This window comes from Mangifera indica, chromosome 14 (assembly GCF_011075055.1).
Source record: "Mangifera indica cultivar Alphonso chromosome 14, CATAS_Mindica_2.1, whole genome shotgun sequence".
Taxonomy (NCBI): Eukaryota; Viridiplantae; Streptophyta; class Magnoliopsida; order Sapindales; family Anacardiaceae; genus Mangifera; species Mangifera indica.
Window position 1 is genome coordinate 2,766,498 of NC_058150.1, and position 58,978 is coordinate 2,825,475.

General features: G+C 33.0%; 8 protein-coding genes and 1 long non-coding RNA gene across 25 annotated transcripts in view; 4 read left to right on the forward strand and 5 right to left on the reverse strand.

The window, feature by feature from the left end:
- The first annotated feature begins 6,600 nt into the window (after nucleotides 1–6,600).
- On the forward strand, nucleotides 6,601–10,364 carry LOC123196701 (pectin acetylesterase 8-like). 3 transcript variants are annotated; one of them, XM_044610787.1, is made up of 13 exons: nucleotides 6,601–6,749; nucleotides 7,395–7,516; nucleotides 7,599–7,681; nucleotides 7,921–8,050; nucleotides 8,159–8,238; nucleotides 8,332–8,418; nucleotides 8,495–8,619; nucleotides 8,719–8,779; nucleotides 8,954–9,007; nucleotides 9,088–9,165; nucleotides 9,524–9,629; nucleotides 9,717–9,862; nucleotides 10,014–10,364. In XM_044610787.1, exons 2-13 carry the CDS (start codon nucleotides 7,396–7,398, stop codon nucleotides 10,113–10,115), a joined length of 1,173 nt encoding a protein of 390 aa, XP_044466722.1. In that variant the 5' UTR covers nucleotides 6,601–6,749; nucleotide 7,395; the 3' UTR covers nucleotides 10,116–10,364. The 3 variants fall into 3 exon arrangements, with proteins under 3 accessions (XP_044466722.1, XP_044466724.1, XP_044466723.1); XM_044610789.1 differs by having other exon boundaries at nucleotides 6,651–6,761; XM_044610788.1 differs by lacking the exon at nucleotides 6,601–6,749 and adding an exon at nucleotides 6,752–6,850.
- A 2,254-nt stretch (nucleotides 10,365–12,618) lies between these two features.
- Nucleotides 12,619–16,685, forward strand: LOC123196702. 2 transcript variants are annotated; one of them, XM_044610790.1, is made up of 6 exons: nucleotides 12,622–13,127; nucleotides 13,207–13,276; nucleotides 14,684–14,793; nucleotides 15,454–15,568; nucleotides 15,683–15,784; nucleotides 16,463–16,685. In XM_044610790.1, exons 1-5 carry the CDS (start codon nucleotides 13,064–13,066, stop codon nucleotides 15,765–15,767), a joined length of 444 nt encoding a protein of 147 aa, XP_044466725.1. In that variant the 5' UTR covers nucleotides 12,622–13,063; the 3' UTR covers nucleotides 15,768–15,784; nucleotides 16,463–16,685. The 2 variants fall into 2 exon arrangements, with proteins under 2 accessions (XP_044466726.1, XP_044466725.1); XM_044610791.1 differs by lacking the exon at nucleotides 16,463–16,685 and having other exon boundaries at nucleotides 12,619–13,127; nucleotides 15,683–16,040.
- Nucleotides 16,686–17,465: 780 nt separating this feature from the next.
- On the forward strand, nucleotides 17,466–21,941 carry LOC123196753 (E3 ubiquitin-protein ligase RLIM-like). Of its 3 annotated transcripts, none has more exons than XM_044610860.1 (6): nucleotides 17,466–17,990; nucleotides 18,290–19,174; nucleotides 19,566–19,760; nucleotides 19,881–20,014; nucleotides 20,448–20,558; nucleotides 21,520–21,941. In XM_044610860.1, exons 1-6 carry the CDS (start codon nucleotides 17,808–17,810, stop codon nucleotides 21,578–21,580), a joined length of 1,569 nt encoding a protein of 522 aa, XP_044466795.1. In that variant the 5' UTR covers nucleotides 17,466–17,807; the 3' UTR covers nucleotides 21,581–21,941. The 3 variants fall into 3 exon arrangements, with proteins under 3 accessions (XP_044466795.1, XP_044466794.1, XP_044466797.1); XM_044610859.1 differs by having other exon boundaries at nucleotides 17,469–17,990; nucleotides 19,860–20,014; XM_044610862.1 differs by having other exon boundaries at nucleotides 17,472–17,954; nucleotides 19,860–20,014.
- A 1,019-nt stretch (nucleotides 21,942–22,960) lies between these two features.
- LOC123195808 (alkylated DNA repair protein ALKBH8 homolog) lies at nucleotides 22,961–25,969 on the reverse strand. 2 transcript variants are annotated; one of them, XR_006497525.1, is made up of 8 exons: nucleotides 25,503–25,969; nucleotides 25,322–25,423; nucleotides 25,117–25,203; nucleotides 24,700–24,825; nucleotides 24,001–24,291; nucleotides 23,535–23,600; nucleotides 23,269–23,406; nucleotides 22,961–23,188 (listed from the first exon to the last, which is right to left on the reverse strand). XR_006497525.1 is itself a non-coding variant. In XM_044609651.1 (7 exons), exons 1-7 carry the CDS (start codon nucleotides 25,806–25,808, stop codon nucleotides 23,350–23,352), a joined length of 1,035 nt encoding a protein of 344 aa, XP_044465586.1. In that variant the 5' UTR covers nucleotides 25,809–25,966; the 3' UTR covers nucleotides 22,961–23,349. The 2 variants fall into 2 exon arrangements, 1 of the variants encoding a protein (XP_044465586.1); XM_044609651.1 differs by having other exon boundaries at nucleotides 22,961–23,406; nucleotides 25,503–25,966.
- Nucleotides 25,970–26,510: 541 nt separating this feature from the next.
- Nucleotides 26,511–33,027, reverse strand: LOC123195821 (rop guanine nucleotide exchange factor 14). Of its 2 annotated transcripts, none has more exons than XM_044609671.1 (8): nucleotides 32,746–33,027; nucleotides 31,741–31,936; nucleotides 28,731–29,120; nucleotides 28,092–28,246; nucleotides 27,932–28,006; nucleotides 27,569–27,838; nucleotides 27,119–27,466; nucleotides 26,511–26,996 (listed from the first exon to the last, which is right to left on the reverse strand). In XM_044609671.1, exons 2-8 carry the CDS (start codon nucleotides 31,814–31,816, stop codon nucleotides 26,610–26,612), a joined length of 1,701 nt encoding a protein of 566 aa, XP_044465606.1. In that variant the 5' UTR covers nucleotides 31,817–31,936; nucleotides 32,746–33,027; the 3' UTR covers nucleotides 26,511–26,609. The 2 variants fall into 2 exon arrangements, with proteins under 2 accessions (XP_044465606.1, XP_044465605.1); XM_044609670.1 differs by having other exon boundaries at nucleotides 31,741–31,941.
- Nucleotides 33,028–36,104: 3,077 nt separating this feature from the next.
- LOC123195964 lies at nucleotides 36,105–40,172 on the reverse strand. 3 transcript variants are annotated; one of them, XR_006497549.1, is made up of 3 exons: nucleotides 40,098–40,172; nucleotides 39,689–39,985; nucleotides 36,105–38,496 (listed from the first exon to the last, which is right to left on the reverse strand). It is a non-coding gene; the product is annotated as an uncharacterized LOC123195964 (long non-coding RNA). The 3 variants fall into 3 exon arrangements; XR_006497548.1 differs by lacking the exon at nucleotides 40,098–40,172 and having other exon boundaries at nucleotides 36,105–38,253; nucleotides 39,689–40,055; XR_006497547.1 differs by lacking the exon at nucleotides 40,098–40,172 and having other exon boundaries at nucleotides 39,689–40,055.
- A 1,056-nt stretch (nucleotides 40,173–41,228) lies between these two features.
- LOC123195508 lies at nucleotides 41,229–45,998 on the reverse strand. 7 transcript variants are annotated; one of them, XR_006497484.1, is made up of 6 exons: nucleotides 45,774–45,998; nucleotides 44,962–45,296; nucleotides 44,177–44,356; nucleotides 42,683–43,311; nucleotides 42,275–42,355; nucleotides 41,229–41,419 (listed from the first exon to the last, which is right to left on the reverse strand). XR_006497484.1 is itself a non-coding variant. In XM_044609260.1 (5 exons), exons 2-5 carry the CDS (start codon nucleotides 45,214–45,216, stop codon nucleotides 42,334–42,336), a joined length of 1,086 nt encoding a protein of 361 aa, XP_044465195.1. In that variant the 5' UTR covers nucleotides 45,217–45,296; nucleotides 45,774–45,998; the 3' UTR covers nucleotides 42,147–42,333. The 7 variants fall into 7 exon arrangements, 4 of the variants coding, with proteins under 4 accessions (XP_044465195.1, XP_044465194.1, XP_044465191.1 ...); XR_006497485.1 differs by having other exon boundaries at nucleotides 41,229–41,494; XR_006497483.1 differs by having other exon boundaries at nucleotides 41,229–41,494; nucleotides 42,275–42,372.
- A 3,648-nt stretch (nucleotides 45,999–49,646) lies between these two features.
- LOC123195540 lies at nucleotides 49,647–52,232 on the forward strand. The gene is made up of 5 exons (XM_044609313.1): nucleotides 49,647–50,061; nucleotides 50,135–50,212; nucleotides 51,346–51,427; nucleotides 51,607–51,749; nucleotides 51,842–52,232. Exons 1-5 carry the CDS (start codon nucleotides 49,804–49,806, stop codon nucleotides 52,049–52,051), a joined length of 771 nt encoding a protein of 256 aa, XP_044465248.1. The 5' UTR covers nucleotides 49,647–49,803; the 3' UTR covers nucleotides 52,052–52,232.
- Nucleotides 52,233–58,010: 5,778 nt separating this feature from the next.
- Nucleotides 58,011–58,978, reverse strand: part of LOC123195541 (protein NRT1/ PTR FAMILY 5.8) — a 4,720-nt gene continuing 3,752 nt past the window's right edge. For both annotated transcript variants that reach the window (XM_044609314.1, XM_044609315.1), the window contains one exon: nucleotides 58,011–58,924. In XM_044609314.1, the coding sequence (XP_044465249.1) occupies nucleotides 58,102–58,924 (823 nt within the window). In that variant the 3' untranslated portion in view covers nucleotides 58,011–58,101. The remainder of the gene's footprint in view (nucleotides 58,925–58,978) is intronic.

Genomic DNA, 58,978 nt, shown 5'->3' on the forward strand with positions numbered 1-58,978 from the left:
GAAACTGGAAAGGGATAATTCTCGCCTATCTTTACAGAAAATAGCTTGTTTGTACAAGTGGCCCTGCTTTGACTTTTACCTTCTTAATGAGAACAGATTGTTCCTCCCTAATTGTGGATGCTTTTCGTTTGATATAGTAATTATAAATGAGCATGTCTTCCTTAAACGTGAGTGGTAATAATAGTTTATTTACGTTGGTTTGTAAATTTGCAACTAGGATAAGTATATGAATCAGTGAGATTCTGATGCAAGAATATATAAAGTCAGAATGTATAGAGAAGAGAAAAACAAATTTTACGTGGTTCGGCGAAAACAATTGAGAAGCTTTGCATATTTATATATTTATTATTTTGCCCTTTTTAAGACAATTTTACTCTCAATACTAATAGGAAATGGGGAATCACTGGGTGCAAAAATCACTTCGGTTAAATCTGGTATTAAAAAGAAAACATTGGAGATTGGGTTTTTTGGGTTTGCACTTAATTGGGGAAGGCTAAAAAATTACAGTACTGTTTCCACTCATTACCTACCCAATTGAGCTTATTGGGCCAAGTTCAAACAGTTTCTGGGGGGGCCCAGATGCTCAACTAAGGATTTATTTTGCAGGATCATTCTTGAGCACTTAAGTGTTGGAAATGAATAGACACGGTAGGATGGTCAGCCTGGACTATGGTCCCGTCCAAATCCACAGTTTTGACATGGTTTGTAGGAGCACGACTGACAAAGGCATGGATTGTGTCACAGCTTTGGGAGAGGGTCCATTAAAAAATTAAAAATTCAGAAAAGGACTATATCCCACCTCTTTTTTAGCTCTATCTCAAAAGCATATTTATGTCTGATGAAAAATCTAAACACCCATCTATTTTTAAATCGCCGTTAAGTTCTCTGTTAAATAGAGGGGTAAAACTATCATTTTACTGTTTACATTCCAGTTATATAATTTTATCGTATTTTTCTCCTCCGATTTTAAAAATTAACTTTTAACCTCATTCCTGAACTTTGAAAAGTGACTTTCATCTCCCAAATTCCTAATTTTTTTTCACTTTCTCTCTGACCACCAACGACAACATGGTTAGAAGGAGAGTGATGAACGTCGTCTAGATCTGGATGACGCTTATTGAGCTTCACCAGACGATGGAGTGTCGTCTATTCTAGATGACCCTCGTCCTCCATTCTCTAGACAACGCTTGTCGTCCAGAATAGATGACGAAACATTGTCTAGACTGGATGACAAGCATCGTGAGATTTGGACGACGCTCATCATCTAGATCCGGATGACAATCGTTATCCAGAGGTCATCGCCGTCCAGAGGTGGTGGACTTTAGACAAAAAATTCTTTGCTGTCACCGAAAAAAGTGATTGCATTTCAGGAGAAAAAATGAATTTTTTAAAACTTAATTCAAGGGACAAATATTAGTTTTTCAAATAAAATGGGGGGAAATGAGATAAAATTTTAATTATTTAATATTATTGATAAAATGATGAATTTACCCCTTAATCTAACAGAAAATATGTGGGTAGGTGCAAACAGATTAAACTTTGGATGAGTGTTTAGATTTTTCATCAAGCTTGAGTATACGTTTAAGATAGGACTAAAAAATAGGTAAGAAATAGTCCTTTTCCCTTAAAAATTAAAGGGAAATTATAAAAAATAGCCAAAATATCCTCCCACTAAGCAAAAATGCCCAATTCACTATTCCTAAGCAAAAATGCCCATGACTTTTTCTAAAATGTCAAAATTACCCTTCCCCTCATTTATATAAACCCTCCTCACTCACTATGAGAGGTTAAATGAAGTTTTATTAAAATTAGGGGGTATTTTGATATTAAATATTGTAAGGGCATTTTGATATTTCTTTATTTTATAACTTTTTCTAAAATACCAAAATTACCCTTCCTCTTATCTATATAAACCTTCATCACTCACTTTTATTACACATACTTTTTATATCATTCAAACATTCACTCTCACTCTCATTTTTATTCAAGATCAATTAGTAGGAATTCATTCGGACGAAAAAAGTTCGTATTTTTGAATTCGATTCGAAAAAAATTATTTATCGAAAAAAGGTATTTATACCAATCTGTAAAGGCACGGCCCAATGAACCTTGAGTTGTGCTGCAAGCTTTGTCATGTCAGTGGGTTAAGTTGGTCCGACCCACTATGATGGCTTTACAAGAGTTGGCCCAGCACAGCCCACATCCATGTCCAGTATAATAATTACCTTATTTTTTATTTATTTATTTTAATTACAATATTATTATCATTTTAGATATATGCGTAATGGAGCTTGAATATAGTATTACAGAATGAAGCTGTGCCCACAATTCCTTTGAATCGCCTATATATCGTTCAAGTTTATTCTTGTATGAAGCTGTACCATTAAGTTCTGAAGGCTTTGCATGAGGATTAGCAATCCTGTTTTAATTAAGCGGAGCTCAATTTGAACTTTGATGAGCATTGTAACTTCCAGTGTAAATAATCTGAAACAAGAAGCAAAACGGCAGTGAATTCTGTATTGAAGATATTTACGTATTTTTAAATAATTACGTATTTTTAAATTAAATATAAAACAATAGTTAATTATATGGAGATAAATTATTATTTATACATAAAATTATATATATTATTTGTATATATAATTTTATTGATTTAATATAATAAGATTTAACAGGAAGACATCTTGAATTTCATGCATTAGGAGCAAATATTTTAGCATTTTTTTAATAACTTAAAAAATGTTCCATCTATATTTTTTATTGCTATGAAAATGTAAGTATTTTAAGGGTGTATTTGATTTAGATAATATTTTATTACTAAAATTAAAAAATTATATTGAAGATAAATTATTTAAAAGATTATTAGTATAAATTATTACTATATTTGATAAAAAAATACTAGTTTATTATTTTATTTAAATATTTTTGTATATAATTATTATAAAATATATTTTATATTACTTATTGTATTAATTGAAAATAAAGTATTTTAATCTTAACAAATTTATAAATAATAACAAAATTAAGATTATCTTGATAATCTTTAAATACCTAACGTGAAAATTATAATAAGAGTTTCTTTTATATTACTTGTCATATTTCTATAAATAATAAAAAATTACTGTAATTTTGTATTATTGATAAACTAAACAAAGTATTTTTAATAATAAAAAATATATTATTAGAATAATCATTATATACTGTAAACCAAATCCCTCTAAGAAATATAAGATTTGATATGTAACATACATAAATAAGTTTAAGGTTAAATCATTACCATTCAAGATAAAATTGTGTATTATCTAGTTGGTTTTTTTATTTTATGCCAATATTATATTGTTTTCTTTTGAATTTAAATAATACATTATTATATAATTTAATATTATTTTAATTTTTATTTAGAATTATTTGATTATATAATATTAATAATAATTGAAAAAGACAAATAAATTAAATGATCCGTGAGGGTGGACCCTATGTATATGTCCAACACAAATATGATATTACTTCTTACGTGTTAAACTGATCTTCTTCTTGTGTGAACCCTATCCTTAAAAAAACCCAACAAATTTAGATGTCATCTTTTTGTTCTTCTTGTGTGAGCATTTATATAAAAAATATAATATATTTAGACATTTAGATACTTATATCATAGCAATTATTGAGTCAAAAAACTATCACGGTATTGATTTATTGACTATTCATTTATGAGTTAATTTTTGTAAATAATAGTTTAAAAATCAAATTATACAAAACCCAAATATAGATTATTGAGGACAGATGAGTTATTCTTTTTAGTTAATGATATAATTCAGGGATTGTTAATAATAGATACGTTATTTTGATAAATTTAGGGTTTCAAAATGAAAATTAAGCTTAATTTGTTGGTTCTGATTTAGCTTAAGGTTTGAGAATGAAGATCAAATAAGAATAAGTTGACTTTTCAAAATTTGAAGGTCTCGCTAACCTTAGAGATCTTACTAACTCTAGTTTAGAGATCTCATCAACTCTAATTTAAAGATAATAATAGTTTAAATGTTATATTATTTTTGTGATATAAATATTTAATATAAAAAAATTATAATAAATTTATATGCAGGATTCCAAATAATAGCCAAAATTTCCGTCACTAAAATTCAAGACAAATGCAAGTTGTGCAAATGATGAGGCTGCGCCATCGGTTGGACCGTTCAGGGGTCACTATTAACTGTCGCTTTCTTCACATCATGCTTCCCCCGCCTTAAATTGATCTTTCATTAATTTTAATTTTTTATTACCCTTTTTTAATTATCCATCAAAGCCTCGCAACTTCTCTGCCAACTGTATTTAAACCCCTTGGTCAAATATTTTTTTGTAATTTTTGTTTGGCCAATCGATAAACTAAGTTGAATTCTTAAAGTTTTCTTTATAGACTATAAAAATACTATTTTTTTATCTATAATCGGTTAAATTTAACAGAATTCTAACACCTAATAATTTTATCTTTTTTTATCCCTTTAAACTTTAAAAACTAAAAGTTTTTTCTAGTTTAAATTTGAAAAAATGGTAGTTTCACCATAAGGTTTCTTTTTGAAATCTTCGGTGATATCTCCGACTCTATTGTTGACGACCTCTCCCTTCTGAAGCATTATCTCATTCCGACGATTTCTTTCCTCCCATTTAGATGTCCGATCGACATCGATGAAACCTTAGGAGACGAAGAATTTCATCTTTCCCGATGTAGTTCTTCATCTCTCAAAGTTTCTCTAACGTCGATCGGATGTCTAAATAAGAGGAAAAAGATCATCGGAAGGAGATGATACTTCGGGAGGCAGAGACTGTCGAGGCGCTGGAGATTATAAAACAAAATTCGAAGGTAAAACTGCCATTTTTTAAAATTTAGGCTGAGATAAATTTTTAGTTTTTAAAGTTTAGGAGGATAAAAATAGATTTTATTTTAGTTTATTTTTAATATTATAGAGAAAATAACGATTTTATTCTTATCATCATTAATTTTAATTATTTATAGGTGGATAAACGATATTTTTATAATTAATGAAAAAAAACTTTGACAACTCAATATAGTTTAGGTGGAGAATAGTCGTTTGGCCTTTTTTATCACTAATTATTTATTTAATCATTCTTATTCAAAAAACAATATTCAAAAGTTCATTTAACGTCATTAACAGTATTATTGTCGCATTATTTGATAATTTCCTCCCGTTAAAGTGTTGAGAGCAATCTCTGCTCTTTTGGACTCAATCGACCTAGAAAAATGGTTAAATTATTTTTTATTTAATAATTTGTAAATAAAGACAATTGTGTCATGGGGAGTTTTTGTCTGATATTGAAATATGAAGACTTCTGAAAATTGATGGATAAGTTTGAAAAGGGAAAGAGAACATGAAAGTAACATCTATTATACCCATCACATGTTTTAACTTTGGCCATTTTATATTATGAATATATTAATGCCTTGAAAACTTGACTTAGAAGAAAGCCATCATGGTTGACCGGAGAGTCAGCTTAGAAGGAAGCCATCATTGTTGGCCGGAACAGTGGCAAATTTTTTATAAATAGCCCATTCTCTCTTCATGTAATATATATATATAATAATAAATTATATATATATATATATATATATATATATATATATCTATTTTTATATATATAAATAAAATATTATCATATTAGATATTTTTTTATTATATGATAATATATATTTTAAAATCATCTAATTATATGATAATATATCACTGTATATATAAATTATGTATAAAAAATAGGTACACATAATATTACCTCTTTCGGAAAAGTATTTTCTTTGAATTGCTTTTGCTTTTGCTTTTCTTCTCCTCTCCTCTCACTTTTACTTAAATCTCATTATCCTTATATATTTGATTATTATTTTTACAGCAACATCTACGTTTTTATTTATTTTTTAATTATAGAAATTGAAAACGACAATTTTTTTATTTTATCATGAAATTTTTTTTGATCAATTTGATTTTGAATAAAAAAATTATCTTATAAATAGGTGAAAAAGTGTTTTTTAGCCCAACACTAAGTGGGAATACATAATTTCATTTAGGGAGCCTTTGGTTTAGACTAATTTTCTATTATTCTGATACTCTAATTTTTATTATTAACGTTTGATTTATTGAATAATAAAATATTTGATTAAAATTTTATTACAGAGAGTAATGTAACATATAATATAGAAGATAACATTTTCATCTTAAATATTAAAAAATTAATAATATAATCTTAATTTTATTATTATTTAATAATTAAAAAAATCTTTATTTTCAGTTAAAATAAAAAGTAACATCAAAAATATTTTTAAAAAATATATTGATAACAACTTAAAAAATATTTAATTAATTAATTTTATAATTTAAAAATATGAAAAAATTTATTAATCTATAATTACTATAAAAAATATTTTTAAAAATATATTAAATAAATATTTAATATAAGATTTATTAATTTAATCATAAAAATAGTTGGGTCAGTAGCCCAAGACCCGAAACATGTCCAAATCAAAATTATTATTTATTTTTTAAAAAGTAGTTGTTTTTTCGCCAAATCAGTGTCCGCACTTTGGTTCTCCGCTTATTGATCCCAATCCGAAGTCCCTATAAATATGAGTATGAAAACTGCTTCCTCCTTAGACGAGGAGCTTTTACCATTGCTTCCTCCTCGTCGTTTCAGTCCCTCAACAGGCTTAAATCACTCGTTCTTCGTTTTTTTCAAGCTTGGAATCCAAGGTACTGAACTGGGTTCGTTGCACATTCTTTGTTTAATGGTTCCCTTATTGAGATTGATAGAAAAATTTGAACTTTGATATCTTCCTATTAGCATTTTAAAGGTAATAAAGCAGTCATAAGTTTACGTTATTCTTCATGAAAAATGGCTTTTTGAATGTTAAAGTTTTGATATTTCTGTGAGATATAAGCCACCAACTTGAGTTCGATCAAATACAAGCTTGAGATATATGGTTTTCAGTGCGTATAATTTTGTACAAGTTTTTATTTTTGGAATCTACGTTGAAGGGAAGTTAACTAGTTTATTAGTGTTGAGCTAAGCATAATGCCAAAGATGGGATTTTGTTTGTTAAGTTGAGACTTGAGACTCGAGTATGTTATAATTTATGGTTTTACCATAAAAAATTTTTGGTTTTTGCTTGGAATATTTCGTTCAGATCTATCATAACTGCTTTTATAACACAATGGATTCTGCAATGGTTTGTTAAATTCTGAAATGTGTATATGATTATTGATAGTATGTGGCAGCGGCTCATTTTCATTTTGGGTAATTCTCTGTTATTCTTCTGCTCTTATCTTTAGTATTTCTAGTATAAATGTTTACTTATATATTTGATGTAATTGCAAAATTCTTGAACATATGGATAGGATGGTTGCTTCGAGATTGGCCCAATGGTTGACTTTTCTAGTTTGTGGACTGATAATCCTGAAAACAGAAGGTTATTATGTGGATATCACCTATGTTGAAAGTGCTGTAGCAAAAGGAGCTGGTGAGAATCTTAGCAAATCATAATTTTCTTAATTGGATATGAAGAATTTAAAAAATTTCTTAAATGTTTGATATGTTTGCAGTTTGCTTGGATGGTAGCGCACCTGCTTACCATCTCAGTCCGGGGTTTGGTGCTGGGGTAAACAATTGGTTGGTGCATATTGAGGTAAAGTCTATAATTTACGGGTAGCTTATCGGTTTCAATTCTACTGTGTATTTTGAGTAAGAATGTTCAATCTTATAAATTCTAAAGCCATGGGCCCCTATATTAAGCTATTTACTTCTATGGAACTTCAGCATCTTTCGTTTGGTCAGCTTTGTGAAGTCTTACATAGCAAAGATTAGTTTCCATGCATATATGTTTTCTGGTTAGCTCATCTGCAAATTTTTCTTTTTGGGGCTAAGGGAGGTGGCTGGTGCAACAATGTCACAACTTGTCTTTCCCGTAAAAGTACCCATTCAGGTTCATCTAAGCTAATGGATAAGCAAGTTGCCTTTTCGGGATTACTGAACAACAAGAAGCAGTTTAACCCAGGCATGGCCTTTTGTTTCATTGATTGGCATCTTGTTTAATTCTGTTTCCTGATTTCTGGAACTTTAAATTTATTTTGTATATGTGATCAAATTATCTTTCTTTTTATAGACTTCTACGATTGGAATAAAGTCAAGGTTAGATATTGTGATGGGGCATCATTTACTGGCGATGTGGAAGCTGTAAATCCTGTAAGTTTGTTTTCAGCAGCATCTAAAGCTAGAATTTTTTTTTTTTTTGGCTCTGTCTCTGTGGAATTATTCATTAATTAGTTATTTTATCAGGCAACTAACCTTCACTATAGAGGAGCCAGGGTTTTTCATGCCGTCTTGGAGGATTTAATGGCTAAAGGAATGGAAAATGCTGAAAAGGTGTGAAAATCTGTTTAATTCCTTCATCAAATATGCTAATTGTTAGTTTTTAGTAACTCATTAGAACTTTTGACAGGCTCTTCTGTCAGGCTGTTCAGCTGGGGGATTGACTTCAATTTTGCATTGTGATGAATTCCGAGGTCTCTTTCCCATGAGCACCAATGTAAAATGCTTAGCAGATGCTGGATATTTCATCAATGCGTATGCTCATTTCTAGCTTCTACCTAACCTTGCCTTGGTGAACAGTTGCTTTATTGTTGGTTTTCCAGTGTAATTTAATCCTATAATTCTGTTCAACAGGAAGGATATTCTTGGAGGAAATCACATTGAACAGTTTTACAGCGAAGTGGTCACTACACATGTAATCTCCTCTTTCTCACTTACATGTTCACTCTCTTTCCTTTAGGACTTTGGTTATGCATTTTAGTTTTTTTGCATTTTCATGTTTATGACCTGGCTGATGTTCTTTTGTGTTGTGGAGGATCTTGCCAACGTTTTTACCACCGCTGATTGTTGATTTGGAACTCCTTTGTAGGGATCAGTGAAGAACTTGCCGGCGCACTGCACTTTGAAAATGAAACCAGAATTAGTAAGTTTTGGAATCTAAATAACTCCATTCTTTTTTCATTTCCTCTTGGTTCTTACTAGTTCTTCTGATTACAATGACAGTGTTTCTTCCCACAACATGTGGTGCCGGAAATTATAACACCACTTTTTGTTTTAAATTCAGCCTATGATTCATGGCAGGTTAGTACATTTGTGGCTTTCCAGAAAGCAGAATGAAATGCACATAGTTTCCATCCATTTAAAATAATACATCGAGCCTTGTTCTTATTGTTTGTTTTTAAGAATTTGATCCATATCAAAAAGTAGGATTTACATCCTATAGACAATGCAGATTTAGGCTAGTGATATTCTTATATGCATACTTACAAAATATAACACTAGTTTTGTTTCAGTGTAAGATTTGAATTTTGTTTTCTTGAATGATATGATACAATGCAAAATCTGAGTGTACATCTAAATTTGTCTTCAAAATTTTCCCTTGTTAGGTGATCCTTCTTTCAATTTCTCTGATCTTTCAGTTTGTGATATGTATATACAGATAAGGAACATTTTGGCCCCTGGTGTTGCTGATCCCCATGGAACTTGGTCCAGCTGCAAGCTCAATATAGCCAACTGTTCTGCAGCTCAACTAGAAACGGTGCAAGGTAACTTCTTTCTTGATAATTCACGACATTGCTACAAACTCTTGTCGTACAACTTTCTTTGCAACTTACACCAGGGCTCATATTCAGATTTTAGGAAGGAATTCGTAAGTGCATTGACTGAACTTGGCGACTCTTTAACTGAGGGAATGTTTATAGACTCTTGCTATGTCCACTGCCAAACTGAAACGCAGGAGACATGGTTAAGTTATGACTCTCCAATGCTGGGAAAGACGGTAAGAGTCTGCATCGTCTTCTCTTTATTTGTCATCTTTCCACCATAATCACCAATTGTTCTAAGTTCTTTCTATATTTGTTATGTTATTTCTTATTTTCTTTCACATTCTGACATATTAGTTCCTTTTCTGTATGAAATGGATGCTACAGCCTATTGCAAAGGCTGTGGGAGACTGGTTTTACAATCGGAGTCCTTTCCAAATGGTCGATTGCCCTTACCCTTGCAACCCGACTTGCCACAACAGTGTTTGATTCTAAATCGGTTCATCAACTAGAGATGGATTTATTGATCTGTGTTAAGGCACCAAAAGGAGAAACTTATGATTCCAGAAATGAATATTGAAAATGTGAGCTAGAATAAGAAATAAATATTATATAATTGGTTAGTGTATGAAATAAACAAGGACAACCAATACACTGAATTCGTGTGCTGGGTGTCTTCTCCATTTTTATGTAATTTTAATATGGTTATCTCAATGGAATCCATTGTTTCATCTACAATTTCTTACTGTTTAAGTTTTGGTAAGCAATAATGATCAATTTAGCAGCATACCAATTTCTGTTCCATCAATGCAATATAATGCAATATATATAATTTAATTATATAATAACATATTATTTATATCTTATTTAAAAGAGATATTAATTAAAATCGATAAAAAAATTTTTGCGTAAACTTTTTTAGACAAACATATAGCGGTTTCATTTTTATAGGCAAATTTACTTTTAATTCCAAAAATACCCTCTCCCAGCTTATTATGTCACTCTCAGCGATTTACGTCACGCTCGGCCACTTAAAATTTTTTTAACAAATTTGATAATTTCTTATTCGAACTATCACTAATTCACGTTCTAAGGATTAAAAACATACTTAAAAATTGATAAATTTTTGTTTAGGTTTTAAATATAGATAGTAACGAAAAAATAACATAGATAAGGAGAATAATAAATGCGAATTGATGCTGTATCACGGTGCATATGGAGCCTAAAGGGTGCGTAGGGGGTGTACAAGATGCGTACAGAGCGTGTACATGGTGCATAAGGTGTGTGCAGAGTGCGTAAAGGGTGCGGAGTGCGAGATGCGTAAAACTCATTTTAAAATATAAATATATAAATATACACACACATATGCGAAGAATCACACTATGTTTTATATATATGTGTGTGTATATATATTTTAAAATGAGTTTTATGCACCCTGCACCTCGCACTCTGCATCCTTTACGTACCCCCATTCTTTATGCACCCTATACGTAGTCTGACACACCCTGCATGCACCCTACACGCACCCTGTACGTACCCTACATGCAACCTGTACGTACCCTGCACGCACCCTATACGTACCTTTTACGTTTCGTACGCATCTTTTACACTTCATACGCATCGTGATACAACATCAGTTCGCACTTATCAATCTTCTCATTTATGCTAATTTTTTCGTTACTATCTGTATTTGAAACCTAAACAAAAATTTATTAATTTTTAAATATATTTTTAATCCTTAGAACGTGAATTAGTGATAGTTCGGATAAGAAATTATCAAATCTATTAAGAAAATTTTAGGTGGCCAAACATGATGTAATAAGCTGGGAGAGGGTATTTTTAGAATTAAAAGTAAATTTACCTATAAAAGTAAAACTGTTATACATTTACCTAAAAAGATTTAAACGAAAAATTTTTTATCGATTTTAATTAATATCTCTATTTAAAATTGTGTGCACGTTGTAATTTTATTACATAGTATAAGCAGTATTGCCTCATCCATCCTATGAACTTGTGAAAATGACAAATATTCCTGCAAATCACAGGAACTATATATGAAATCCTCTCCGCAATCTTTCTCATTAAAATGGATGATGTCTAAAAGTAGATAAAAAAGTAATTAACAATGATAAATATTTAAATCATTTATAGTTCGAATTGATATCTCAAATCTGTAGCTTAATTTGACGAGAATTTATAGTTTAAATTAATATTTTGAATTTATTTTGCTTAAGTTTATGCCTCTTTCTTTTGTGTTCTAAAACAATTTTATGCAAGAAAATAAATAAAAATAGATTAATTTTCATAATACTTGCCTTATATAGATAAACAGGCCAAAAATTTAAAAACTAAAGTTCAGAAACCCTAAAATAAATTTTAATTTGCACCAAAATTTAAAATATCAGAAAACACCATAATTGGAAAATTTTAAAAATCCCCCGCCATGCCTGGTGGGAAATTACAAAATCCTGTCTATCACATAGGGTTAAATTCGAATTGAGTTCAACTCAGTTTGCATATAGTAGAACTTAAACTCTATTCAAATTCAGTTTGGTTTGTTTTGAGCTCCAGCTTTTAACTAGATCGTTATTAAAACGATATTGTTTTAATACATATCTATTAAAACAGTGTCATTTTGTATCAAAATTTTTATTTCATAAATTTGATGAATAGTTTAAGTTTGTATTAGAATAACTCATTTTAGGCTCATTTGAGTTGAGCTCGAACGAGCTAGTACCACACAACTCTGTCCCTGCATGTCTGTATTTCCCATACCCCCTGCATACTAAAAACGCACGTTAGCCCCCCGTCATGTAATCTTGTGTGCCTTGCACTGTTTGAAAAATCGCAAAAGCACCCCATCACGATACCCCCACTGTTTGAAAATCGCTAAACACCCCGTTTCCAACTCTTCTCACTATATGTGATTCACGTGTAATGATCGAATGATTTTTGAAATCGATTTCACCACTAATTAATGTTACACCTATTGTAAAATAAATTTTCTAATAAATTTCATCCAAAACGCGAATGATTCAAACAATTTATGTAAATTTCAAAATTGGAATGAACCCTAAACCCCCAAAATCTACACCAATATGCTTAAATCTCTATACTAGAGGAATTAAACGTGAAAAAGAATGTTTTACTGACTTTTTTTGCCATTTGCGTCTCTGGAAAATTGGAGAAAACGCCGGTGGAAATCGTGGAAGAACTGATACGCGGTGAAGGTTTTTCAAACAGAAAGCGGTCCTATATGGGTATTTTGGTCATTGTACAAACTATTGGTTATATTAAGTTTAATATAAAACGAGTTGGTTAATTTCAGATGCAGGTGGAACGATTGCTGGGGCATCATCTTTGGCTCTTCGCTGAATCAAACTTGACGTTGCTCTCTGTCTCGCCTCGAGACAATCACAAAAGGCTTTTTACTTATAATGGATTGGAGCTTCGTTCATAAAACTTGGGAGAAGTGGGCTCCCGTCAATGTTGGCTCTTCTGGTAATTACGCTATCACTCACTTTATAGTGACATTATTCATTCATTCATTTTCCTGATTTGGTATTGTTGGGGTTTATAGGGGAACCGTTGAAGGCAGCTTTGCTTATTAACTATGACCCCTCTGGACCCTCTCGCTTGTTGTCTACCATGTAAGTTTCATTTCAACTCAAATTCTGGGTTTCGCTATGCTATAGCATTTCTCTTTTTTTTTTTTGCTCTTTTTTTGGTTAGTTTTATTTACTTTTCACGTTTGAATATTGTTGGAGATGTTCGGCTTAGCCACTGTTCTAATTTTGAAATTTCTGATGGAGAGCATCGTAAATTGTATTATGTTAAACGCGATCTCTGCAGACGTAGTAATTAGGAGTTGTAATGTTTAACAATTGTTTTTCAAGAACTTGAAGAGATATTATATTTCAATTTGGGAGGAAAAGGGAGCCTTTTCTTTTTAACATCTGGAGAATGGATTGATGATATTTTTGCTAATTTAGGTCTTAAGAGTTGTTTGTAGCCATGCTTGTGAATATTTTTCCAAAAGAGTAAGATCTTGTCATGTTGGAGATGTTTTTATGTGGATTTCCAAGTGATGCTATTTGTATGGGATTTAGTTTCTAGGACAATATAGTGAACTTCTGAGTATTCAACACCATAGTTGCTTCTTTAGAATTCATTGATAACACTTTTTGCATTAGGGAGAAACAATTAAGTTACTTGTCTTATACAAGAAATACATAGAGTTAAGCTACCACTGCTTAACTATGACCTGCAATTAATGTAATCAATTTCTCATCTTTGTATTATTATATTAATCGCTTGGCTTTTACTAAAATTTATTCCGTTATTAGTATTTGCAAAGCTGGCAACTTTTACTTCTGTTGAAGAATCCAGTCTTGGATTTGACCTTTGGCAATGGATCTTGTTCTAAGAAATTGGTGAAATCACCTAATATTTGTTTTGAGGCCTTGAAAGGGAGAAGCTAAGCGATGATATTCTATTAAAACCTTACATAAATCCCATTTGGCTAAAGTAGCAAGACTTTAATCAAAATTAAAAGCAGATATTGACTAGGAATATTAACGAAAATGAGAATAGAAAGTACATTTCAAATTGGGAATACTTTTGGAGATCCAAGGTTCTCATAGGCAAAACATTCTCTTATAATTTTCAACTCAAGAAAACATTATCCTTATCCATCCTATTTTGAATAACCAAGTCGAAAACAAGATCCAGACCTAATTTTGAAACCTACGTAAAACAAGCAGAAATCAACGTCATCATATTAATCTTTTTGGGTTGCGGGAACGGTGGCTAAGAAACGATTGCAGTCTTTTGTGGTACGCCTCTTTCCTTTGTTTGATGATGGGGGCTATGATGATACATTGAGAAATGTTTGTGTACTTATTATGAATATTAATGCCTCTAAGGCTGAAAATTACAAATTTATCTTTTACAAGTCAGCATTCGATGTTGCCAGAGACATGCTCGTTCTGTCCTATCAGATGCTTTTGTTTTGTTTAGAAGTACTGAATTTAAAGATTGTTTTTTTATGCTTGCAGTGCTGAGCAGGAAGGACTGAAAGTTAATCCCATTGAATTGAGTCAATTTGTTGATTTTGTCAAACAAAATAAACTCCAGACTCACAGCTTCATCATTGGGCCAAACCAATGTAAGTTGTGCTTCTGCTACAGATGTCAATCTTCATATTTGTGAACTGAATTAGGAAAGAAAAATCCTAAGCTTTCCTAGAGTCTCTGCTTTGAGGTTTTGGTAGTTAATCTCTTTTGCATGGTTCTTCAATAATCTGTGTCTTTTTCTCCTCTTTCTCTGTATTTGAACTTTGAATATCTTGAATTAATTTGCAATATCTTAAAGATGAAAATATTGGCTTGAGATGGCAGGGAAAATGCCTTCTTAGATGTTTTCTTTTGAAGGGAATGCTAACAGGGTATGTTGTGCACTATTGTATGCATTCGAACAGGGGCGCTAATCTGGATCATCAGTTTTGATGTGGTTGGCTGGCTACGCATACACAGTATAGAAATCAGATTTCCTTTTAACTAACTGGACTCTTACTTTATTGTTTAACCATATTTGATACTTGAAATTACAAAGGACAAGGAAGCTTTTTCTGAAGTATTTCTTATTGCAGAATTTGGTTTTTTAGTTTTGAAGTTTTCTAAATATGAGCCACTAGATTGCTAGTATACTAGCATGATTATTGAATAGTAAATCTGGCTAGCAAGTGCAACATATGTTTTGTCATTTTTTCCTATTTCACTGGATCTTTATTGCATTTCAAAAATGGATGATGGAATTTTCATGACAGATATAGTTGCTTCAATTCACGAGAATTGGTTTTGTGCAAGATGCATGAACACATTAAAACCTGCTGGTGAAGGAGCTATCGTTTTCCAGACAAAAGCATTCCTTTTAGTTGCTCTGTAAGATAGAGTGCTCTATGTTTGCTTCAACAGATTCATGTTTTGCTTTCTCTGAGAATGGAATAAAGAAACCAATGCCTTACATGTAGTACTTTTTTCATTACGTTGTGACAGGTATGATGGCTCAATTGGCTCAGCATCACGTGCTATGCTGTCTGTTGATCAAATTGTATGGCAGTTGGGTCGGAGAAATCTTTAACCTTATCTTTCAAAATGGTACAATCAGAAGCATTTACCTTTATCTGTACAAGCATCTTCAAAGTGTCTTAATATTGCCGCCTTCTTTCCTTGTGTTGTTTATCATCATCATCATAAGCAATAGGCTTGCAGTGAGGTGGTCCATTTGCATGAAGCTAAATCATGTTATCATCTTTTCTATTGTCCCCTGACTTAATACTAGGCTTGTGTCGTATGATTATTAATCACTTAATGCAGGTGTTATGTGCTACAGATTTGAGTAGTCATTTCTTGAGCTTGCTGGTGTCCATGTGTACTAAATGTCTTGGGATTTTGATGTGGGTTGAGCTCTGTGAAACAAACATTTAACTTGATAATTTGATCATGATTGAAATGTCAACTTCATTGATCTCTGTTGGCAAGCGGTTATAGAATTCAAAACTGAAGGGGTTAATCCTGCATTGTTCATATCCAATATATCATGACTTTTAGGAGTTTCATAAATCACTTTACTTCTGCATTGTTGTGCTGTATAGAATTCAAAACCTAAGGGGTTAATCCTCCATTTTTCATATCCAATATTTCATGACCTTTAGGAGTTGCATTGTTGTGCTGGTCGACATTTAATAAACTCAATGAGGCAAGGATGACTGGGGATTATCACAATGCAAACTAAGTTTTGAACTCTTGCTCCCTAACAAGTTCCACTTTCACCAGGTTTCATTGGAATTGGCATTCGATTCAGTGGCAAGAAATTCCAGAAAGATCTGGTCGAAACATTCCAAATGATTGATTTAGCAACTGAGGCCTGGCGGCATATTTGGATGTTTGTTTTGGGGGAACATGGTGTGCTTATAGTGCTTGTAAATCATGGAATACTATTTTAACATTGTTTTTCAGCTTTTGGTGAAATGATGATGATAGGTTTTACTTTCGAATATTTAGGGTTGGATCTAACTGAGTCAGCTTGATTTCAAAGCCGATTTAATTTAGTTCAAATTTGTTTAATTCAAATTTGAGCAAAAAGATTTGACTAATTTTTTAACTGAGTCAAAGTCGAGACAAGAGATGTTCGGTTTGATTTGACTTAAATTTGATTTGAATCAATGACTCAAATTTGGGGTTTGGTTTGACTTCAATTTATAGTTGGAATTGATGGTTTGAATTTGTGGCTTGATTCAGTTCAAATTTACGGTTTGAATTGGTGATTTTGTTTATTATCCGATTAAAATAATATTTTTTTGTTAATAAATTACGAATTTGATTTATGAATTTAAATTATAAATTTAAATTATCAATTCAATTTATAAATTCAAATTAAATTAAATTAAATTATTTTTTATTTACATCAAACTTGAGTTTCTCATAATCTTGGTTCAATGACTTGAGCCAAACCAACTCATTTATTATTCAAATCATACGTGAGTCGGGTGATTGGGCTCAGCCTGTATTCACGTAACATATTTCAAAGTTATATACATTAAAAAAAGAAAAAACCACCATTTTTCTTACCTGGAAAGCTTGGGAAGAGACATTTTGTTTATATTTCTTATAAACTTAATTTTTCACTAATAAAGTTACAGTGAAAGTGATGCTGTCAGGACGCATCATATGCCAATTCAAAATTTGATTAGCCAGGGACCACCACGTCAGCAAACCCATTTGCCATTAAAAATAAATAAATAATCCAAAATTGTCCCAAAAGTTCGGGCAGAGAATGTGAAGGATGAAGCAAAGCCATGTTCTTGCTTTGCTGCCTCTACTAGGCTAGGCTAGGCCGGGCCTCTCTCTAACTCAATAATAGAAACTCACGCTCCCACAGAGTCACACACACAGACGAGAAAAGACACTTCTTTTGCAAAACAACTCCTCACTCCCTCTCTCTCTACAAGTTGCTTTGTCTCATTCTTCACCTAAACCCTCTCTCTTTTACCCAACATTTACTCTTTTCTTTCACTTAAAAGAAAAATCGTATAAACGTATGTGTTGGAGTTGCTAGATCTGAAAGCCCAATCCTTTTCCCTTTGTTCAATGTAGTTATTAATTTGTTTTTAATCCGTCGATGGGATCCAGTGGAAGTAAAGCTGCTGCTTCTAATCAATCGGCGGCTTCGTCTAGCAAGACTCGAAGATCTAGAGGCGGCTGGGCTTTTCAGTCTGCTTGTCTCGGCGCTCCATCTGGATCTCGCTGCAATGGCCACCAAGACCAGGTTCGTCATTTGGACTTAGCTAGGGCACCTGACTCGGTAAGGTTATCCTATTTGAATTTGAAATCTTTGGATTCGAATGCCCTATAACGTTGCCGTCCACTTACTTTAGTCGTGGTCTATGCTTGCTGTATTATCATTTGTTTTTATGAAAATGGAAATGTTTATTGCAATGCCGGTAATGTGCCCAGTGGTGCGCTCATATGATTAGCTAGGGTTACGTGATTCGGTAACCTTACCCGCCTTTGGGAGCTCAGAATCATCCATTGTTGTAATGTTCTTTCCTTATTAATATTTTAGACAATCTGTAGTTGAAATGCCTATTTTGGTATGAGCAGAACACAGAGGAGGGTACGAACGAGGCTGAGACGGAGCCAGATGAGTTGAAGATTGATAGTGACAGGAAAGTGAAAAACGACATGTCGTGTATAGCTTCAAATGCTGAGGTTGATGGTAGCAGCTCTAACCAGTCATCCTCTACACCTAGTCGCATTCTTTCACGCTTTACCTTCATTCCTGGAAATCTAAGTTTTAGATTGAGCAGAGCAACCAGTTTAGGGTCCTCAAGAGCATATTCTGATGAACAAGAGCTTCGACTTCGTTCTAGTCATGGTAGCAGTAACTTTCTTGATAGAATTGAAGCTCAACAAGGTAGTGACTTGCTTCCTCAAACTTTGATCAGTCTTCAAGATAGTATGAGCAACTTTCAGTTAAATGGGGATAATTTGCAAGATAATCCAACCATTTCTTCTGTGGATAGTGGTAGCACTAGAAGAGGTGTGGAAGGAAATATGCATTCTCCTAGAGTTCTTAATGAGTTGGAGAACATTGGAACTAGACGGATTGGATCTCGGGAACCTGTTGAAAGGAATGTTCGTTTTAGCAGAACTCTCAGTGTGGGGAGACTTCGTGATAGAGTTCTTCGCCGGTCATCATTGACTGATTTAACATTTTGTCCTTTGCAACAAGACAGAGAAGTAAGAGATGGCAGTCAAAGTGGTGGGAGATATCCCTTTGACAGTAGCACTAGGATTCAAACATCTGAAGGTAATGCTGGTACTTCTCCAGCAACATCTGGTTATCCTCCATCCAGTACGTCTAGAACCTTGTTTAGAATTCAAGATCACGAGGTTGAAACTTCACGATCAAGAGAAGCCAGGTATCATGATTTACTGGAACACAGATCAAATTTCCTTGAACGAAGGAGAAGAATACGATCTCAGGTTTGTTTCTTGCACTTAGTCGCATTGGAGGTTTTCTTTTAGGCAATTTCATCAATCAGAGAATGCAACATAGGATCACATGCTTGATTACTTTGAATATTGGAATGTCATCCATCCTCATGTAACGTATTCAGTGGATAATTACATGTTCATGCTGTGGAGTAGGATTCTGAGCCATATGCTTGTCTGACATAGGAAATTACTCGAGTAGCAATGATCCAGATAGTCTATTTAAATGTAAATTGTGCTGTGCACATCTTAGTTGCCGCCCATTATTTCTTTCTGCTGTAAGGCCATTATGAATATTTTGTTCATCTTGGACTGGTTCTTTGCTATTCTTTCTTTTCAATGCTACATAACGAGATTAGTGATTAGTGCATAAATTGTTTAGGTTCGTGCTCTTCAACGGTTGGGAAGCCGTTTTGAGAACCTATCTGGGCATGAGAGGAATTGTATCTTATCTGGTCAACATAGAACAGGCCATTGCACATGTCGTGTAAGTAATCGAGAGGCCAGCTCTAATGATGACACCAACACTAGAGCTAGCATATCGAGAATTGTAATGTTAGCTGAAGCATTATTTGAGGTAATGTTATTTTGTTAACTTTGTTTATGATGGCCATTTTGCAGGGGTTTCCCCCCATATTTCTATATAAGTTTGAGTTTTTTGACTTATTTACATTAGGTTCTGGATGAAATACATCAGCAATCTGTGGTGTTATCTTCTCGGCCTTCTATGTCTTCATTAGGATCTATTCCTGCACCTAACGAGGTTGTAGAATCTTTACCTGTCAAATCTTACACAAAGTCACAAAAACATTATAATGAGGAGATTGCACAGTAAGTATTATGTTCCTCCACAGTTTAGCACTCCTTTTAATAAAGATCTTTAATGGAGATGGTTGCTCTTTTCATTTAGTAACATGTCTAGTGGATATTTGGCTTTATTTTTTATGTGTGTGTTTGTGTGTGTTTGAATACTATTTTGAAGATGAATAACCTTCTATTTGTGTGCATGTGTGTGTATCAATTTACAAAGTATAGAATATTTGGTTTTATTTTCACCATTTTATTTCCTTTTCTCTACTTGGAAGTTATTTTGTGTGGGTTAACACTTGGCCCATATTTATTGTTCTGTATTTTTGTTAGGTTTTAGAAATTAATACACTTGTAAGAGGCTTATCATTATATAATGCTTGAAATGAATCAATGTTAAAATCAGAATCTCCTTGTCCTAATGGTTGTTTGGCTTGCCTATCACTCAAATGTGCAGATGCTACATTTGCCTTGTGGAGTATGAGGAAGGTGACAGTGTGCGGGTACTGCCTTGTCATCATGAATTCCACAGAACTTGTGTAGATAAATGGCTCAAAGAGATTCATAGGTATGACATATGTGGTGGATTTCTTTCTATTATCCTTTTAATCCATGATATATGATTGGCACATTGATGTTTATGTGTTCTATAACTTAATATTCTTGTGAGAGCCACTCTGCTCTAGACTGTGATACATAGAATACATATATTTATATAGGTGAACTATAAAAAATTATCTTAGAAAACTGAGACTGATAAATTCATTATCTATTATTGCTGATACTCACTAGGTATAGTATTACTTAAGCGTTTTTAAGTTGGCAATACATATTGAAAACTGATGAAAAGGAGCCAACTGCGAATTTTATATTATAACTTTTGTTAGTTGCATATGCTTTTGATCTTCTCACTTCTTTTCAGTAATAGTTAATTCTTTGAATTTGGGACCAAGCCAGACTGACCTCGCTCTATCTCCTTTGTTTTATGCTGGTCTGTTTAAATTCTATTTCTTGCATATTTTCAAACTATGCCTATTGCTCTATAAGCAATGCTATGCATACCTATTTTTGAGTATATAAATGAATACACACATAATGTATCATCATGTGATTGTGTGTTATTTTATCCTTAATTCAAAATCACCCAATCACTTGATGACACATTAAATGTGTACTAATTTGTGTACTCAAAGTGGGTATATATAGTTTTATTGATTGCTCTATTTCAAATGCACACACTCGGGATGACCTCCATGGACCATCTGTGTTTTATCAGAGGCAAGGAGGGGTAGTGAAACATTTTGCACTGGGTAAATGAATGTATATATTCAAGTTCATACTAAATTGTAAGTAATATTTGAACTGATGGATAGGATGTGCCATGTAGACCTAGGACTATGATAGAGTAAAACATTAAATGGAGCTAGGCTTTAACTGATGATTATTTGAACCCTGCTGACATTAAATTGTCTTTCATTTTTTGGAAATATGTGTGTTGAGACATCATATTAACTTCACAATGTTTGCAGAGTTTGTCCTCTTTGTCGTGGAGATATCTGCAAATCTGATTTGTCACCACCCGAGAATTAAGTTTCCCAGTGTTCTTGCCGATGGAGAACTAAGGTGCCAGGCAAGTCGTCTACTTTGAAGACTAAAAGAACTCCTGGAAGTGTTTTAAGTTCTCTAGTTGGCAGGTTTTGGTAAGTTCAGCCGTTTCTACCAGTGTAGTTGGTTTGGTGCATGTTTATTGGTTTTGGTTTCTGAGTACAATATCAAAGCATGGTAGAAATGGATTGAACTACTTGAATTTGGAAACATGTCCGGGGTCTGATCTTTGATATTTGTTACATGTTCCCAAAGTATTGATTTGTTCCGAAAATTGTCAATTGCATTCCAGATCGTTGATTTCTCTCCTACTTGGAGGTTATATCCAAATTTTCTCTGTTGCAAATTGTTGTATGGTATATCTCATCAACAAGAATGATCCAAAGTTGAAGTTACCAAGGTTAGAAAAAGCTCACAAGAAATGAAACGTTGCTTAGTTTCGGTTAGTTCTACTGTTGATGCTCTGTGATGTTGTAGCGATTACATTTCTGAGTCACACATGTCAATGGGCCAGGTCAGGCCTTATGGGAGCCCACCAGATAATGAAGACCTATAATTCAGCTCATTCTATAACGGGTCAGCCCATAGGTTCCACGTCAATTTTAATAATAAAATTATTTTAGAAACCTTAATGGCATATTTAAGTGATAATCGAGAAATTAACATAAATTAGTAATAATAATAATGTCTATCAACTACCTCGTATTTGAACTTTTATTGGTAATACAAGATCATTGATACTTCAACTCTTAATCATGGTTTATGGTCCAAAATGCAAGTCGAAATTAAGAACTTTATAGAGTCGTTTAGTTTAGATAATGTTTTATTATCAAATTAGAGATTATTTTGAAGATAAATTATTTAGAAAATTATTGAATATAAATAATTATTATGTTTGATAAAATTTAGTATATATAAATAATTATTATATTTGATTAAAGGTAATAAAAGAATATTAATAAATTAATTTACTTAAATACTCTTGAATATAATTATTTTTAAATATTTTTATATTATTTATTATATTAATTAAAAATAATTTTATTTGTCTTAAAAAATTAATAAATAATAATATAATTATAATAAAATCAAGATTACTTTGATAATCTTTCAATACTTAAATTGAAAGTAATAATCAGATTATTATCTATATTATTTATCACGTCAATATTAGTAATAAAAAATTATTGTATATTTTATTATTGATAAACAAAACAGAATAACGTAAATAATAAAAGATAGATTACCAACGTAATCTTTGAATCTCTGGAACCAAATGACCTTAAAGAAAATGATTCTATATTAGTTTCTTCAAATTATTCCATTAAAATCTGAAAAAAAGTATCAATAGAAACAGACATGGAGTTCCCTAAACAAATATTTAATGTTTAAGAATTAGGGTTTAGATACAACATCTGTCTGTAACGAAACTCAAAATTTCTCCAGTCTCAATAATTGTTTCTCCTAGTCTTACATGGTGTTTTTCGTTGCACGCAATCACTCTTCGTTTTAGCAGGGTATCGACCATTTGAAGTCTCATCTTACAGATTCCGATGCTAAAAATCTTTTTACCTTAGAAAGCTAGGAAAATTTCTGTCAAACTTACCAGCACAACATCAGTTTGAAAAAATTGACCTTTGATCTAACTTGTGATTCTGATGCCCAATACTAACCATTTCCTATATATTTTATTTTGATCAGTGTTTTGTCAGTCTGGAATCTTCAGACAAAAAGTCGTCCGTCCGTCTGCCCTGTTATCTCTGGGAATCACAGTATTGAGGAAATTCACACTGGCAAGGACCTACTCTCACCTACAGGTAAAACAGAAATATGAGAACCAGCAGGAACTATTAAATATTTAATTCAATCGGTTTATAAAAAAATAGTTGACTCTCCCGAATACTAATGTCTCTGTTAAACAATATTAAAAACTATCCACCTTACGAAATGTGAAAGAAACTCTTCTTGAAGCCCTTCTGATCACACTATCATTAACCACGTCAATCTGTAAAACAACCATAAAAAAACCACGAGATTGGAGATAAAAACAATAACAACAATTGAGTGAACATACATATTCAGTGAAAATACGAGAAGTTCCAGACAAATTCTTAAAGAGAAATGGAAGTAGGTTAAGGTGGAAACTGATGTTTAGTCAATTAGCATTTTATCAATGTATAGTGGAGTAATAGAGATTTCCTAAGTTTGCAAAAGCAAGTTTTACAAATTTAACTATAAACTCAGCTATGCAATAGAAATATAAAAGAAGTAACAAAAGGAATATTATAAACCATAATTTATGAAGAAAGAAAAGGCTACGGCAGATACAAACCCTAGACCTTCTCTTAACAGAAAAAAAAAAAAGTGAAAGTAATAAGAGAACAAATAAACAGAAGTGAAAATACCTTATGATGAGGAATGTAATGATGCCAAGCATAACGTCCTTCCCCGGATAATAGGAGCATGGAGCGAGGAGGCATATAGATAGCCCTTCTTAAGAAACTTGTGCAGTTATCAAGGTTTTTGTCTTTCATATCAATACTTGAGGTAGCATTACCAAGCCATGCACCTTCTAAGTACCTCCTAAATTCCATTATGCAAGGACCAGCTAATGAAAGGCTGAAAATTGATCCTTCAAATGCTGAATGCGTATCTATGTGTGGAGATAGACCCACACCAGGGGGATACTCATTAACCTGTACAATAACCACATATCTTCAATTTTTATTAGGAATACTTTTTTCATTTTGTAGCAGACTAAGGTCCATTTCAGGATGTTCCTTTTGTTTCTTTTTTTGCAATAGACAAAAGGCAAATTCAAATAATCTAAAGAACATTTCATTTCCTTTCGGCAGTGTTTTGTGCAAATGGTAAAAAGCACTATTTGCAGTTAGAAAAGCACAATTCTTTTGTGCAGCTTTTATTTTGGCTCAAAAGAGCTTCCTGCAAGAGCACTGAGAAGTGCACCATAAAAATTAAACAGTGCTTTGACATCTAGCCTCTCCTCTTTCATCTCATAACAACCTCCAAACCATTTATCTCAAAAACAAGGGGGGAAAAAAGAACAAAAATAGCACGATAAAATTTCAAGGTTACTACATTACCGTTAACTGGTCCAAAACTAAACTTGTAGAGTTCTTGAGGTTTGGGAATGACGAGATCCTTTCAAGTATAGAAGAAACAAATGATGGAAATTCACCCAAGCACTTCCCGGTATTAACATTCCTTGTCTGCAACAACAAAAGGGCAAAAACTGATAAGCTTCAAGATTCTTTTGAAGGACACAAATACATGGACAAAAATGTGGTGTGTGATTTTCAGCTAAATGTTCACCAGAAACATAATTCGTCCTTTCACACACATAGACAGAAACATAAATAAATAAGAGAAAGACAGATAAATTTGGTCTTGCGCAGCTCTAAATTTCAGGCCATTCTAATACTTAAAATATAAACATACAGTAGACTGACATCATACTAAACGAAGGGCCAGAGCTCTTCAAGCAGGACAGGGTTACCTACGTCATAACAAAATTCATATCCATAATGCTGAACCCTTCTTTTAGCAAGATTTTTCCACGGCCTACTATCGACTTCTGCAAGCAGCTCCTGAAAAAGTTCATTAACAACTCATAAATACCGTAAAACAGATCAATTTTATGAGTGAAAATTCAAAAATTAAACACATTCTGCTTGCTTAATGCTCAAGAAGACTGAAAACCCGAACCTGTTCTTCTTTGTCACTGATAAAGTCATGCAACAAATAAATGCCAGGAATATTCAACTCTGAAGTAGACAGCGAAACGGAAACTGAATTATTGACTTGAACCTACACACAAGTCAAAATCAACAATAAAAAACAACCAAAATCTCATTCCAATTTTTGGTTTCTTTTTGATATAATCTACCTGAGGAGTTGGTGGTTGAAGAATAGAATAACGAATGTATAAAGAGCGGCCTCCAAGATCGGGGCAGGGGCGTCCGTTCAATGATTTAAAAGCATTCTGAGCACAACTCTCATCGAAATACGAAACAATGACACGCCTGCCGCTCTCATCCGCTGCATAAACTCCTTTCACTGTCCCGAAGATGCTAAAAACAGACTCAATGGCTTCGTAAGAAAGTCCGACAGCCGGCCCACAGTTGGCCACGAAAAGATTCGGACTCGACTCGCCGTCCCCCGCCTTGGCTGGTCTAAATCTAGGAACGCCCATTGTTTTTGAAATAATAGTGAAAGTCAATTTGGAATTGCAGGAGAATGTAAAAGAAGAACCAGTGTTATTCTGTGTGGGGCTTAAAAAAGCCCATTAGTGATCCAGGTTGGTCCGCACAGCCCACTAACCCGTCAGGCGACGAGGCTGGATGGTGTTTGCTTAGAATATTTTTGAAATTTCAATATTTTACGAGTTTTGTTTAGCTTTTAAATATCTAAAAGCTCTTTTGAGGGAAACTGACAACTTCTGAAAAGTGTTTATAGATTTAATTAGCCTCAACTGATAAAGCCAACACTCAAAGTTGTGCCCAATTAAATATTGTAATAATATATGGTCATAGCATTTACCAAGAATATACATATATATAGAGACACACACACACACAGGCGAGATTAGGAAGCTTTAAACAAATTTGAAAAGAATTCAACTCTAACAAACTTAATTTTAAGTTCAAATATGAAAGTTAAATATTTTCGAACTCAAACTTGAGTTTTAAAAATGTTCGACTCATTAAACTTGCAAGTTCAAAAATTTTAATATAAATCAATAAAAATATCGTTATTTTGATTAATATACATCAAAACGATATTTTAATTATTTTATGTTTGACTATAATACCGAAGCGAACTCAACTTCTCTAAGTGAACTGAACTTGAACAACTTTTAGAAGAGTTCGAGCTCAAATTGATTCAAATCCAACGCTAAGGACAAAAATTAATCATATAGCTTCTCACTAAGATATATAGTCATTAGCATTTACAAAATCAAAAAAGCACTAGTAGAGCAGCGCACTCTTCTTAATCAAGGAGATTTTGCAGGGGACAAACCTATGCAAGCCTCTTTACTGATACACCAGACTCTACTCAAACCTGGTGAAGAACTCACAGTGCTGGAGTTGGCTTCATTGCTTGAAAATTCTGAAGCATTATAACTACTTGAATCAGAACCATTGAATTTTCCATCTACCATGTTCATCTGGTCAATTAGTGAGTGCCTTACGCGTAGGCTAAGCCACGGCATCTCCACCTTTGCTTTAGTTTTTGATCCTGGAAGGTGATATTTTGCCACAGGTGAATTGGGATTGCTCACAGCATCTTCTTGCAGAATATCTCCTATCCTGGACAGTACGCTGAATGCTAAGTTTCCAAGAACTCGTGAGTAAGCTTCCAGGATTGAATGCCCAACATCCTATGGAAATTGTAAAAGATTAGCAAGAATTATAACTTCATATCCGCATTACTGCATTTTTAGTATTATCAAAATCTACTGATAAAATCCTCAAGAAAAGTTTCATGCATTAGTATCCTCACTTTGCCATATTGGATTTTTGTGGCCTCAAGAAAAGTTTGAGGAAGGTTAGGATATTTGGTCTTGATATGCTGTAAAAGGCCTTCTGCTCGTTCCAATAGTAACTCTGTCTTATCAAGCTCAGATAAGGGATCTTTGATGAAGGACCATGATGTGCGTACAGGTGATTTACCATTTACTTGCTCAGTAATTCTTTCTCTCCAAGCAAACACTGCAGCTTCTAACCTGTTGATGGCATCAAGCATGCAGTGTTCGGATTTTAAATTCAATAGATTTAGCATTTCCTCTATGGAGCTTGATTCATCAGTCAAGATCTTGTACAATTCCTCACCAAGACTTGCCTTTCCAGACTGCACGATATTAGGCGTGATATGAAGAATCATATCATTGTAAAAGGCTAACAACTTGTTGACAATTAAGAATGCTATAGAAAAGTGTATTTAGTTGCTAACCTTCAGAAGTGCATCCCTCATGATGCCAGGCACAGGCATTTCAAGCAAAACATTCTCATTGATGGATTTGGCAGCCTTGAATACTTGATATACCACCTTCGCCTGAGACAGCAATTTTTTTCTCTCCATGTCAGAGATGCCAGTTGCTGGTACTTGGGGCAATGGGAGCCACCATCTCTTGCTCTCTCTAGTGCTCTTGTTCCTTCCTTCTGCACGGCTACCCACTTCTGCATACCAAAACTCAGTGTTCACCATTGAATCCAATGTCTCCTGCCAATTTGAAGAGTTGAACCTCATAATCATGCATATGATAGGAAGATACAATAAGCTCTCTAACTTCAAAAGGAATGAAGAATTGCCTACAATAAGCATTGAGTCCAACTTTTGAAGTGCCGGAAGATTCATGTGGATGTCTGCACGAGCTTTTGGAGTCATTATCTGATTCAGTGACAAAATTGAATATCACAAAATGTATAATGTATATTGAATCAATATTATATATTGAACCAAAAAAAAAAAAAACCTCCAAGATTCGGCCATTGCCAGCCTTTTGCTTTGCAGGAACTAACTCAACCATATAGTTTGTTGGAGAGAGCAACCAGTCCATCTCTCTCTGCCATTTGCTCCTCCTTTCTTCAGGCAGTGGCTCCAATTTCCACAACTCCCCAAAAACTGAGGCTGTGAATAAACAGAAAAAACTCTGTATAACACTAGGCTCAAATGGTCTGCAGCAAAGATTATCAACACTTACTAGTACCACCTTCCCACATAATATTATGTGTGTTCTTTCGATTTGCAAAACTCTTATACTACTTCCTTGTATTTGTCTACATTCAATCAAAGCTCTAAAATTACCTTTTACAGTGAACTTACTCTCTAATTCAACAAATGAAATGCAATATGGATCAATTTTCATATTTAGGCGTACTTACGCACAGCTTCTCCATACACCCCATTTCAATATCCATAAGTGTCCTAGTACTTTTCATCAATTCAACTAGTCAGTTACGGTCTCAATACACAGCTAATAATGCAAGCATTTTATTTTGAAGCAAATCTCTAATAAATATTTATTCAGAAAATTTCTCTTATAAAAATTAAAGTGCGGAAAATAACTAATAAACAGCTCTTATTGTGGTAAGAGAATGAAGCATACACCTACCAGCAAGATTTGTTATGGCATTTGACAATGCTCGTGCAGTTGTGACACCTATGCGTCCCCCAGTAACATCTTCACCTAATAACAGCTTTGCAAATTTTTCTTTCATTGTCTCAATATCTGAATATCGAATGGCATAAGAACGTTTCTCTTTAACATAAAAATGTTGGGGGCTTTCACAGAGCTCCCAATCGTCAGAACCCTGGTCATCCCTCTTCCCAGTCATACATTTAGAAGAAAATGATCCAAAAGCATCTTTGCTTGAAGAACAGCTTGAATTATCATCATCCAAGGAGTCTGTGATACATTCTTCACCTCTGCTTGTTCTACTCTCATTCTCATGAGATTGACTATTGAGAATACAACTCTCAAGGCCATCATATGTCATTATTTCTGAAAAGTATATTATCAGTATTATTCCTTAAAAACTGACAGAATTTTTGCATTCAATTCCAATGACAATAAATAAATAAACATAACAATAAAAGAGAAAAGTACACAGAAGCTTAATCAGACCATAAGAGAAATCACATGAAAACATTTCAGAAAACACAAAGCTTTACACTGATCCCCAAAATTTTTTTAACAGCAATGGATACTTATGATTACATTTTGAGTGAAAACCATGAATTCTATTTGTTTCCCCAGTTTTGATCTTGATGTACCTTGTTGAAAGATATGCTTATGGATTAATGGATTCATATTAAACCAATATCATGTGTCCTAACTTCATGATTTCAACTATTAATTTCGGAAAATTTTACAAAAATTCCAAACTTTTCAATCATCCACTAATTTCTATGTTTGAATGAAATCAAGTTTGATGAACATAAATTAAGCTTTTGTTGTTAGACATGGTGAAAGGTTATTAATGAGGATTAGTTAAAGGGAGGATCAATTGAAATCCTTGCAAGAATCACCCACAAGAGCTTTAAAATGCTTCTTTCCAGCTTTGCTAAAAAGCATATATAAGCCAACACACATTTACAAGCAAACAAACAGAACATGTCGAAGAACCAAGATTCTGAATTTAACTTGGTTTGAAAAAGACCAATTTGGCATATCTATCCATGCACACAAAATGGATATGGCTTGTTCATTTGAAGCTATGTCAAAACAATTTTATCTTAAAGAGCCAGTTTGCAGTAAGAAATCCACATGATAATTTATCCTTGAGTGGACCAAAAGGTTTACAGCCGATGACAAAATCTTCACAACATTTCCTGAAATTTTGTTCATAATACAGACACTCACGAAATCAGAAGCTTGCTGACGTCTTACAAAGGTATCAAACCAAAAAGGAAATTTCCAGGAAACTCTTTAAAATTGCCATTGATACCCAATGACTAATGTTCTCATCAACAGCCAGAATCGTTAACTGATTTAATATGTCTCAGTTAATTTTTTTTAAACATGTGGTGGGGTGACCAAATGTTTCATTGGAAACCACACAGGACAAAAAAAATTAAAGTTAATGGGCCACAGGGAATCCTTCTAGTGGGAGCGTAACAAATGAGACTACAATTAGTTTCACGGGAAAAAAGCTTTTAGACAATGACTTTTCAGTCCCCACTCGGTGACTTCTTGTCTGAGTTAACGGAGCAACAATTTTAGATTAATTAATAATACCATACATAGGGTCCACCACTTACCAATCAAAATACTGAATACAAGGAAAATAATGCCTAGATCCTAAAATTTAGGTAAAAGTATCGTTTTTTAATGATTTTCAAATATGACAATTATATTCTTTACCAACATTAACAAAAATAATTATTTAACTGTTTTGATTAGTAAATTCTCATAAGAGTATCCTTTGTTTTGCAAAATAGAAAAAAAAAATCTTCAGCAACACCTCTCATAGTTGATTTTTTAGTAGTATGATAGAGTCCAAATTAGACAGTACATAAATCACAACCACTTTATTATATTGTAATATATTACTTTTTAAACACTATAACCAAGATTGCGCCACAAGTCTTGCCATCCTTGTAAAAGTTGAAACAAAACCAAAAAGTTGAAATTATATGGGATACCCCCATGTGACCTGCACGTAAGTAGATACTATGCGCCATCAGCTTGGGCCACTTTCTAGTTAGGAGAGCTACCCAGGGGAGAAAAAGTCAATAAATCTAGGGCTATATCTAGTAATTGTTAGGATCAAGCAATGTAATTCAAATAAGGGCACATTTTCAAACTTCCAATAGGCAATAGCACCAAAGGTTGATTTAAACACTTGAAAAAAAAAAAAAAACAGAACATGCAATTGTAAATTCAAAAGTTAAAATTTATATTCCAACTAGATTTGATTTGTTTAATTTATCTACTCATAAGATTGAGAGAGAAAATATTAATTTTATGAATTCAAATAAATGTGAAACCTAGCTCTAGTAGGGACTACAGAATTGTAACACTCATGGTGCCATAAATGCTCATCTGATAATTGAATAGCAACATGTTTGCTGCATGCATGTATGCTAATAATGTTACCGCCTGTCCATTAAAATCAATGGGATGTAGTCCTTACACATTTTTGCACAAAAATTTTGGTATGTGACGGCTAAGAAACCCTAACTTTTTTTTATAGTTTTAGTAGTTAAAATAATATATAAGCATTAGAAAATTTCAATAATTATTTACACATAAATTAAATCAGTAAAATGTGTGAATTATTCTGATAAGTCTATGCATACCTACCTCATCTTGAAATCAATTCCATGTGTTAGGTATGTTGCACAGAAAAGAAAATGTGATAGCCAAGACCGAATGGTTATTGACTCAAACTCTTGCATGAGTGGGAGATTAAATCTAACATGTAACCCCTAATATCATAATGTTTTTACAGGAGTTGTAATCTCAAGGTGGAAAATTTGCCATGTGTTAGATTTTTATGGGAGTAAGCAGCTGTTAAGTACCTAACACTAGAAGTGACTCCAATTAGGCTAAATAAAAGTGTGAACACAGCATAAATCAAGGGAAATAATGATAATAAATAAATAAATATTTTCCTTACTATCTTGTTCATCAAAATCGAAGCTAAGCTCTCTGTCCCGGGTGCAGCAAGCGAGCCTTCTTCTCATCATCATCATTTTTGTTCGTTTTTATGCTTTAATATCTGAATTTATTTATTTCTTTACAGCGGATGAAAATATAACTTCCACTTGAAAAATGCCGTCAAACCGATGCAGATAGTCCGATTTCTGTGCGCCCTGATCTAGAGCAATAATGATTTCAATTCAAGTTTCAAGCATTTGACCAAAATATAAAACCAAACAATGAAATATTGTCACAGATGAATTCTCTTATTTACTAGTATCACTCTTTTGTGTTTAAAAAATATTTAACAAAAAAACTAGCAGAAGATCGTTTTCATAAATAATAAAGAACACAAAGTAATTAGGTACAAGTCTCCAGCGGAAGAGGTTCATGTGGGTAATTGAATCCTACATGTTAGTGTATTTATTTTTGAAAACGAAATTCTCTCCTTAATAATTTCAGAGAGTGAAAAAGAAAAAAACAGAGTGAGACAGAGACAGAGATGAAGTTTATAAATAATTAAGCAATTAGTTTGATTATAATAGATAAATTAACAATGGTAAATATAAGCAGTATAAAGCAAGCTATTGAAAACACTTAATACAGAATACTTTTTGGTAACGTGAGTGATTATGTGAACTTTTTGTTTCCACAGTCAAAAAAAGGCAAGGTCATGAATTAATGACTCAGATTGGCTCTCCTTGACAAATCCAAAGCTGAGAAATTAAAAACAGCATTAACAAAAAGAACATTTAACTTTATCCAAAACGGAGATCTACTTCTTCAAAATGTTCATGTAACGTATGCATTTTGAAAAGCGGTTTCAGCCTCCAGAACCAAACAAACAAACACACATTCAATCCTTCAAGTACGATCTTGCTCCATACACAAGCAAAAGAGTAAAAACGAGAAATAGATAGAAAAACAGAAAACAAAAAAGCTGCTAATTCCACAAAAACAGAAATGTATAACATAAACAAACCTTGATTTGTGAACTGATTCTTCAAAGGAGCATTTGGAGCATCTGATTCTGCGAACTTAGAAACAAACAAGTTATTGTGTGAAACAAGCAGAGCCGCACCAGTCAAAAAGAGTAGGCAGCACGAACACGGAGCACTCGATTATTGACAGTTTTGGAGTGTTTGACTGTGTGAGAGAGAGTATTGTGATTTAAGCTGGGTGCGGAGCAGAGATTTGTTCGTACGCATTAAATGGAGCCACTCTGAGGCGACAGAGGGAGGGTGATTTCTATTATATATAATATGCGAAAGAAGAAAAACGAAAGCAGCAAAAACTTCGGTTAAAGTAATAATAGGGTAATATTTTATTATTTTGGGTTCACATTTATTGCATGAAACAATACATTATCCTGTCGACGTTGGTCCAATTTGCTTACTGTAGATCACTGAAAAGAGGAAAGAAGTAAATGTCCTTAAAACAAATTTTGTTTTTGACAGATTATAATTTGTATAATAATGAAATTTTTGTTTATTTTTATTTTTATTTTTATGATAAGTTTCTTGACAGGAAAAGGAAGAAAGATTGAAGAGCATAATGATTGAAATAGGAATAAAGAGAGTGGCTGTGACTGTGAGAGAGCTTTGACAGCAGCTCCTCTCCACTTAACGCTTCATCTTGCATCTTGATCGTCTACTTCAAGTGGGGGCCATTTTTATTTGACGACCAGGATGTAAAAGAGAACAGAAAATAATGGTTGCCGAATTGTGGACCGGCCAATGGGAACGAAGGCCCCAGCGGCTCAGGGAGAGTTGGACAGTTTTTCGGTTTTCGTTCTTTATATATATATTTTTTTGTTAACCGATTTTAAAATTGAGTCAAATAGAGTTTGAATGAATTTGAAAAAATTAAATTCAAATTTAGATTTAAATTTGATAAACTCTTTTCAAATCAATTTAAACTCTATTTTAAGTTTGATTAAATTAATGAGTTGAGTTTAAATTTAGTTACTATAATTGAACTAAGGTGAGATATATTAAATAATCAAACTAAGATTTTTTATATTCATAAGTTTAATAAGTTAAATACTTTTAAAATTTTAAATCCGATAATAAAACCTTTAGACTTGAGTGTAAACTTAAACCTGTATAAACCAAAATCTGTTTAGATTTTGTTTAAATCGAATTGATGGGCAGTTTTTTGGTTGTTGTTCTTTATATTTTTATATTGAGTCGAGTTTGAAATTAAGTTAACTAGAGTTTGATTTGATTTTAAAAAATCAAGTTCAAATTTAAATTTGAGTTTGACAAGCTCTCTTTAAATCAATTCAAACTCTAGTTTAAGTTTGATTAAATTATTGAATTAAACTCAAGTTTAACTACTGTATCTAAACCAAAATAAGATTAAATTAAACAATCAAACCAAGTTTTTTAACGGCTATAAATTTGATAAATTAAACACTTTTAAAGTTTGAACTCGATAATATAAAATCTTTAAGCTTGAATTTAAACTTAAATTTGTCTACACCATTCTCCATTTAGAGTTGTTCAAATCGAATTGATATAAGAGCTTGAGCCAACTTGATTGGAACTCACCCCTGGGAGTAAACACCTAGTTTCAATTTCAAACGCCAGGAGCCCATTAAATCAGAGGAGGACATTGAATTCAAAACTCGATAAATGATACGTACCTTTCCCCTCCTCACTACTTACTCTTGCAGAGAATTGAATGTGAAATAAAGTGGCGGTGTTTCCCCATTTATTGTAAATTTTCAAAGAAACTTTTGAATGAGCCTTCATTCAAACCCAACTGTTCTTCAAATAAGCCTCATCATTGATATATGTTCCACGGAACAAATTAATTAATTAATAATTAAAAAGAAAACAATATGAGACATGTGATTTTTCGATATAAATTGAAGTAGAACATATTATTAGAAAAATTAAAAATTGAACAGACTGATAAGATCTGAGTGGAAGTATATAAACTCGCAAGCTGTGTTAGTCAATTTTATTTTATTTTTTAATTTTAAAGGGATGATGCCATTCACGGATCATATTTATTGTTCTACACTTTTGGAATCACAATTTGAAATTTTAAGTTTAAAAGTAAATTTAATTATCATACTTGCACCGTACAACGTCATAAATTTGTCACCGTAGACAACATTAATAATGGAAAGTACATTTAACTTCAAATTTTGATTGTAATAATGAAAAAATAAAAGTTGAATGCGTAAAATTAAACTTTGCTTTGACTCAAATTATTTTTTTGAAATTGAATCAAACAAATTAAACAAGTGAAATTTTATATCTAATGATCACCTGTATAACTAAAATTTAAAAACTATAATGATAGTTTGAAATGGAATTCATCTATGAAATCCAATATGTTATGTTTCAAGAGTTATAACGGTACTTTGTGAAATAGAAAGAGAAATGGAAAGTAGGGTAAAAGGCCAAGAAAAGGGCGCCGTTAGCTTGGGAGAAGGGTAAATTGTCGCAAATGGTGCACATATCCCATTCATGGCAGCTGTTAGAGGCATAAAAGAAGTGGGCATTTTCCCGTTTGTCCCTATTTTTACTTTTCCATAAGGCTCTTGTATCTTATCAACGAAAACCAATTTACAACAACACAACCCAATGAAGTGAAAATAGCGCCTCTTGTCTCCATTATCTCATATCTATGTGGTTGGCATTGCAATATGCTTGCCCACTAATGCTCAATAATGGAATGGAATGAAATGAAGCCTTGTATTTTGTGTTTGGAAGGCAGGAGAATAGAAAAGCTGGAAACAACTTTCTGTATGTCTGTGTGTGTGTGTGTGGCACTGCTTTGTTATCCTTTTCCCAGGGGATTTTGTTTTCTTTGGATCTGGCACTGCTACTACCGCTCTCAGTTTGAGGAGACACTCATTTCAATTTGGACACTAGTTTTAAGTTAAACAAAGAGTGTATGGTGAAAAAGCTTTCGTTGGAATAGATATATACACAGTTTGCATGTGTACATGTCTTATGGCGATTGGACAAGAATTTTCCCTACATGAATATCCTAAAATACCTGAACTTCAGTAAGAAAAAGAAAAGTCTGTATAGAGATAATAAAAATGAGGAATCAATCTAAAATTCTCTGAAAATATTCTTATATCACTTATCCACCATAAATATATCTTCACTTTCCTAACCTAGATGTTACTGATATCTACAATATTTCTTTATATTTTAAACTTAATTAGTAATATATTCATTATAGTCTCAAGAGGATAAAAAATCCTGATCCTGTTAAATTTGATTGTATTTTTCCCTCCAAAGAGTCTTATATATACATAGATGAATATAAAAAAAAAGGAGAAAAAGGAAAAAGAGAGGGAGGACAAACAAACAATAAAACAAAATACATTTTGATCACTACGCAAATCTTTATTATTCTATTGTAATATACATTAATCAACAACCCTGTGGACATATGTATTTCGATCATCAAGTTGAACTATATTAAAAATTTTGTGTCTCATATCTTTATCTTTCGTTTTCTTATTGACATTGCAATACATTTTAGATTTGTAGTAGACACAGCAAAGTCTCTGTACATTATGATTGTTACTATCTTCTCTTATGTAAGCTTCAAAATTGTGTACATCAATTAGTGAGAGAAATCACATTAATAGTGTAAAACTAAGAGAGCAAAACCACATTCTACCTTGAAAATTACAAATTCTGACAGATGACATAGGAAAACCTTAGATAACTAGTCTTCGGATGATTTGTAATGTAGTCCAAAGTCTCTCCGTTTTGCAAAACACAGTCAGTCTACCTTTCATGTTGGCTTGACATAACCCAAACAAGGTACGACTTCTAAGCCTAAACTAATTACCAATGGTCTTCCCAACATCTTGCTTCACTAGTTAGGATTATCAATCAGTTTCTCAAACCAACTTTGTTTGGTTATGATAAGCGAGGTGACCTAGGCCAACCAAGCTAAAGTACAAAACAACATTCAACAAATAATTCCTATTGATTTATAGAGCAAGTCTCCCATCTATACAATAACATCCGCTTTGTGTCCACAGACATTAGTGTTATAACCAATCTTGGATCACATGCAAGAACAAGTCATCAAACCTATAAACTAGACATGTGTGACTACCTAAATGCTCCCCGGGCCTTTTAGGAGAAGATGATCAAACACCCCCCATCCCATATGATGTCAGAAAGCTTCATTTTATATCTTGATACCCCGATAACAAAGACTTACAAGGAAAACAAAATGGGAGAAGGTATTCCTTCAACCTATCTGGAAACACCTTCCATTGACTCCTAATTGATTATTCCAAGCTCCTTGGCAACCAATGGAGGTGACTTGAGAAGAAATCTCAATGAAGAATAACAAGGGAATCCAGAAGATCTAGAGTGAAAAAACGCAAGAAGAACCCTAATTTGAATAACAAATATTTTGTGAATGCCTTTGTTAGTCAAATTTATGCAACTATTAAGCAAAAGATATAATTACAACCACGAGCAATGAAGGGAGATAGTATCTGTGGCGATCACAAAAAATTATGCTATAATCATCATGATCTTGGTTACAGTATCAACCAATGTTAGGATCTTCTGAAGGTCATAGAAGACCTCTTTGATAGAGGATTATTTGGCGAATTCGTAAGTAAAAATGATGTGTCGCTCTCTCGCGAATGAACGAACTAGAAGCATTAGCTATAAGGTCAAATATCACCTTAAGCAAAAATCCCCATGTTTATAGAAAGATTGGGTTTTCTTATACGACATATTTTGTGGTGTAGCTAGGCGGAACATACAAATGTTTGCATTAAAAACGAGAAGAGAAACCGATTCCATTTCTTTGTCAATTTCATATTGAAAGAATGAAACCCAATGCTTCCTAATTGCAAAATTAAACAATCAGATATACTCTGAAGAGTAAGCAAATTAAACAATAAGATATAATCTAAAGAGTAATATGTTAAATATCAATGATGACCAGTTACCATGTTATTGAATGTTACTTTACCATTAATTCAAAATCTTTTAAACACATAATAACACACTATCGTTGAAACCTAAATTAGTCCTAATACACATAATTTTATTGATAATTTGAATTTATAATCAAATTAAAACAGAATGACATTTCAAGATATTGACCACTAAGACTTTTAACATAGGAAAAAGCTATTAATAAGAGTGAATTTTTGAGGAACTAATTACCAAAAAAGATAAGATTTGTGTAGAACTAAACCCAAATGCCAATTAGGACTCAACTCAAATCTAAAATGGCTAACTCAATATCAAGTTTAGCTTGCTAAGCTAATAACAATATCATTAAAGAAGAAGATAAATATGGTTAGAGAAAAAGAATTGCCAAAGAAAAAGAAGATTACTCTCTGGCAAAGCAAACTCTAATACAACAACACCAATAAGGTGTGAACGTTCAACACCAATAAAGCTTAATGTCTAAGAGCCTCACCTCGTGAACTTTAAGTCTAACAGAGTTCAGTAGTCAATACAAACAGAACATTCTGCCAAAATTGAAGCTTGAGCACTTGGGGTAAATGAAACTTTCAACATGCAGAAATAGCCATTATAAAGCTCAAATGAATAAATATTGACCAATGATGTAATGAGAAGATGAAACAAATGCTACTTTTTTGGGCCATGATTGGACTCATTTTCTAGTGCAATTTATGGAATCTAACAAATTGAAATTCTATGTCAGGAAAGACTAATCCATCTACCAAGAATAGAAGTTCTGGTATGTAAACCTGGTCAAAAAGGAGAAAAAACATTTACTAACATAATCAACATCAATTCTAGTGCAGGTGAAATCCATATAAATGACTGATATACAAATATGCACACAAATAAAATCCTAATCCAAATCCTAAATTGACGGGACCTGGACCACCCTGAACAAAATGGGATAAACTATACTAGAGGTACAAACTACAGATCCCTGCTTTCCTATAATCCTCATTGATGTAAGGAAATAAATTGTATGGGATTAGGGTTGGATTCAATCTGGATTGAACCCAAACAAAACCCCCTAATTCAAGATCTGTTTGAATCCAAAAAAGTCAGCTTGAGATAGACTCAGCTCCAAAACAATTTTATTTTGAATTTGATAACTTGAATTCAAATGTTTGGATCGACTTGAATGCTGCTCATTTGATGAGCACAGCTCATTCGATCTGAACTCTAATTCAACCAACTTGGATTAAATCCAATCCTACATGGGATTTAGTCCAACCATTCGTTTAAGTTCTAATTGTCCAACTTATAAGAATGTCATTTACTCCTAAAACCAACTCCATGTAGATAGTTCCCCTAATTATGGATGAAAACTAGCTTACTAAACTACCAAGTTAACATAGTACTGGTAAATGCGATAACTATAAAATAAAAATGAAAGCTCAATCTAGAGACAGATTATCCGACTTATGTTTCCTATCACATCTATTTGTTGTCCATAAATGTCTAAATATGAAACTTGCGTTATCATAATATGAAGTTCTACAAGTCTATTACCAAAGGTTGACAGTATACCAAATTATTCAGTTTCAGAAAGCAAATTTGGCAACAAATCTCCAATAACTAAATTTATTGAAACAGAAACACATAACAGTTATTGTAGAGCGATGTTTTAATTCTATAATACAATGATACATGTTTTCGGTGTCCACTAAATTCGTTTTTCTTTAAATATCAAAGACAATATTGCATATTCTGAAGGCAAAATATATATACATATATAGCATCCAAAACTAACATAGAATTTGTTCTACTTCGAACTGTGAGCAAATTAATGCTACATACAATTAGGTCAGGCATTGATAAACAACAAATTAATCCCATATAAACTTAAGTTTGCCATTACGAGATAAAAACGAATCTAAATCTAACAGATGTATATCGAAATTAAACCAAATCATAAGGACCAAATAGCAAAATACCAACCTGAGATCTGAAGATAAAAAACAAGATCCATACAACCTCTCACCTCGGTCTCCGATTCAGTTGATGCAAGGCGGGATCTAATTTGCTTTTTCTTCATTCAATTATTCCACCAATATCAATCGGCCGCATGGCTAAAATATTTTAATCGATAAATTGAAAAGAACAAAAATAGCAGCTAATCAGTTCCCGACCTGCACCAAGCGAATTAGAGACCGCTGGTAACTGAATCATTTCTCATCTCCTCCGTCGTCAAAAGAGAGTTTGACAACCGAGGCTGAAGCTAAAAATGCAGATACACTGCAAGGAAGAAGTTAGAAAGCTGATAAAATTTTCTGTTTAAAGCCTATTAACCCTATAAGTGGGTTATGGACAGTGAGATGAGGGTTATTTATAGCCGGCACAGTCGAACCTGATGCGCACACGTGTCACAACCTATAAATCATGTGATTGTTGACCCGGTTTTCCACCTATCAAGAAGAGATCAAAGCGGTCATTAGGAAAAGGGCAGGAAGTTTAGGAAAACTACGAGGATGCCACTATAATGGTCATACGTGGATGCACGTGGGCATGGTTTGTAAGGGCAATGTGGACTGACTCGTAGAGAGCTAAATTTAAATATAAATTTTTGTGGGCGTTAGAGTGGAAGCCTAATATTTAATTTGCCCAATAAAATGTCTGATTCTTGAAAGGAATATTTGATTTTAATGCTTCTAGATTTTATTTATATTTATATATATCTCATCTTTCTTCTGGTGAGATTCCCTTTGAAAGGATAGAAACCTTTACTCCTTTAAGAGATTTCTGGTTCGTAATTATTTTAATAATTTATCTTTTATTAAAATAATTTTGAATATATATATATATATCTAAAATCCTTTGGAATCTAGATTGCAAATGTGCAAAATATTTTATTGTTTATTGTCAAAAGAAAGATTCATCTCCAAATGAAAGGCCCTTATTACACTTCTTATATATATATATTCTAATTTAGACTTGAAGATGGTTCAAGAGGGGCAATTGTCAAGCAAGTGATGATTCTTTTCACGGAAACTATAGTGAGCAAAAGAGACTAAATTGGAAAGGCACCTTCTTTAATTGACTTCGTTTTTGTGTTCATTGGACTTTCTAAAACTGCCGCTTGACCTTCTTTTTCAAGTAAAGCCATGTGCTGAGGAGGCAAGCAACTGTTCATCCCATGCGTTTACTTGCTTTGCCAACACAAGAAGAAGACTATCCAATGAATATCCAGCATAAGATTATGAGTTTAAAATCGTTGGATATTATGTTAAGATTAAACTTTTAATTTATCAAATATACTAATTATGTGACTAATCATTAAATCCGAAGTTTCACATATTTAGTATTCGATTCAATTAAAGAAAATGATGGACCCAAATAAAATTTCTCTTTGTAAATGTCTTTGTAGATATTTGACAACCAATGTCAATGCCTTGGTTAGGTGTAGGAGTTAAACAAATCTTCTAATTGGGTTGCGTTATTTTGATTTATTTTGAATTAAATATTGAGAGGGTTTTGTATGTAGACTTAAAGAATTCAAATCACCATCAATATCTGGGGACATCCATTCTTTGTTCTACATTACTGAAGTTTGAATTCAATTTGACAATAATATTAGTGTTCACGTAACCTAATCAAATATTCAATGATATGAGTTGACAGATTTAAAAAGAATCTGGTCAAATAGAGCCCCAAAGTACTGCAACATAAAGCCTAGCCACCACATGCCAACCAAAGAAGGTAGTGTTGATGTAGATATACAAAGGCAGGATAAAGAAAATGTTGAAGCTACAAATGCACACAAATGGGAATAATAATAATAATAACTTGCAGCAACATCTTTTTGACCAAAGAAAAGAAGCATAAGCTCGCAATTTGAACAATAAATGTAGTAGTTTTGGTGATCTGCCTTGCTTCTATGTTCTTACCCAATTCTACAGGAACCTATTTCAGTTTATTTCTCCTTTAATGACCTAATATTCATGTGAAGCAGACAACCACATGATGGCGACCGTTACCAGAAATATTATTGACCAAAAATAAATAAATAAATAAGTGCCTTAGATCAATGAGAAGTGAATGGATTAGTTTATAGCCGAAAGAGCTATACAATTTTATTGAGTGAAAGTAGGAGGTTTTAGAGACAGATCTGGCATTTTTTATTGACACATAAAGGGAAGTTCCCACCATATATCTTCCCTGGTATGTTTCAAGTGTCAAAAACTGATGCTCTGTTTGTGCACAATTGGATTGAAATGGCAATGCCAATTATATATGTTCTCTAACAATCTAATCTAAATTGACAAAAAATTCAATTGGATGAATTAACATATTTTCTAATCGCATAATTAGATCTAATATTGATTTTATTGATAAAATTGATCCTTGCCCAACTTTTTATAAGCAAACATAAAGGCACCTCATGTTAACCGAAAAAAGGTAAATGAAAAACTGAAGGTTGAAGGTAGAAATGCACAAGAATTTGAAGGTCATGTAATTGCACAAGTATGAACTATCCTGTCCACAAAATCTAAGGCAAGAGGAGAGATCTCATAGGTTGTTTATTACCTCTTTACGCGCCGGAGTTCTTTCACAAATTGCTAGTTCTTCTTCTTAATATTAATGCACTACGCAAATTGCATCAAATCCCTGTCCACATATAAAACCTGCATTAAGTAACAATTAAATCCAAATAACTAGAGTAGGGCGAATCATAGTCTTAAAACATATATTTTTCATATATAAGTCTCTTCTCTGTCTAACTAGTAAAACTGTGACAGACAGATATTGCCATGGAAAGGAAAGATAAAAGATAGAAAGAAAGTGAAAGGAAGCTTTTAGTATACAAGATACAGGTGATTGCTTCGTCAATGGTCTACACTATACATGGTTTTGGGGAGAGGGGGGTTCCAGGAATCAAGTAGATTAAACTAGGGCATCTAGAAACCAAGCCAGCTCATTGCCCAACCTACAAACCTGAAGGCGAGGGGAGACAACACACGGGCAACCTTTGGCAGTGTTGGGTATGTAAGTGTGCCAAGTATAAACCAGTTGAAGCTTAATAAAGCAACAGCATCAGAAGCAGGTTTGTTCTTTATGGTGGAGAAAAACTGAACCACACTTTTCAGTGACATGCCAACTACTGTGAAAAGAGCCACCACAAGTGGCATGCAAGGGTCTTCAGCTTCCCAGATAATCATTCCAACCAAAAGCGATAACACCGCACTAAAAAGAGACTGTGAAAGTGCAACTCCCCTTCTCTGGTCAAGCACTTTGCTCATTTCTATATTTCTTGGGATAACACCTGGGATGTAGGGGTGGATGGATCCACTGTTTGCTGCAATTCCAGTCTTTAAGATATCGAGAAATTCAGCATCACTCTTGCTTTCACTGGCCCAAGCGTCTTTGTGCGTCATCACGTCTCGGAAGAAGAAGTCAGTCCCCGTAAAATTGGATTTCCACGATGAGAACCCATAGGAAATGGCAAGGTTGTCAGCAGTACCGCCAACTATTTGTCCATTGTCTTTGTTATTAACTTTAAAACTCCACCATTCTTTACCGCAAATTTCCTTCAGCTGAAGAGTTTCATCCTTGAGACACTGCAACTGTAGATGCAGATGTCTAAGCAAGAATAAAAAAAATTATAGCATGGACAGTTTCTTAAAAATTCCATGTAATAAATTAACAATAAAAGAAAAAACCCACCCAACACACAGTACAGAATAAAGCTTTCAGGTTCATTTGGTTTATCTAATTTTAACATCCTGATGCTCTTTCCTGAGCTCTAAGCCAGTGAAAATGTTATTTTTCTTTTTTAATTATGTTGCAACGCCATAGACAAAATTAACTGTAAAGAACAGCACCCTGCAACCTCTTGCCATGACTATAAATTCATATATAGTTGAAAATAACTTTACTGTAGCACAACTTACAGATTCAAAGTTGCTTCAGTTAAAGATTATGAGTGTTATAATATTTTCACTGGTTCAGCATGATTATATTTAGAGGGGAAAAAAATGGAAAAAGGATGATATGAAGACAGGATAATCAATACTACTCAGTCTAATCAGTTGGTATGGTTAAAATATAGCAAAGCAGTTGAGTGTGACTACAGACATACATTTAGGCAATACAGTTAGATCCAAACAGTATTTCTACTCTTGACTCTCTCCCTTTTTCCATCGTGGCCTTGGAAACCCCAGATATCACCACTTCATCAACTCTTGATTGAGCATCAAAATCAATAAAATTTTCCAAGTAAGAAACAACTTTATGCACAAAAGAGAATGGGAAAGAGAAAAAACTGTTTTGCTATGTTGTTATAAATGATATGCTGTGATATCATAAGTATAACTTAATTACTATAGTAATACATTTGTGATCCAAACTAAGGAGTTCTCTTGCTCAGAAAAAACCTAATATCATCATCAGGCATAACTTATACAAGATTTGGAAGAGGATTAAATTTACCTCGCCTTCTAACAATTCAATTTTTGCCATAGTGTTGTCATTTTCATCTTCAAGTTCAGCTAGCATGGACTCCATAATTTTGCCTTCTTTAATGGCATTTTGAAGATGAACTTCAAGTTCCTTCCTATCCCAGACAAGGGTCTCCAACTCTACCTGCATTTCATTCATTTGCTGTTCCAGCTGCATATAAAAAATTTCCTCACATTTTAAGAAACAATGTAAAATTTAGACACCAAGTAGAATTAGAAACTTTTAGTTGCTCGAGAAAACAGTGTCATTGGAACAGATATAACAAAATGAGCAAAATTGATAGGAAAACCATGTTTTAAAGGAGGAGGCAGGCAGGCATTGCACAAATGTCTTATACTTTACATACTCCTTAATCTGAAATCAATAAATATTTAAAAATTGTTGCAAAAGGCATCAGACATAACTGTCATCAAACAAAACTGTTCTCGTTGCCGACTCTGAAATGAACAATTTTACAACTTTTGTAGCTCCAGAAGCCAGTATTTTTCAGTGTTGGCAGTTGAAAGATAAAGATGCAGACCAGCTCCAACTTTGCACAGCTCATACTGTGACCAAACAGGTAGCTCCAGCCACCATTCTAGCAATATTTCTTAAACTAGTCTTTATCTATTATGAGATGACGTGTAGGTACTAAAGGAAAATCTATAGAGAAACATCTCTTACTTCCATTTGCAAATAGATAAAGACATGATAATATGCGTTTTTGTGTAGATTTCAAGTTACTTAAACAAATTTATATCAATAGTAAAACATACCAGTCTCTCCCTCTGCAAAGCAGTAAAAACTCGAAGAGGAAGAGTTACAAGAGCAACTGTCCAAGACATTGTTCTGCAAATCAAATTCACATTAAAGCTGATAGTGGCATTGACCAGATCCATCCAGCAATGAATAACGAAAAAAGTGGATTTTAGACAAAACATAATTGCTGGCTTGCAAAGGCAAAAGGGTTTCAATAACAAGATCATTATCATATCCATCAACTCTTCAAACAAAGACATCAGATACACCATTCTCCACCAATGAAACTTCTTCTTTCTCCCTCGATCATGTGTTCAAAAATACACATTTAATCACTGGCATCCTGCATAAACTATAAAATTTTGAAAGATTTAATAATAAGTTATGCCAGTAATCACCAAATCAAAAGTAATAACAAACATTGGTAGCACTCGAGCAAGAGATTAATAAAAGGCAAAATACAGAAAATCAAGATCAAATTCCTAATCGAGGCCTTCTTTTCCTACCGAAATTATCCAAAGACACCTCAACGTGAATATTTGGAACATTTTAATTTTTTCAATTAATATAGAGTTTGCAATAAAACATATGCAAATTTACAAACATTGAACAAATTAATAAACAATTAACAATAGAACTTTGAAAATAAGAGAACAAATCAAATACAAAGTAGATTTCAGTCTCAGTTTCTGAATCTACGAGCTGCTCATTAAAAACATGGACTAAAATCTACGAATCAAGAAATCGTGCAATCGTAATAACAAGTATAAACTGAACTAAAAGTAAAAGAAATTGAGACGAGTTAAAGGCATAAAGCAGAAAGACTTACAGAGAATTTAGAATAAAGGCAACTGTATCTGAAGTGAGCAGTGCACTGGTAACAGAGATTTGATTTGAGAGAATCAGAAGAAAAGGTTGAAACGAGGAGAGGTGGCAGCCAGAGCATTGTTGCGCTTGACACGTACCAGAATTACATGCTGATGCTGCAAAGTTTCATCAATTTTTTTTATAAAATTATAGTTTTGACGAAGCCGTTTGCACTGGGTCTCCTGGGAGTATTTATACTAACAAATTGAGGTGACAGTGAATTATTATTACTTTAAAATCATTTATTATTATATCTTTCAATATATTTGTATACACATTATTATTTATTTAAAATTTGAATTATTTTATTATTTATTTATATAAATAAACAATATTAATATTTTATTAAATGATTTTGAGATTAAAAAATAAACAATTAGATGATTTAAAATATCACTTTAATTTAAGTGTAATTTATTTATATAAATAGTTTTATTTATCACTAAACAAATGTAAAGATGGGCTTAAACTCCAATGAATCGGGTCCATCGGGTCTAAATGACGCAAGCGGTCGGGCCAGATTCGTCTGCAAACTTTTTCTTATTATTATTATTATTATTAAAATATTTATTTAATTTTCTTATTATTATTAAAATATTTATTTAAATTCCCTGGGACCAACCGATTTCACTTTCAAAGGTTTCTGTAATGTTTATTAGTGAATAAATTTTAACTTCAAAATTGTCTTGGAGGTGAGCCATCTTTGCGACTTACAAGTTAGAACGAGAAGATATAGCAGAAATGAAAGAAAAATAATTAGCAAAAAACAGCCCCGCTAAGAAAAAGCAGGATTTTTTTACTCACCAGAATGGAAAGTAATATCTTTAAACTATTGCCTTCACCAGTTCTGCATAGAATGACAATTACAACTTTGGACGTTCATGGCGGACTTGATATTACTTATAAAGGGGAGAATAAATAATAAAATACAACTCCATTAAAGCCAATAGCTTCTTCAAGAAAGTAATACCTAATGTACGTTTTATTATATCCTTTCACTGTAAGAGAAAAAAGAAAAAAGTTATGAAAAGAAACCTAAACTTAAGAGAGAAGAATTATTTAGCCCTGGAGGAGCATCGTGAAGAAGGCACATAAGAGCCATTCAAAATATGAAACCGAAGTTGGCAATCCATTTGGCACAAGAATTTTACAGAGCCCAGAAGACCAACTCGCCATCTAGCTCTCGAGCTTCCCTTCAAACCAAACTTAACATCGTCCCTCTTCAAAGCAACATTGGCGACCTCTTGCAGGTTTGGATCTAACGGTATCGGATTAGACTGAACGACGTAATTGAAATCAACAGAGCTGTTTTTTCTCACATCAAAAGGGAAAGCGACGAGTTTGGCAATCTCGAGCCCATCAAACGAGAGGCTGAGGCTGGTAGCGGAGAAGGAAGCGTGGGCCTTTTGGTTACCATTTTTCATGTTGAGAATGATGGTTATTTGCGTTTGAAGGAGGCCGGTGAGGTCGTACTGAAAGAGGTCGAGATGGGCGTCTTTGACGCTCATAACAGGGACTCGAGGGTGGATAACAACGTAACCGATGAAGACGACAATGCCTCCGATGATGACAGCAATGGAGATGATGGTGCAGAGGATGGCTGCAAACCAGACCAAGGGATGGGTGCGGCGTCGAGTATGGGAGAATACGCGGCTTGAATCTCTTGATGGCATTGGGGCTGGGGGTGTTGCTGAAAGGGTGACAACATGAAGAAGAAGAAGAAGAAAAAGAAGGGAGAGGTTGGTGAAGTGTTATGAATGGGGTGATGCTGAGAGATGGGGAAGGGCAAGAATTTTAGGCTGGGTAGCTGAGTGTAATTGGTGGGGAAGGTTTTGGTATCTTCCTTTCCTGATGTTAAAGCTTTTTGTAATTGGGTTTACATTTATGTGTTATTTGTAAGCCTCCCTCCCTGCTAAGGAATCTATGGTCACTTTAAGCTTATGGAGAAAATACCAAACTTGCATTGCTTTGCTAATAACCATTTATGTCTTTGCCTTTCTTCTATCTTCAAGCATACAAACTTACTCCCACTATTTCGTGAATTGATTAAGATTAACACTTTCTTTGCTTGAGAGATTCAAGTATAATCTAACATGTAGATCTCATTATGCAATAATGATAGTAAAGCAACATTAGTTATAATCTAACATGTAAATTTCTAATAAAAGATATCATTTGTTTAATGTCTCATACATTTGTGTTATAATTGGTTTCGACAATTGAGACAACATTACTTACTAGATTTATAAGTTAGACTTGTATGACCACTCGAATGATTATTAAGATTTTTTAAAAAAAGTGGTCAAATATAATTCATGATTTTTGTTTTGACTTATTAGACTATAACTTAGCATCCACGAAAAGTGTGAAAAGAGAAATGCACCTTGCATTTAAGCAATTAATGCATATATATATTATAACTCTTTATAATATTTTTTAATCAATAAAACTATTCGTACTTATTTTAAGTATGCAAATGAGTACATATTATATATGTATCATTACGTAATTGAATGATTTTAAATTAAAGATAAAGTAACACCTAATTAGGTAATGATACACATAAATGTATTATTATTTATATACTCAAAATGAGTTCAGATAATATTACTTTTTCTTAATTTGTAAATGTATGTGTATAGCAAGATAGATGAGAATATTAATTAAAAAAACCACCTTTTTTGCTTTTTATACGTATATAACCATATTTTTTTATATAAATATAGCCATTTTTTAGTTTGATTTTACTTCTAAAAAGAGAAAATTTTGAGATTTAGAGTTAGGCCAAATGGGTTGGTTGACCAGCCATGGCCGGATAGGTTGGTTGACTGGCCATGATCGGGTAGCTTGGTCAGTCGATTAAGTGTGTTATTTTATGCTTTGATTAAGTGAGTTTATATATCTTGATTGGATAAATAGAAACTTTAAAATTATTTTAAATATTTTATATTTTACACTATATACATAAAATAAAAACAAAAATAGTTACATATTTATGCAAGAGAAAAAATGAGATTATTTTAATTAATATCCCGAATGAGTGTCCGTAGAATGGTGGAACGGACCTGCATAAATATCGTTCAATTGAGTAGAGATTTAGCCATAGAGAAAAGGGTTAAAACGGTTAAAGGTGTTGAATAATGAGTTTTGGTTTAAAGTTAAACGAAAGATTGAGAAAGAGTATTTCATCTGTAAAACATATCTATGTTATATTATAAGAGAATCTCTATAAAGTGCTAGTATTTAAAACAAACCCCAAACTAGTACTTTTTTATATAATTTCTCAATTTTATTAGCAATCTTAAATGAAATTGGGGCAATGGTCTAATTTATCAAATCATTGGGCTTTTGGGTATGCACGAAGCATTTGAGGGTTTTCTGTTAATTGTTATTTGTAATTTTTTTCCTTAAATATAATAAATATTGCAACGCAAATAATGAGACGGAATGGTATACCAACTTTGTTACAAAATTATATGATATTAAAAAATTAAAAAAAATCTTAGGGTATGATTGAAAAATTAAAATATGGTAATGGAAAATATCTAAATCATCATTCAAAAATAACATTTAATTAATTATATAATATTCAAATTTCAGTGTAATATTTAAAAATTATATTATTTAGATTTTAATTGACTTAGCATAATTGGATTTTCAGCTTTAGATTATATCACTTCCATTTCATTGGACATTTAGATTTCACTATCTCAATAGTGCAGTTAAAAAGATTAAAAGCTCAACCGGTCCATCATGTGCCTCCACAGAGAAATTTAAGAAACATCTCGACCGTACACGTAGCCCCCACATTCCGTGACTATTTTAGACTTCTCATTCAGTTATTATCAACTAGCTCTCACTTGCTGAGTTGCGGAGCTTCTCTTCCGTCCACTCTTCACTTCCTTCTCTCGCTTCTATCACTCATAACTCGCCGCCGACTCAGTCTCTCCACTCTTCATGCCACAGTTCTACTCCTTTCTCATTAGCCAACAATGAAACCATCTCGACCGTTAATCACAAGACCCATCAAACCACCACCTCCACCACCATCCTTAACTAGAAATTGCAAATTGAGTCCAAATGTGAACAGGGTCTTTGATTTCAGACCAAATTTTAGGAAATTTCCAGTGAAGCTGATTACCAAAAGCTCAAGAAATGAAGCTTCTTTGCCGGCATCGACACATTCCTCATCACCAGTAATTTCGTCCAATACGGGTAGGCTAGAAGCTCTAGAGGAGAACATAGAGAAGGTGGTCATTTTCTTGGTTTATGGTATTACTTTTTGTATTTTATCGTTTACGGGAATAATTATATTTTTTGCAGGTTATTTATCGATTTCGGTTCATGGCGCTTCTGGGTGTTTTTGGGTCTTTGATTGGTTCATTTCTCTGTTTCATCAAGGTTTTTTATTTTAACACTCAAGATTGTCTAAATCCTAATAATTTCCTGTGAATTTGATATTATAGTTGAAAATAGCCTACTTTTTAGTCGATAGAATATAACCAGAACTGATTAGTAGATGGATTGAAATATCTAATAGCTTTAGCTCTCAAGTTGTGACACACATGTATTTGTAAAAAATTGCTGAATTTTGTTTACGAATGGCTTGAATTTTAATTTGTAGGAGTGATTTATATATGTTGGAAGAGATGGAAACGAAGATAAACATATATAATCTTAAATGAATCACAGATAAGGGAAATTTATTTCATTTGTAGTGCTTTTCTAGTTATTGTTATATTATGCTTCTGGTAGTTACTATTGTTCTTGTTCAACTTTGATTGTATCTCTTTTGTGCAATGTCTGCATCTTGAGTCAGTGGGATTTATTTGGGTTGGCTATGAAAGTTTAAAGGTAGAAGCAGTCCCACTTAGAAGTATTCTTTGTCTCTTTTCTAACCAAATAAGCTTTACTTCCTACCGATGCCAAAGCTATGGTAACTTTGTATGGTGTAAGACTGGTTTTACAGTTGATTAAACTAATAGAAAGCCGGTGGCACATCATTCCTAAACTAACAACTACCACATTTTGCCTAAGCTAGAGATGCATCAATACTAGGTTTCCGCATAATGATTTCCTTCAATAGGTTATGAGGCCAGCTATATGTTCTGGTGCATTTTTCAATAATATCAACAATATATTTCTTGACAAGTTGACTTTTTGTGTTGAGCTTGGCTGTCAAGAAATAATATGTTTATTGAGGATAGCTGGAGTGAAGGCTTCCAAACAGATGAGTAATATGATAAGGACAGAGTATGAACCATTCAGGCAGTTCATGGATCTTCATTTTCCTGGCTTTCACTACACTACTTTTTAATGGTTACAATGTTGTATGTATTTTTTCCATCAGGTTTTGATGTTTGATATGAAAATGGAACCTCAGTCACAGGAAACTAATAATAATTGTGGCTAGTTGATAATCTTGGATTTACTGCATGAGGACATTGTTGCCTATGCTATGTCTTTTTATCAACAAAAAGTTTGGTTTCTGTTTGATGGGTAAATTTATGCTGTTGACCCACCCTGACTTGCAGGGTTGCACCTTTGTTGTGTCATCTTTCATGGAATATTTTGTGAATCGGAGCAAAGTGATTTTATTGCTGGTCGAGGCTATTGGTGAGTGTCTTTTATTTATTATTTATCAATGCCGTCATTGTGTTTGTTTGCTACTTGAAATGAAGAGATCTGAATTTGTACATTCTGGTAGATGGCATCCCTCTTTAGTTACTGAAGTAAAGGCTTTTGTTTGCTACTTTTAACTGAAGTTTCTAATTACCCTTTTATTGCACTTCTAGATGTTTATCTTTTAGGAACTGTAATGCTGGTTTTTGGTATGGGTCTCTATGAGCTCTTTGTAAGCAATCTTGACATTGCAAAGTCACTCTCAGAAGAAAATGTCCATCACAGATCAAATCTTTTTGGCTTGTTCACTCTCAAGGTCGGTTTGTCGATTTATACATTCTTATACTCTATAAAGCCTTTTTAGTGGTAGCAATGACTTATTCACTCTTATCATGTCTGAATTTCCAGGAGCGGCCTAAATGGTTAGAAATAAAAACCGTGAATGAGTTGAAAACGAAGCTTGGGCATGTGATAGTGATGCTGCTTCTGATAGGGCTATTTGAAAAGAGTAAGAAAGCTGTTATAAATTCTCCTGCGGATTTGCTTTGCTTCTCAGCTTCTGTGCTTCTATCCTCTGGTTGCCTCTTTTTGTTGTCTAAGCTTAATGACTCCAAGTGAACCGAAAAAAAGAAAGGAAAAAAAAGAAAAAAAGAAAAACAAGTATTGCAATACTGAGAGATAATGGGGCCATGTATAAAATCTGTATATTTGTCAAAATATGTATTTGCTTCTTTTATGTTGTTATGTTGTGATATTTTAATAAGCTTAACAGTCTAATACTATTATCAACTCAGTGAAATCATGTATATGTTTAACCTATGTAAGCAAATACCTAGTACTGTTTTTAACAGTAACAAAGGCAGAATCAATGTCCTCTGTAACATCTCGGCTTAGGGTTATTTCACCTAAAATACATTTCAAATATTTGAAAACTTATAGCATACGTATATTGGTGTAATATATAGATTTTCATTAACCTTTTCGAGCGATGCGAAAACTTTATTCAAGCAGATGAAATTCTTTGGAATTATTTTCTTTTATCACTCAAATTATCTTTAAAGGGTAATAGTATATAGACTTCATATAAAAAAAAATATGAAAAAAATTAAATCATTAATGACAATTATACTATCTTCAACTTCAGTCTAACATTTCATAAGAAACCCTGATATTTTGATTATTGGAAATACAACTTTACCCCTAGTGATATCTCAACCTCGATCATCTTTGTCTCTCCAAATATTGAAAGAAACGGGTAGGAAAATACACTTTATATATAAAAAGGTATCAGTTCAAATCTTTTTCAATAATATTTTAAAATTAAACTTTTAATTTATTTGATCTAGTGTTGATAATTTTGCTTCAAAGGGTTACTCCAGTTTAGATGGGATTTCATGTTAAAAAAAAATTAAAAACTTTCAGCAGCAAATATCATTTTTCTACTGCAATTATCTATAGTTAAAACTTGCAAAAAATGTTAGATGATATATATAATCATCAACCACAATTATCTATATATATTTACGAAAATATCCTAGCAATGCTTTTACAAAGCCTCTAATCATACCTTAGGCACGAAAAGTTTTCGAGGATATCTTGGGTAAAAATATATAAATTTTAATTGAATTTATGATATTAGTTCATGATAGTGATTTTCTTTTCCTTTGGCAGGCTAAATGATCAGCAAAAACTTGATAACAATGAAGATCTTATCGTCATTTCTAAACCATAGTCCAATTAATGGAGGGTCATTTTGGTAAAATAAAATTCTTTCATATTCTTTTAAATTTTCATGGTTACACTGGATGATAGACAATTTTTTAGGGCCACCACTTCGAGTAAATAATATGAATTGTCTAGATAGATTCCTCAGGAAATGATTGTCGACCATCATCAAGATCGGATTCTGGACAGCAGAAGTTTATATATTTATTTTAATCAAAGCATTGTCAAAGAGAGGGACAGTTGTGCACTTGTCTCCACTAATTCTTAATTAATTAAAAATAATGCAAGGATTATTGACTAATTAATTTACAGCTAAGAAATTCTTTTTTCCTTGGCTATCGGGAGTAGGGCTGGATCCATATAGAATCTAGCTCAAGTGAATACAAGTTCAAGCTTATCAAGTTTACCTCAAAATTGTTTAAGCTCGATTTGATTGAAGGGAGTAGAAATGTTTGCATTAGGATTGTTGCAAGGGAGATCCGTGAGATTTTTCATGCATGCGTCTGTAATAAGATACACTCATAGTAAGGTGTTATGAAAGTCCCTCATATTTTGTGTGCATGTAAAGATGGGTTATGAGAGCTTATATTACATTATCAAAAGAATCTTTATAAATGCTTTCGTGAGTTTTGAATGTTTTTAGCAAACATTGCATATCATATTACCAAAGTTATGGGTATTAAAGAATAGTTGAGATAATGAGAGTTACATGAATAAATGATTTGCCAATTGAGAGAAAAAAAAAAGCTAAGTATATAGAGAAAAAGCTAACAAAGACACTTAAAAAGTCATTTACTTCTTAAGTGTGTATCACACAATTTTTCCTTTTCTATATTTTTAAAATAGACGATGAGTGCGATTGCGGCCGGAGGAGGGCTATCACTTGAGAGTTGCATGAGAGAGATTTATTATGAGTTTATGTTTGAAGTATTTTTATGTCAACACATTTTTACGAGTACGATTAAAATATATTTATCATTTATGAGACGTTTTGCATACTTAGAAATGTTTAACTAAGTTTTACATATTAAAATTGTTAATAAATGCTCGTCAACAAAAATTATAGGTTTAAAAAATTTAAAATCTATACCCTTTTTTAAACGAGTGCTTGGGAGTCTAAAGTTAAAAAGAAATCTAAAGAAGACAAAGCATACACATTCGAATTTACCTTCAAAAAAGGACTGATCATTAACGATAAACAAAATACGTTTTACACCCTCAGAAATGCTAGCTGTAGCATGCATACATGCCACAATGTTCATACATATTGAAGGAAGCAGCCGGCGCCATTAGTACTGAAAATTTATCTCTGAAAACCCTAATTTAACTTACTCTAGAAGACTGGAATACCATTTTAAAGAAAATGTTATTTTATTGCTTAGACCAATCTTAACAGGCTAGCTGCTGTGATGGGAAATGTTTCAAGAAGAACCGGGTGGTACGTCATGGCCAACACCGGGGCTATGACCAGGACTTGTCGGTCGGTAAGCGTCAGTCTGTGTCTTCTTGTATCGATTTATCGTATAAGATACGAACGCCGGAGGCTTAGGTCTGCTCAACTTGGAGCCTACAGGGAGAGCCGGTGGGTGAAATTCACCATTGGCAACAAGGGACCGTGTTGCTTCTATCAAGTAAAATTGTTTGTGAAGGAGAAGAAGAACAAAAAAACTTATAGTGAAAAAGTTGCTAGACGCCGCCATGAATGAAAAGGTTTAAGGGAGCTTAAGCTTACATAATCAATAAGCTAAGAAAATAATGCTATTTGATATCACAAGTGAGAGGGTCAGAGTGGTATTTAAGATGATAATAAAGTCCCATAAGCCGCAAAGTACCAAAGGAATGAGATTCTAAACATAAGAGTAAAAGTTTAAATTTACGAAAATTCATTTGTTGATAATCAATTTAAGGGTTTCACCTGTTTGATATGATCGATTTAGAATTTTATTTATTTTGTATAATCAATTCAAATGTTTCATTTAACATAGTTACTTTAGAGATTTTACTTATTTAGTGTATTTAATTCAATTTAAATGAATTTTTTTCGTTTAAAAAAATAAAAAGGTTCCACGTGAACTATATCATGTTCTCAACATGGAGTAAAATAAGGGTTTATGGTGCCCATGATAGGGTTTATAAGATATTAATAGGGCATGGGAATAGTTTCTAAATAAGGCAAACCTAGAAAACTCGGCTCATTCTAATGAAGAAAACTTTTGCAACAGCTCTTGGTTGGCATGCGTATACAACTTTTTAAGGAAAGAGCATTTCATTTCGATTAGACAACACCAAGAACAACACTCACTCACTTTAACATTTTCTCTGGTTTATTTAGAAATAGGCTCAAGTCTGCAACAAGAAGGTAAGATTTTCTAAAGAAAATGCTTCTTCCACTAAAATTATTAAGGATTTGTTAAGATTATAAAGTTTTCTCTTTTGTCTTTCTTGACATATTTTTGGCACTTCCCATATAAATGTTATATTCTCTAAATTTTCTCAAAATGGAGAGGCTTCCAGTTTATGCTCCCTGCCCATACTATATAAAAGTTAATAATACAATATACCCTGTAACTTTCAAGAAACCTAGATAAATCTTGATGTTAACTAAAGTTCGTGTATATTCATGGTGAAGCTTAATCACTTTACCCGTAAAAAAGAGTTTGAATAACGAAAAAATGAGATTTCAAACAAAAAAATTAAGAGTTTAGATTCTTTTTAATGTCATTTCAAGATTATTTTTTTGATAAGTAATCTCATTTTAAGATTAAATTATTAACTTATTTAAAAATTAATCCAACTTAAATAAAGTTTTCTTATTAAAAAATTAATTTCTAACTAAATAAAATCATATGCTCATAAAACTTTATTTAAGGTATATCATTCTTTCAATGTTAAACTAATTAATTTAAGTAAATAAAACTTTGAACCTAATAATTAATCTAATATCTATTCTAGAGATGTCGATGGGCCGGGCCGGGCTGGCTCAGGCTCGGCCCATCGGGCTAACGGGCCGGGCCGGGCCTAAAGCCCAAACAGTGATGGGTTTTCGGGCCGGGCCGGCCCATTAATATATGAAGGCCCAAGGCCCGACCCATATATAAATGGGCCGGGCCGGGCCGGGTTTTGAATATTTTTTAAAATTTTTAAACAAATTATTTTTCAAATTATAAAACATAAATAAATATATATTATAATAATATTCAAATAGATTGAATTCATTTAATACTTAATCTATTTGTAATATTTTGTAATGATAAAATTAAAATAAAATTATAAACACAAAGAATTATTATTTACGAATTTAGATATATTTTGAAAGATAATTAATAAGAAAAAATGAGATTGAAAATATAATAAAATAATTGAGATTAGGATTTGTAAATGGAAGTGAAAATGAAGAAAAATTAAATAGGTTTATATAAAAAAAATAAATTAATTAAAAAATTAAAAAAAAATAAAGGCCAAAGCTTCTGCTACAAGGCAGAAGCCTTGTGCGGCAGAAGGCAGCAGCACAAGGCAGAAAATCTGCCAATTAAAAATTAAAAAAAATATATATATATAAACAGTATCGGGCCGGGCCGGGCCAGCCCACGGGCTTAATATCAAAGCCCGAGGCCCGGCCCAGTAGACCCATGGGCCTAGCCCGGCACGCTACAGTGTCAGGCCGGGTTTTCTCGTGCCGTGCTTTTTTTTCATGCTTCGTGTCGTGCCTCCGTTCAATCCGACCCAATTGACGTGTCTAATCTATTCTATCAAATAAGTTAAAGAATTAATTTGGATACAGTGCTGTTAAGTTTTGAACCACAAGTTTTTATTTGTTAACGTGTGGGAGAGGGAATCCATAAGTGCTGAGGGCTACTCTCCCCTTACTTTTATGCACTTTTAATTGTTGTTTGTGACATCATAAAATCAATTCTAATAATTTTCAGTGCCCTTCAGTCACTATCAAATCTTTCTTTTTTGTTTAAGGAAACATTTAATATATATAATTGTATAGTGGCTGAGATTGTAGCCTATTCCGAGCCACCCCACCCTCAATGAACATGATGCATGCCAATTTTCTGCCCTTTACAGGTCAGGAAAAAAAATATATATATATATATATATATAGAGAGAGAGAGAGAGAGAGAGAGAGAGAGAGGCATAGTTTCAATCTTTCCAACAGGTCAATTCTTATTAACATCGACAGTCTATTTAATTAACAAATTTGTATTTGTGTCTGGGTTTGAATAAATTCAGATGATATAGGAGATGAAAACAGAATTCTAATTCAGAAATGGCCAAATAACTATGTCCCACCCTAACTTCAATGAAATAATTCAAATTCATTTAAATTTCAAAAATCTATTTTCTCACCCATCTATCAAAGACATAGGTTAATTTTAGGAGTCAAACAATATTTTTATAATTCTTTATCATATGTAATAGGATAAGTAATTTAATGTCATTTATATTACCAATAGGATAAACAAACTATATATATATTTTTTATCATAATTACTTTATATTTTTTAAATTTTTTTTATATTTCTCATTTGTTGGCATTCCAAAAAACATCTAAAATGAATCAACGAATCTAGACATACTTGAGTTTTGTGTTAACAGTGAAGTGTCACAGAGTTAGTGGAAACAAAAGAATTTAATCAAAATAGAGTAAATCAAAGTGACATCTATCACATAGAGATGGAGGCGACAATGAGCAAGTACGATGTCACAAATAGAACTGTAATAAAAGAGATAGTTGATAGCAGCAGTTTAGGGTGACATCACCAGTAAAAGAACAGTCTTGCCTATTTATATATTTTTAGTTTTTTTAATTATTATTCATAAAAGTTTAATAAATTCTTGGAAGGAGTAAAACGCAAATAGTAATTCGACCTTCATATTTGTAGCAAAAACAAGCAATACCATAAACAGTAGCCTGTCAAACCCGAAAACATGCGAGTTCATTTACAGTTGTTAGAATCCGAACCACGCCCAGTCCTATAAAATTTGCAGAAGATTACATATAACATCAAACTCAAAGCACTGGCCAAAGCTAGAACCCAGTAGAATTTATCCAGTCGAGCTTCTTTCATATCATCCGAAAACCAGCTGTGTCCCCCTCTTGAACTCGACAGAACTTCAATGACAGAGATCAACAACGCACTCATGAAACTCCCCACCCCGAAAACACTTGTATATAAAGCAAACGCCGTCGTTCTCATCCTCACCGGTACTTCATTATAGAAGAACTCTTGCATCCCCACCACTGTAAAAATGTCTGAAATCCCTAACAAAATGTATTGAGGCAACAACCAGAAAATGCTTAGAGGCTTTCCCATTTGCTTGCTCAATTGTAGCCTCTTTGTTTCCACTACTGCGGCGATCGCCATTGCTATGATGGAAAGAAACATCCCTACGCCCATTCTCTGCATTACGTTGATACCTTTTTCGTTTCGGATGATGGTCTGCGTGATTGGGATCAAAACGGTGTCGTATAATGGCGTGAGAAGTATTATGGAGAATGTGATTGCGCTTTGAAGTGTTGCCGGCGGGATCTTGAAGTTGCTGCCGATGTTTCTCTCCATTGTCATGCCCTGTTTAGTGAAAAATGTAGCCGGCTGTTGGAAAATTACCGCAAACATGAGCAGCATTATCCATACGGGCAGAAGTCGAATTACTTCTTTTGCATTTCGGAGAAGATGGTTGCCGTTTGTGGGATTCTCCAGGTCAACCAAGTCCTCATTGCTGCCCAAATTTTGAGGGCACAGTGGTTTTTCCTGAAGCCTGACATGAAATTTAAGTAAAATTTATTATCAGATATCTTGTACAGTTTTACAA

Coding starts and splice junctions, on each gene's coding strand:
- LOC123195821 (XM_044609671.1), bottom strand. CDS start 31,816: ATGATGATGATGAGAAGAAGGCTCGCTTGCTGCACCCGGGACAGAGAG. Junction 28,247..28,730: donor TGCCATAACAAATCTTGCTG/GTAGGTGTATGC, acceptor GTTTATTCACAG/CCTCAGTTTTTGGGGAGTTG. Junction 28,007..28,091: donor GCAATGGCCGAATCTTGGAG/GTTTTTTTTTTT, acceptor TCACTGAATCAG/ATAATGACTCCAAAAGCTCG.
- LOC123195540 (XM_044609313.1), top strand. CDS start 49,804: ATGAAACCATCTCGACCGTTAATCACAAGACCCATCAAACCACCACCT. Junction 50,062..50,134: donor TAGAGGAGAACATAGAGAAG/GTGGTCATTTTC, acceptor TATTTTTTGCAG/GTTATTTATCGATTTCGGTT. Junction 51,750..51,841: donor TTGGCTTGTTCACTCTCAAG/GTCGGTTTGTCG, acceptor CTGAATTTCCAG/GAGCGGCCTAAATGGTTAGA.
- LOC123196701 (XM_044610787.1), top strand. CDS start 7,396: ATGGTTGCTTCGAGATTGGCCCAATGGTTGACTTTTCTAGTTTGTGGA. Junction 7,517..7,598: donor TGCTGTAGCAAAAGGAGCTG/GTGAGAATCTTA, acceptor ATATGTTTGCAG/TTTGCTTGGATGGTAGCGCA. Junction 8,419..8,494: donor GAATGGAAAATGCTGAAAAG/GTGTGAAAATCT, acceptor AACTTTTGACAG/GCTCTTCTGTCAGGCTGTTC.
- LOC123196753 (XM_044610859.1), top strand. CDS start 17,808: ATGGGATCCAGTGGAAGTAAAGCTGCTGCTTCTAATCAATCGGCGGCT. Junction 19,175..19,565: donor GGAGAAGAATACGATCTCAG/GTTTGTTTCTTG, acceptor TAAATTGTTTAG/GTTCGTGCTCTTCAACGGTT. Junction 19,761..19,859: donor TAGCTGAAGCATTATTTGAG/GTAATGTTATTT, acceptor TATTTACATTAG/GTTCTGGATGAAATACATCA.
- LOC123195808 (XM_044609651.1), bottom strand. CDS start 25,808: ATGGGCGTTCCTAGATTTAGACCAGCCAAGGCGGGGGACGGCGAGTCG. Junction 24,292..24,699: donor TAGTTTTGGACCAGTTAACG/GTAATGTAGTAA, acceptor GTTATTGTACAG/GTTAATGAGTATCCCCCTGG. Junction 23,601..24,000: donor ATTACATTCCTCATCATAAG/GTATTTTCACTT, acceptor GTTGTTTTACAG/ATTGACGTGGTTAATGATAG.
- LOC123195508 (XM_044609256.1), bottom strand. CDS start 45,216: ATGGTGTATCTGATGTCTTTGTTTGAAGAGTTGATGGATATGATAATG. Junction 44,357..44,961: donor CTTTGCAGAGGGAGAGACTG/GTATGTTTTACT, acceptor TTTTATATGCAG/CTGGAACAGCAAATGAATGA. Junction 43,312..44,176: donor TTGAATTGTTAGAAGGCGAG/GTAAATTTAATC, acceptor CTGCATCTACAG/TTGCAGTGTCTCAAGGATGA.
- LOC123196702 (XM_044610791.1), top strand. CDS start 13,064: ATGGATTGGAGCTTCGTTCATAAAACTTGGGAGAAGTGGGCTCCCGTC. Junction 13,128..13,206: donor CGTCAATGTTGGCTCTTCTG/GTAATTACGCTA, acceptor TGGGGTTTATAG/GGGAACCGTTGAAGGCAGCT. Junction 15,569..15,682: donor GCATTCCTTTTAGTTGCTCT/GTAAGATAGAGT, acceptor ACGTTGTGACAG/GTATGATGGCTCAATTGGCT.